We start from the raw sequence: 72,089 nt of genomic DNA, 5'->3' as shown, positions 1-72,089 counted from the left end.
ATACATCATCAAAACCAAAAGCTACCTATTGACGCTCGCTCCCCAATAGGACGAACGTTAATATAGGACGAACGGTCACGTAGGATAGAGGACGAACGTTTGAAAGCGTAGAAACGAACGCGCACGGTGCAGTACAATCGCTTATGGTCATGAATGGACGAACGGTATAGGACGAGCGATCTAAAGGTGGAACGCTAAATGGTAAAGATTTCCGAACGTGAATGAGAATGGCTGAAGGTTGATCATGGATGACCGAGCGTTCAAATGAGAATAACTTCACCAAGGCCGAACGTTCAAATGAAGACCGAACGGTTGACTGAAGACCGAACGTCCTAGAGGAATGAATGGACGAACGGTCGAATGATGAACGCTTGAAGACTGAACGGTTGAAGCTGAGATTGCCGAACGTGCTAGAGGTAAAGACGGACGAACGGTCGAATAAAGCAAAGGACGAACGGTGGAGGACGAACGCTCTTTTTCTTTTTAATGTTTTATTTTTATTTTTTTTTATTTTATTTTTTTTTTTTTTAACACTCCCCATGAAAATAAAAATAAATCTATTAGCCAATCCGGACGAAATTGGGTGTTGACAATGATAAGTAGATATGAGTGATTACTTGTCTTGGAAGAAAGTCTTTTGTGATATGCTGAACAATGGAAGTATTGTTTAGGCTGAGTCACATTTTTTTTTGCTTGAGGACAAGCAAAGTTTCAAGTTTGGGGTTGTGATAACGGTTGATTTCATTGTTATTTAAGACTAAATTTTGATTACAAATGAACCCTTTTTGACTTAGAAACTTGTTTGTTCTCTTGTTTTTAGTTTATTTTGATGAATAAGAGAGTTGAGGTTATATTTGAAGATTTTATCACTAAATTCCCTTGATTTTGTAGGAAATTGGGATGAATTGGAAGAGGAGTTAAATGTCAAGAAGTTGGAACCCAGAAAGGACAGAAAGAGCACCAAAAGAGAAGGTTGTTAAAGGTCGCAGGATGCTTGGGCGCCCTCCTATGGGGCCCTCAGTGCAGGAGCCTCGTAGTCACGCCTGAGCGCCCTTTTTGGGGCGCTGAGCGCCAACCTTCCTACAATGTTTCACGCTTAGGTGCCCTAAGTGGGGCGCTGAGCAGTTTCAACGTTGGCCCATGATCCAATTCAGCCCTATTTAAGGATTTGCTCGACCTAAAGGGAGTATCTTTTTACAGAATTGACACAGACTCAATTTTTCTCCAACTCTCTAGAGGCAGAAGTGGATGCAGAAGCTCTCCTCTTCAACTTTTAGGGTTTATCTTGAATTCTCATTCCATTGTTCCTCCATGACAAGGGGGAACTAAATTCAATTTGTTGTTGGGGAATGATGTAACCTTGTGAACTCTCATCTATTTGAATTTGTTTTAATTATATATGCTTCTTTCATCAATTGTTAAGGATTTTCTCCTGTGCTCTATGCTTGTTATGTTTTGATCACTCATGGCATGATTTTATGGTTTTCTTTGTTATTGGGAAATACCTAGAAACCACGATCTGGAGAATTTCTCCCAAAAGCAGTATTGCTCAGGGATGGGGGTATGAGTCTTGGTCATCTTAAGCTTCTAATCGTAATGCATAATTAATTATTAGGGATGCAAGGGATTGTGGTCTAGTAATTAAGGAATTCTTATATACATGAGAGTAAACTAGGTGAAATCTAAACCTCAACAACATACTCATCTCATAAATTCAATATCATTCATTCACCTTTGTGTTTTTCCTCAATTGATCAAAAGTGCATTCATATTTATTTTCTTGATTTTGCATTCAAAATCCTTAATTTTTTTCAAAAAGTCTTAATTAGTTGAGTAATCACATGATTGTTTAGTGTCGTGAATCTCTTAGGAAATGATACTTGGTCTTACCATTTATTATTACTTGATACGATTCGGTACACTTGCCGATATCTTAACAGTCGCTTATCCATCCTTCAAGTTGTGATGGTCGGCTCATGTTTTTACTACCCAAGGTTTTCACTCGTTTCCTTTGAGATAAACTAGACGCCATTGCTATATCGAAAAAATATTGCTCATAGAGTGCTAGAAAGGAAGGATTCGGATGTTTGCTGAGAAAGTGAATGACCTGCTTCTGTGTTTTAGGTTTTAAAACATAGAAGGATTAAATTTGGAGGGAAAAATTAAAATTCATTTTCGCTCCAAAATTTCAACTTAATCGATTTAATCCATAGTTTAAACTTTTCTAAAACACACAATATATGAAACTGAGATTAACAATCGATTTTATTAAGTCAAGAGTCGACTTATGTTTGATAGAGTGTTTTTGGAAACAAAGGCATACATACTTCAAACATATTCAACTTTATACTTAATATAATCGGTTAAAACTCGAGTGAGTTGTTTTTCACATAATACAATCACTCAATCAATCATTCAACAAACATGCATTCATCAATCAATCAATCAAACAATTATTATGCATGATTCAAAGAAAATACAACAGTTACCACTTTCAGAATTTCAAGAATTTTTGTTTTCATCATGGTAGTTCATCCTTGAGTTGAATACTACTTCAGCAGCAGCTACTACCCTACAAAACAGTTAAACGTTTTTGACACTGGTACCCATTTGAATTTGGATCCTGTCTTGTTAGTTTCAAAGAGTTGTTCCTTAGGGATCCATCTGTACTTTCCTTTTGGAACACCAACTTTTCTACAGTAAAACTTTCTAACATTATAACAAATATTGTTACAATAAAAGCATGCATGAGTAACAGGTTTACTAAGATCAACAAATTTCTTTGAATTAGACCTATTACTTTGAGCCTTATAACCAATTCCTTGTCTGTAGACAGCTCTACCCGAAGCTCTTAGAACGACATCTAAGTTTTCTTTCCTTGTGTGACGTTTGCTAGTATGCTAGTCAAGTAATCAATTTTTTCAATATGAAAACGACATTTTTAACATTCTTTTTCAACTATCTTTATTTCATTTTTGACTATCTTAGCAGATTCTAAGACATTTTTTAACTCCTTTTTCAATTTTTCATTTTCCTCTACCAGATTATTGATTCTATGTTCATAATTCTTTTTGTCAAAGGTAAGTCGATTTACCTTATATTGGAGTTGCATAGCCTCTGCGTGTATTTCCTGAAACGAATCTTGCGGCATGTCATACTTTACTTATATCGGCTCGTTTTCAAATTCCTCATCACTATCATAATCAGTCCGTGTAGATCCAGCCATGAAGCAAATATTTGACTCTTTCTTCAATGCTATAGTCCTCATCGCTTGAAGAATCAGAATCACTATTTTCCCAGGCAATTATGCACTCTTTTTCTTCCTTCCCTTGTCCTGTGGAAATTTTTTGCTTCCCTTTTGTTTGATCTTCAAGTCTGGACAATCTGGTTTCATGTGTCCTTGTCTTCCACACTCGTAGCATTGGACAACACTGGTTCTTGAACTTTTCTTTCCTTTTACAGGACCTGCATAGTCAATGGTGGAACTTTTATTTTTCATAAATCAATTAAACTTCCTTACCACCATGTTCATTATCTCTTTGTCATGCAGTTTTGTTTCTGAGTCAGCTTCAGGTTCAAGATTCTTTGCAGCTTTCTTGCTTGTGGCCTTTCAAGTAATTGATTTCTTTTCTTCAATTTCTTCTTCCTCCTTTAGCCTTCCAAGCTCCAATTCATGTTCTTTGAGTTTTCCAAATAAGGTGGTCATGTTCATGCTGGTCTAGTCTCTTGATTAGATATTGCAGTGACTTTCGACTGCCAGCTTCTGTAGAGGCTTTTCAATATTTTGATGTTGATTTCCTCCTTGTCAAACACTTTTCCAAGAGCCATGAGGTGATTGACTCTGTGTGTGAATCGCTTCTATACTTCATAGATAGTCTCTCTTGCTTTCATTCTGAACAACTCATATTCCTATATGAGAGAATTCTTTCTGGCTCTCTTTACTTCATCTGTTCCTTCAAGTGTGACTTCAAGGACTTCCCACATCTCTTTGGCTGTCTTGCATTGTGATATCCTGAAAAATTCATCCATTGTTAGTGCTGATGCAAGCACATTTCTAGCCTTAACATCATATTGAGCTTTGCGATTCTCATCTTGGGTCCACTCAGAAAAAATTTTCAAAACAACTTTTCCATTTAAAACATGAGTGGGCTTATATGGACCGTTTAGACTTGCATCCCAAACTCCTTTATCCACCGGTTCAAGAAAGATTTGCATCCTTATTTTTCAAAAAGCATAATTTTCTCCAACAAATAGTTGTGGTCTATTTGTCGAAGCACCTTCACCAAAGGTCTGAGAATTGAAAGTTATTTTCCAGGATCAATCGATTTAACACAAATAGTAATTGACTAGTTTTTCAAATATTTTATGAAAACCAGCTTTGGTGTCAATTGTTAAAATAGAATGGCTCAATTTCTCACACCAAGAGGGGGGTGAATTGATGAAACTTAAAAACAAAGTCTTTTAAAATCTTTTTCGCAAAAGGTGATGTCTTTAAAGCTTTCTTGAAACGCAACGTAAAAGACTTTCTAATGCAACAAAAACTTAATCGAATTAGTATAGAGTAAAGTCGATTAAAAGTAAAAGAGTAAGGATCAGAAAATTCAAACACTGCTTTTTATACTGGTTTGGCCAACCTACCTACATCTAATGTCCTTCCATCCACGGGAAGCAAATGCACTATAATGATCAAGGTTCTTACAACACGGCTTTTATAGAGACCTTACGTCAAAAATATAAAACACCTCTCTAACCCTCTAATGAAATATAGGCAGTACAATAACTAGACCAGCAGGAAGAATCCCCTCTCCTATTGTCTAAACTCTTTGAGACACCTCTCAAAGTCAAGAACACCGCACGCTTTTCCTCCTGTAGTCACAACAAGGAACCTCAATCCAATCTTCACAAGATTGTAGACTCTGATCTCGCAGTTACACCCAAATATGCATAATTGATCAGCCCTTTGAATACAGAACAAACTTGCTCTTCAAGAAATCACAAGGAGATGATCACCACAGTCACTTCTTGATTCTTGGAGCTCTTTTCCTCTTTCTACAAGATAGCACTTTCTGAAAAATATCATAAAAACTATTAGATTCACAAAAGTACTTATAGAAATCAAATTCGCGTCAATTTATCGTATAACACATCTCTGACGCATTTTAATCGACTAAGCTACTAATGTAGTCGAATATAACAATTTTATTATAGTAGTTAGCAGTAGTCAAAGCAATTAATTGAATTCGCAATTATTGTAGTCGAATGACATTTAATTCTTGGTCAACATATTTAAAAATATGATCATTAGTCAGTTATATCAAGCATTAATAGAATTTTAAAAAGTAACAGACTTAGTCGAATGCAACACACATATAATCGAGTATGTAACAGTGTAAATCATAGTTTTGAAAACTTTCTCTTGGAAAAATCTCACAGCACACTTTGAAAAAGGTTTGTGCAAAGACATGACTCACCCATAACGAAATCGACTTAAAAGTGTTGTTTTGCCACACAATTAAAATTCAACATTAGTGCTTGTGGTTTTTCTCATCCAGAAACATGTGTCATGCATTCATGTATAAAATCACATATATAACACAGTGAAATGTAGTGAAAGGCAATGAACAACACAACAACAACACAATCATATTCTCATATACACATATAACATGTAAGCATAAAACATGTAACACATAATACACATGTGTTATTAATTATGCGTTGTCATCATCAAAAACTCAGATATTACTGAGATTGTGGGTTCAGCTAAACTAGTGCTCCCTCTATCAACAATCTCAACAATATCCATGAACCGCCCAAATTGCTTCTCTTTTTCCTTCCTTGAATGGACTTTAGGATAAGGAAGGGACTTCTCAATTGCTTTTCCTCTTTCTCTCTTTTCTCTCTCATTTTCTTTCTTTTTCTCCCTCTTAGAGTAGATGAAGGCAGAATAGTTAGAAGAGACCAAGGGTTACAACACATAGTTAGATTGTTGGGTATCGATTATGCTAAAATTTCGTTCTCTAGATGGTATTCCTCGGTTCAATAGTAAAGTATGTGTTCCAAAAAAGTTAGAGTTGAGAAGAATGACCTAGAAGAGGGTCACAAGAGTCGTCTTAGCATACACCCTGGTACGACTAAGATGTTTAAGGATTTGAATGACTCATTCTAATGGAGCGGGATGAAGATAAATGTGGCTAAGTTTGTATTATGGTGTTTAGTAACAGTTAGTGATTCCTTAATGGAAGTGGGACAATATCTTGATAGACTTCGTAACTCACTTGGAATCACAAGAAAACACTAGAAGGGGGTGAATAATGTTTTTGAAAACTTTTCGCAAAGAAGCCTCTAATGGTTTATAAAATATATACTTTCTATGAGATGTTTAATCAATGGTTTTTATCAAATGTGTAAATGAAAAACATTTCAAAGAAACAAGATATAAAGCATAAATTTTATACTAGTCCACTTAACATATAAGCTATGTTCAGTTCTCCCTTGAGAACTCTTAAGGGGTTCCACTAATTTTTTAAAAAAATTACACGAGTTTTACATCTCTAGGTTTACAACAAGTATTTTCACCACTCATAGTTCACCTAGACAACACGTTCAGACTTTTTAAGTCAACTGAGTTAAACACCAAGTGTTTTATTTTTGTTCAGAATTTACAAAAAAGAAATAATGATGGAAAGGCTCTAGCTATGACAAGCCAAATCCAAAAGCAAATCTAGTCATGAGTTCATGGACGAAGATTAGGGAATTTGGCGGTGGGAAAAGGATTTCATAGCTCACAGTTTTGGTGTATTGTATGATTAAGGGTTCTCTAAGAGAGGTTAGGCCAACTCTTGGAGGAAGGTGGCTAGAGGAGGCCACTTGGGTTGCTATAGTCTAGGGTGACCTTAAAAGAGTAGTATGGCACAAAAATGGCCGCATAATTTTACCCTAAATCAAAGGTGTTCATGAAGGAGAGAGACCTTTATTTATAGGCTAAGGTGTCTCTAAATGGGCAGGAACTTTAACCTAAAAGAGCCACCTTGGGTTGCTTGGAGAGCAAGGAAAAATCCTCTCCAATATGAGGGAGACAAGTGGCAAAAATCCTTTCAAATGACAGGGTAACATGTGGCCATTACCTATGGAAAAAATATCCTTTCCTAGGGTGACACATGGGCACTAACTAGGAGGAAAAACTCTCCAATAGGGTGCTTCCACATGTCTAGGACGAAAATGAGCTCCTTGTCCTCCAAGCTTGGCCAAAAATGTTGACCCCTTGGTCAATATACCCATTTGGACGTCCACCTTGGTCAATGTTGGGTGATGAGTCAATATTTTCTCAATTTCACTTCGCTTATTGTACCGAATTTAATCAGGGAATTGTGCTTAAATGTTCAGTATTTTTCCATTTTTCGTAATTGTGCTTAATTTGATCGGAAATTCTTATTTTAATTAATTTGAATTATCTGAAGCAATTATTTGCATTATTAATTGTAGGGAAATTGTTGGATAACAAGTTGGAACATCTGGAAGGTTGTCACTTAATTCAAGACTCTCCATAAAAGAAGTGTGCACAAGAAAGAGGACACTATGGTAATTTTACTCTTTGGCCCTTTGAGAAAGGGGTGCTTCAATTGAAAAAGGGGTGCATCCAGCAGCAGCACTCACGCATTTGGGCTGGAATGAAGCACCACGAGCAGCAGCTTCCGTTCTTCATTCATCACGGCTTGCACCCATTTATTTCTTCATCCAACAATCCAACACGTGAAGAAAGAAGTAGCAGCCCAGTAGCACACTCACACTCACGGCCCAAAGGAAGGAACAACATCTTGGGAGGTGTGTGCTTGGAGAGAAAGGGAGGTGCAGCAGCGGGTGGTGTCCATTGCGGAAGAGTCCATCACGTCCATCACAGCAGCTGCCACCGAGACAAAGGAATCCAGTAGCACACCACACGGACTCAATCAAAAAGAAGGGTGACGTCCAGCAAAGATGAAGTGCTATGTCCGCACATGTGGCAGCAGAAGCAGCGCGTCCAGTTGGCTAGGAAAAGAATTCCATGGCCCAGCTAACGTCCAACACGTGATATGGGGGAATTGATATTGTTTTTCTTGAATTGGAGGTGCACACGGAAGAAGTCCAGCGTTGGAAGAGGTGGCGCGGAAGAAAGAAAGCGCACAGCTGGTCTAGCACGCATCCAGCAGCAAGTGTCACGGTCCAAGAGGAGCAGCTTCGTATCCAGAGGTGAATGGTAGCAGCGGGGTGCAGAAGAAAAATAGAGCTCAGGGTCCAACGTCCAAGAAAGCACGGGATGTAACATGTAGAGGATGGTCCAGCACGCAAGGGAGGGTGTCTAGGCTTGGAGCTGGAGGTGACGTCTAGCAATAGGGAGCCCTCGGATCCAGCAGTCCAGCTTGGAAGCACAGAGGTAAACAAGTGCAGCTTTGGAATAGGTCTAGCCGCTACAGTAGAAAAATGGAGCACGGTGACTGATTATGAGGTAGCACGTAGAGCAGGGAGCTCTCGGTTGGAGGGATTGCCTCTCACGTTAGGAAGTGGCGGACAACAAAATGGAGGGTTACGGTTGAGTTCTTATTTTCATTTCCTTGTTGGAGGGCATGGTGCACTTACTTAGTCTTTCATTTTGCTGGAACGTTTTATTTTTGAAGGGAATTCAATTTCTTCTAGAATAGCTCTTTTAATTCATTTAGTCATTCAGCTGGAAGAGCACATGTGGTGCTTGAACTCATTTCTTTCTTTTAGAAAAGCTAACCGTCACATTCATTTTTCGGTCTCTGCACTTGTTTTTCTTGGAAGGTTATTTTCAATATAATGAGCATTTTTGCTGTGCACGGTTACTCATGAATCAAGAGTCTCGGTTTTTTTTTTTCCAGCAGAGAAAGTGGTGTGCTCACGGGAATTAGCTTTTGGTTTTCATTGATTTTAGAGATTAGGATGTGGTTTTAATGAGGGAGAGATGGTGATTGATTGGAGAAAGATACAAGCAGACGGTCTTGTGAACATTTCATTTTATTTCATTTTAGCAAAGTTTGCTTCATCCAGCTACTGTTCACGTGCTACTTTTATACCCATTTCATTACTTCACTTTCTAGCTTACTAATTGCAATTCAATTGGCACATGAGTTTTCTGAATTATTTATTTCATTTAGTTAGATTCATATATGCATTTCATTTTTAGCCAAGTGTTTCTTTATTATCGGCTGAATTTTAAGTAGTTCACACATCTTGTTTTAGAAACCGTTTAGTCTCAATGTAGAACCGTTCGGTCATCTGTTGGACAGTTCGGTCCTCATGGTTTGCTTATTTATTTCAGTGTTTTAAATTATGTTTGGTTGTATTTACTTTCCAGTTTTAATGTTGTTAATTTCTAATCGCAAAAACATTTTCAAAAACCCCCCCCACTACGTGTTGATCTGAGACTGAACCACATTTGGTCCTTGAGAGACGACCTAGGAGTCACTTCCTAGTACTATACTGCATTATTCTATGCACAACTTTTGTGGGAGGTGCGACCCTCTCATCATTGGGCTTAAGGCCCAATGTTGATTGAGGTGGTCAAAATCGTACTATACTTGGCCTAAGATACAAGGCTCAAATGGAAATCCTATACTACTAGCCTCATAATACAAAGTCTAAATAAAATCTAGAATACTTGGCCAATAATACAAAGCCCAAATAAAATCTAGACTACTTAGCCCAAAATAAAAGGCCCAAAAATTATTCTTACTCTAAGATCTTCATGATGGCTTAAGATGGCCCAAGAGAAAGACTCTAGGCTTATCTTCCATAGATGACTCCAACTCTTCATGAATGTGCTAGGCCATGCCTAGGGCCTATTTCATCATTCCCTTTGAAAAGGATTTGTCCTCAAATCTTCATGTTTCTTCATGAGAAAAATCCTTTTCTTATTTTTTGGTCCACTTGTGTATCATTTTTTCAGGATCAAAGATCCATATGCATGAACAACTGATACGTTGTCGTTGAAGCTATCAAATTAATACTACTTTTCAAGGCAACTTCAATATTGCCAAATCAGTAGTCAAGAAAGTAGATAGGGTTAAAGTCACCCTGAGTCATCTCCCAAAAAATACAGAATTGCTTTCCACTATAAAGATTTGAGTTTTTACAACAAAGCTTTACAGAGAATAGCTCTCAAATGTAATCTCCTCTCTAACTCACCAATCTAATATAGCAAAAACACACCCTGTAGAAAGAACAATCCTTTTCTCTACAATACTAATAACAGTTAAAAAACTGTTATTTTCATGATTAAAATTGATACTAAAAGCAACCTTTAACCCTTAGAAACTAGCTTGAAATCATGCTTTTGGGTATATTTTTAGAAATAAGAGAGCTGGACAGGTTTATGCTTGATTTCAGTGTTTTATGCAGGTTTTAAGGTGAATTTGGTGAAAGAAGTGAAGAAGGATAGAGATGGAATCAAAAAAGACATAAAAAAAGTGCAAAAGGAGAAGCCGTAATTACCGCTCAGCGGCAGTTTACCGCTGAGTGGCACTCAGAAACCCACGGTGGCTCCGCTGAGGGGTGAAAAGGCCGCTGAGGGGAGGAAAACAACTCACGCACTTACCGCTGAGTGGTAGTTTACCGTTGAGCGGCACTATTTTGGGCTTGGGCCTAATTTTCTGTAATTTTAGAATAGTATATAAGCTTTAGGACGTCCTAGGGTTTTGTATCTTTGGCTAGGACGAAGCAAACACTCTCTTTTCCACCCCTTGAAGGAAGATCTTAGATGCTCATGCTACCTCCTCCTCTTTCTAGGGTTCTATCTTTCATTCTTTCATTATCGTTCATCTAGTTTCACCATGAATATGGTGAACTAAACCGTGTATTGTTGTTGGGGAATCAATGTAGTCTTGTGAAACTCTCATATATGGAATGTGTGTTTTAACATCTTATTTTAAGATATATGCTTTCTTTCATCATTAGTTAGGGTTTTTCCTCTTTGCTTAAAGCTTGCTTTGTTTAACTCATTCATTGCCATGATTATTGATTTTGTCGATATGGGAACGTACGGGGAAATCTAGATCCGAGGAATTTCTCCCAATAGCATATTGGTTGCCTTTAAGCTCCTGCACTTCAGAACTAATTACTTGGAATGCTAGGAATTGTATGAACTCATAATTAAGGATAGGCCTTCTTGCAAGGTGATTTAGAGAGTGGCATTAGCAATTGATGAAAAGAATGATGAATTCCTAAAAGTACATGAGAGTGGATAAGATGAAATTGATAACCCCAACAACATACTCATCCATCTAATTCATTAAAGTGTTTGTTTTCCTCTTTTCCATTGATCAAATTCATGCATACATGTTTAATTATTGTCTTTTGCATTTAAACCCTACAATCAATTGTTAAAAAGTCTTAAATAATCAACAAATCATATAGCTAACTAGGCCGTGAGTCCTTTGGGAAAACGATACTTGATCTTACCTAGTTTTATTACTTGATACGATTCGGTCACAGTTGCCGATTGTTAAACAAGTTTGTGGCACCGTTTTTCGGTGTTCATAAATTTGTCATCAAGTTTTTGGCGCCGTTGTCGGGGACTCGTGGTTTAACTAGTTCATTTGTGTGATTATTGATTATCTTTGACTTGAATTTTTAATTTTGAAATTTGAATTTCTGTTTTTATTTTTTCTGTTTTTATTTTTTCTGTTCTTATTTTTATTTTTATTTTTATTTTATTTTTATTTTATTTTATTTTATTTTATTCTGTTTTATTTTTATTTTTTATCTCTAAATCTTATATCTTCTTTTTTATCTTTTTGTGCTAACCAATTCTTCTAGGGATTTGTTTGTTTGTGTATGCAGGAAGCAATCCGAACTAGGAGCAAGAAAACTGCAGAACCTCTTCTTGAAGGTTTAGACGAGAGTAGACGGAGGAGAAGAATCCGTACATCTAGAGAACTTTTTCCTCCTCCGGAAACTCTGTTACAACCATCACCACAAGGTTCTGACCATAACACTGAAAATATGGAGAATAATAATGCCAGAAGAACTCTTGCAGATTACACAAATATAGTTGGACCTCAACATTTTAATAGCATAGCAAGACCGAGGGTCAATGCAGCCAACATGGAGGTTAAACCAACATTAATCCAACTGGTGAAGAGTAATCGATTTAATGGGTTGTCTCACGAAAGCCCATATGAGCACCTCACAACTTTTAATGAGATCTGCAACATGGTGAAAATAAATGGGGTGTCGGACGAAGCAATCAAACTTAGCCTATTTCCATTCTCATTAGGAGGTAACCCTAAGCTTTGGTTAAATTCTTTTCCAGAAGGAAGCTTTACAGAGTGGGAAGCAGTGGTGACCAAGTTCCTAAACAAATACTTTCCACAATCAAAGGTGAATAAAGGAAAGCAAGAGATTTCATCATTCAGGCAAGGCATGGAGGAATCACTGGGGCATGCATGGGACAGGTATAAAAGCTTATTAAGAAAGACATCCACGCATGGATTTGATGAAGTGGAAGTAGTCCTAATCTTCCTTGGAGGTCTTGGTTCACAGACCAAGATGATGCTTGACGCCTTAGCAGGATGAAATATCAAATGGAAAACTCCAGAGGAAGCTACAGAAATCATTGACAATATGGCTACTAGTGATAATGAACTAAACAGTGAAAGAGGAGCTCCTACTCAACAAAAAGGAGTTCTACAGTTACAAACCCATGATGCCTTGCTAGCACAGAACAAGATACTAACTCAACAACTAGAGACTCTTACAAAAACACTTGCACAACTGCCAAAAGAGTTAAAGACTGTTGCACAGGTTCAATCACAGTTGTGTGAATTATGTGGAGGTGACCATATCAATGGTCAATGCGCTTTTCCAGCAGAAGCCTTAGAGGATGTTAACTTCATGGCCAATCAAGACCGTAAGGGAAATTTTAATCAAGGGTGGAAACCACACCCAAGCATTGGTCACGGACAAACTGGGCAAGCCGGACAAACTGGGCAATTCAATAAGCAACAACAACAACCAACCTTATGGCAACAGATGTCTATACTTAACGAAAGGTCAATAAGGATGGAAGAAACTCTTCATCAATTCATATAGAAAACTGAATCTACTCAAAAGAGCACTGAAGCTGCTATTAAGAATTTGGAGACCCAAATGGGTTAGATTACCAAGCAGTTGGAAGAGAGGCCAGATAAAAATTTTGGGGCTAATACTAAGGTTAACCCCAGAGAAGAATGTAAAGTGTTGGAGAGTATAAATGATGAGACAATTGAGTTAGAAAAAGGAGAGATAGAAAAAGAAGAGAGAAAAGAGAAAGGAGAGAGAAGAGAGATAAAGAGTAATGATATTATTCCTTTTCCAATCAATCAAGAGAAACAATTTGATTTTACAGAATTATTCAAGATGGTGGACAATGATGTACCTTGGAACTAGATATTACAACAAATTGCAGTTTATACTAAACCTGAGGAAGAAGTCTCTACAAAGAAAAAACGTCAAGATGATGATACAAAAAAGTATAAAGTTGTTAAAAAGGAGCCATTCCCTCCAAAAACAAAAGATCCAGGAGGCTTTTCCATTCCATGTACAATAGGGAAGAAAAGGATAAAAAAAGCCTTACTTGATTTAGGATCAAGTGTTAACTTGATACCTTATTCTTTACTTGAGCAGATCGGTGATGTTGATGTGAAGCCTGTAAAGGTTAACTTAGTAATGGCAGATGGATCTTCAAAGGAACCCTGTGGAATAGCAGAAAATATTATAGTTTGTGTAGGCAAACTCCAGTTCTTGGTAGACTTTGTGGTGATAGAGATGGAGACTAGAAAGATACCCATTATTCTTGGAAGACCGTTTATGAAAACGACCAAAGCCATCATTGATGTGAACGAAGGTATAGTGGTGCTCCAAGACAGAGAATAGAGAGTTGTGGTAGATGTTTTCAAAGAAGAGAGGCATATGCAGGAGGAAGAAGCTAGTCATAAAGCTGTATTTCAAGATGTACTCGTAACTAGCCATGAAGATGAAAAACCCAAGGTTAAAGGTAAACATTGTTTATTGTTTCAGGTACAGGAAAAAGAAAAGATTGGAAGAGGAAGAAAAGTTCCTGATGACTGGATGAAAGAACAACTCCAACTGGGTACACCTGTGAGATTCAAAAATAAGTTGTGGGTTGTGAAAGGCTACAAAGAAAAGGAGATGATAGAGATAGAATCTCCATATTCTAGAAGAGTCAAAACAGTACACCGGAAGCAGTTGAGGAGTTGGTGGAATATGGACATCAACCATGAAGAAGGAACTTGAACTTTATTGGGTCAAGTTAATGACGTTAAAAGAGCGTTTGTTGGAAGGCATTCCAATGATTTGACGACAATATTTCTTTTGTTTTTCATTTGGATTTGTAATTTTTAATCAGTTGGACATTATTTCTGTAAATATGTTTTTGGATATAGCATCTACTGAAGGATGCTAGGTGGTTAAGTATCCACTGAAGGATACTAGGTTTGTTACACCTACTGATGGGTGTTGGTAAGAAAGTTTTGCACCTACTGATGGGTGCTGGTGGATTTTGGGTCAGGCTCGTGACGTTAAACAAGCGCTACCTGGGAGGCAACCCAAGTGATTGATTATATTTCTGTTTGTTCTGCTTTAGTTGCATGATAGGGATTTGCATAAGTGATCTGAGAATTTAATTGCAGGGAACCAGTGAGGGGGCATGAGTAGGATGCACTTAGGTTAAGCTAGGGAGAAGAAGGACACTTCCCGAAAGTGGTGCTGAGCGGCAAACTACCGCTGAGCGGTAGTGTCGCAGACTGGGCTTAGGTTGCCCCTTAGCGAAACCCGAGCCCATTAGGGTATATTTATACCCTAAGTTGCGCCTTAGCTTCTCTTTTCAGACTTTTCTCTGCACACACACTCCTACATACTTTTTCAAAGGTTCTCTACAACTTTTCCCTCATCCCTCTTGAGAAAATCTCCTTTTCACTCACTAAGTTTGGGGTTGGAAGAGAGCATCATAGCTTGAAAGAATTCTCATTTCATTTAGCATCTCCACCCAAGTAAGTCAAGCATTTTTCATTCTAGGGTTCTTGAGCTTGAATTTGATTGTTAAAGCATGAATCTTTAGGGGTTTTGATTTCTATGCATGATTTGACGATTTAATTGATGTTTGAACCGATTAAACTGAATGATTTTGATCTGGAAAACTGAAAATTACATGTGGGTGGAGTTAGGACAGGTTAAAATGAAGTTTTCAAAAATCTGCAGAGTCACCGCTCAGGGGTAAATTGCCACTGAGCGGCACTCGGACATACATGCTGTTTTTGCTGAGTTGCGTTCTGGATTGTTGCACTAGTGGCGCTGAGGGGTGATTTTGACCCTCAGTGGTGGCTTAGCTTCGAAATAAGGTGTTATCTGTGTTTTACTAATAATTAACAACATGTTTTGTGGTTTTGTATTTGTGTTTGATGTAGGAATGGCATCCTCTTTAGGAAAAAAAATGAAGACCATGGCATCCAAAAGAAAAGAAAAGGAACCAGAACAACCCCATTCTAGTAGGTTCCTATCTTGCAAACATGAGAAACACTTTAAGGTGGTCCAAGATAGGAGACTACTTATGGAGAGAAAGGTTGGAATGATACCCAACTTTGCTCCTCAATTTGGAGAGCAATTGTTAGAGAATGATTGGGGGAAGCTAGCCACATACCCTACACCTGCCAATATAGATGTGGTGAAAGAATTCTACACTAATGCAAGAAAGATTGGTGATTATCCAGTTGAGAATTACCTAGGCTATGTCAGAGGCCATGCTATTAGGTATGATACTGATTCCATCAACAACTTCTTGGATACTGTGTGGGCTGGTGAGCAGTGCCAGTTTGCTCTTTGTATGGAAGAAGGCGCTGATTTTGATGATGTGGAGAGAGTTTTATGTGTACCTGGAGGACATTTTCAAAGGAATAGAACTGGCGTTGTGGTGAACATTAGGAGAACTGACTTGACTCCTCTTGTAAAGTATTGGATGGCATTTTCTCATGCCAACATTCAGCCATGTTCTCATGTGTCAGACATTACTCTTAGCAGGGCACTCCTCCTTTACTGTGCAATCAGGAACTTGAATGTTAATATTGGACAGGTAATAGCTGATGAGATAAGGGTGTGTGCTAACACAACAAACAACGAAGCACCCTTAGGACATCCTTCTTTAATCACACACCTCTGCAAGATAGTTGGGGTGGATACTTCTGCTCCACCATTTGAAAGGCCAAGGAAAGCAATTGATGAGGCTTATTATAGACAATATTGTGGATGTGAGGAAGCAGCTCAGCCAGTTCCACCACGCCGTACTCGCAGAGAAAGAGGGCAAGCACATAGTCAGGCATCTGCTGAGACACATGAAGCAGAACCTTTCCAAATGAGGGACATGTACATGTCTCTTATAGGTGCACAGTTACAGTCTATCCACAGAGGGCAGGTGGCCACTGCTGAGATGATTGTTGGAATGTATGATACACCTCCAGCACACAGGTGGACTATGAAGGAGTTTCATAATGTGGTAGCTTGGCAAGAAGAGCAGGTACAAGGCAGCAGAGTTGGAGCAGCTGAAGCTTCAGCTATGGAGATGGATGAAGATGATGTTGATGATGATGATGCATTTGAGGATGCTGAAGATGAGGAAGAAGAGGAGGATACAAATGACAGCTCAGATTGATGAGGAGCTGAGATAGCATTTACTGATGAATGCTATCATAACTAGAGCAGGACTTATGCTTTTGTTTGGTTTTATGTTCTGAATTTATTTACTTTTGTTTTAGAATAGGGTTTGATGTACTCAATTGGAAACTTTGTCTGATGATGGTGTGCTTATGATTGTGATTGTTTGATAAGTAATGCTTGATGATGCTGTGATATGGATTGATGTGAGATGTGCACATTACATGCTTATACAGGTGGTTCACAAGCTTTGTGAACAAATGCATGATATTGTGATTGTGATTATGATACTAAGCAGGATGTGTATATGTGGAATGTGAATGAGCATATATGTGAGGTTTTGAGCTTCAGAGTTTTTGTGATTGAATGTTATTCCTTTGGAAGCATGAATGACTTTGCCCAGGTTTTCTATGATTGAATTACTTGCTTGTTTGCATCATATGATCAAGGCCATTTGTTGGCAACCCTTATATTAGCCAATTTCATGATTAGCCACTAAAAGAGAACACTATGTGTTCTATCCTTTGAACCCTTAGCCTTGAATATGATTTGAAAACCCTTGTTGAAAAGCTTTACCTTGAGTTAAGATGAGAATATTTTGTGGTATGTATAAATGTTCAAGTTTGGGGTTGTTGGAAAATAGAAAGGGAAATTGAAAGCATTGAGCTAAGAGCTAAGAATTAAGTATGTGAAAAGAAAAAGAAAAAGAGAAAGAAAAGAAAAGAAAAAGCAAAGCTCAATGCAAAAGAAAGTTGGGAATAAATAAGAATGATTGTGTTTATATGTTTCTCTTAACTCAAGGGTTTTGTGATCTAGAAAAACCAATTTTCTTGTTAGCCCAGCCACGTTATAAGCCATAGAAAAGTCCTTGTGATGATGCTTTTGCTGGTAAGTGTTTTTGATTGTGGTTAAATGAAAGGCAAAGTTGATTCACGTGACATTGTGATAGTAGAGTGAATGAGTGAATACCTCTTATACACTTGTGTGTTTGAGTGAAACACTTTATCTAGTGAGAAAAGATTACATGAATACATAAGAACATCCATGCTTAGTTGATTGATCATTCATGAAAAATAACATTTGTTGGATATTAAGTGACTTTGTGAACACCAAAGCATGTGCACGTCTTGATTGAAATCTTTGTCATGAGTTTGATTGAAGTTCTACTTATCTTGAAAAGAGGATTTTTGAATGAGTAAACCATTATACAAATTGGTAGAAGATTGAGTTACATCTTGTTTGCTTGAGGACAAGCAAAGTTCTAAGTTTGGGGTTGTGATAACAGTTGAAAAACTATTATTTTCATGCTTAAAATTGATACTAAAAGCAACCTTTAACACTTAGAAACTAGCTTGAAATCATGCTTTTGGGTATATTTTTAGAAATAAGAGAGTTGGACAGGTTTATGCTTGATTTCAGTGTTTTATGCAGGTTTTAAGGTGAATTTGGTGAAAGAAGTGAAGAAGGATAGAGATGGAATCAGAAAAGACATAAAAAAGTGCAAAAGGAGAAGCCGTAATTACCGCTCAGCGGCAGTTTACCACTGAGCGGCACTCAGAAACCCACGGTGGCTCCGTTGAGGGGTGAAAAGGCCGTTGAGGGGACGAAAACAACTCACGCACTTACCGTTGAGCGGTAGTTTACCGCTAAGCGGCATTATTTTGGGCTTGGGCCTAATTTTCTGTATATTTTAGAATAATATATAAGCTTTAGGATGTCCTAGGGTTTGTATCTTTGGCTGAGACGAAGCAAACACTCTCTTTTCCACCCCTTGAAGGAAGATCTTGGATGCTCAGGCTACCTCCTCATTTTTCTAGGGTTTTATCTTTCATTCTTTCATTATTGTTCATCTAGTTTCACCATGAATATGGTGAACTAAACCTTGTATTGTTGTTGGGGAATCAATGTAGTCTTGTGAAACTCTCATATATGGAATGTGTGTTTTAACATTTTATTTTAAGATACATGCTTTCCTTCATCATTAGTTAGGGTTTTTCCTCTTTGCTTAAAGCTTGCTTTGTTTAACTCATTCATTGCCATGATTATTGATTTTGTCGATATGGGAACGTACGGGGAAATCTAGATCCGGGGAATTTCTCCCAATAGCATATTGGTTGCCTTTAAGCTCCTGCACTTCAGAACTAATTACTAGGAATGCTAGGAATTGTATGAACTCGTAATTAAGGATAGGCCGTCTTGCAAGGTGATTTAGAGAGTGGCATTAGCAATTGATGAAAAGAATGATGAATTCCTAAAAGTATATGAGAGTGGATAAGATGAAATTGATAACCTCAACAACATACTCATCCATCTAATTCATTAAAGTGTTTGTTTTCCTCTTTTCCATTGATCAAATTCATGCATACATGTTTAATTATTGTCTTTTGCATTTAAACCCTACAATCAATTGTTAACAAGTCTTAAATAATCAACAAATCATATAGCTAACTAGGTCGTGAGTCCTTTGGGAAAACGATACTTGGTCTTACGTAGTTTTATTACTTGATACGATTCGGTCACACTTGCTGATTGTTAAACAAGTTTGTGGCGCCGTTTTTCGGTGTTCATAAATTTGTCATCAAATACCCCTTTGAGACCCTTCTCAAAGTCACAAGAACCACATGTTCTTCTTCCTGGCACCACGCACAGGGAAACCACAATCTCTTGATTGCAAACAAAGATCTGATCAAGAAAGAAAACACCTTAATGTGCAGTAGTGATCATCCAATAAACGTCCAAAGCTATCCTAAGAATCCTTCAAAATCTGTAAATCTTTTGTATCTTGATTCTTGGAGAACCTATGCACCTACAACAACTCTTTTCATACTCACTTATATTAGATATGAAATTTCAAATGATCAAAAGTCATTGATGCAAACAGCTACGCGTTTATTCCTTGTGTCTAACGCTTTTATTAGATTTCCTTGTGTCTAATGCTTTTATTCGATTACAAAAATAATGTAATCGATTACACTTCGAACAAAGCTACACCAGGATTACATTACAACAAATTTAACTGATTAAGCAAATAATGTAATCGGTTGCACATGAATGGTAAGTCAAGATATTTGAAAATATGATCGTTATTACAATTAGGACTTACCATTAAAACAATTTTCAAAGTATATCAGACTTAATTGATTACGTAGACAGTTTAATCGGTTAAGTTATACACTTAGACAATTTTGAAAACTTTTTCTTCTCAAAACTCATCACAGCACATAGTAAACAGGTGTTAGCAAAGGAATAAGTTTTTATCGATTATACATTTAATGTAATCAGTTAAAGACTTGTAGTTTGCCACCGTTTAAGCATTAGCTATCTGATGAACTTAATTGATTACATAACCACTATAATCGATTAATTCATACATATCTGCTTTGTGCAAGTGGTTTTAACATATGAACAATGAGTATGCATACAATAGATGTAAACACATGTATGACCATAAAAAGTATGCAACCCAAACAGTTTAGGCAATATATGTCATAAACACAAAGAAACATTTTTGTTGTTGTCATGGAAACATATGTGTTGTCATCATTAAAAACCAAACTCATAAGGGATTGGGTTTAACATTCACATGGCTCCCCCTATCAGCGCTCCTTTTTTCTTTCTTTCTTTCTTATTTTAATCTTTTCTTATGTTTTTTCTTGTTTTTCATTAAGAATTCTAAGCTCTTCTTCTAAGGAAGCAAGATATGTTTCCCTTTCAACTTTTTTTAATTCTTTTTGGAGGGTTTACTGCTTTTGCCAAATTTTTATTGATTTTAGTTCGTTGGCCATATGTTTTAAAATGGGTTGGGCCTCTTCACTATAATCATTACCAATTTGGTAAGAAGGAGTGCTAGACATTCTTAAAGTGTTCAAAAAAGGATTCTATGACAAACACATTATTTAAATTTCAAAGAAAGTTCCTTAAGAGACTTAAGAATGCAAAAGACACCCAAGTTCACTTCCAAGAAAGGGAGGTGAACGACAATGGATTTCTTAAATACCAAACCTTTCATAGTAAAATTTTACCATAGGCACTTTTGAACCAAATTTTTCAAAGGGACTTAAAGGTTACATTAAAGTAGACACACACTAAGCTACCACAATTAAAGAAAACAAGTAAACTAGTTATGCGGCCTAAAGATTAAGTTAGAAGAACTTTAATTCCTCTAACCAACCAACTAAAACGCAAACTACTAAGAAATAAAATGTCCTTGTTAGAAGATGGGATTGAGCACCAAAGACTCCCCCAAGACACCTAACAAGGTCAAATTACGAAGGTAAAGAAAATGGAAATTACAAAATCAAAATTATAACCAAAACTTCCTTCCAAGGTGTGTTTATCTCCTTTCTTTTGGCTACCACCCCAAACTTCTAGATCCCTTTGGGTCTCAACCACCTAGAAGGCTACCTCTAAGAATTTGGATCACCTCATAAGGAGAACCTACACCAAACAAGTAACCAAAAGTGAAATGTATGCAAGAAACAAGGAATTAAAGCAATAAAAGGTCTAAAACAAGAAAAGCTTTTGCAAAAGGAAATTATTTATGAAAAAACTAAGATTTCCAAGAAGACAAGCAAGAAATTAAAGGTTAAGAAAGAAAGGTTAAGCACTCAAAAGAAATCCTAATGAAAGGTGCTAGAATAGATTTCACAAAAACAAAAATTACTAGAAGAAAAGTGGGTGGTTCTTGTCTTTTGGAACCTTTGAGCAATTGGGGCACTAAGGCCACTCTTTTAACATCACAACCAAGATTTTTAGCCACTGGAAAGTGAAGAGAAGAGACCAAAAAAAAAATGAGCAAAAACGTTCCAAAATAGATTGCACAAAAAATGGTGGTAGTGATCTATGCACACAAATTTTTCGCACTATTTGGGATCTCTATTGGTACTCTTTTAAGGCCTTTTGCTTAAAATATTTTAGCACTTCTTTTTCTACTCTTCGAAGATGCAAAATAAGACCACCACGCACTTGGACCAGAGGTGATATACAAGTTTTAAAAGGCAAATAGACAAGAAACACAAAATAGAAGAGAATCCTACTAGAATCAAAATGGAGTTGAAAACTAGAAAAAACAATAGAGATTTTTTTTTAAGAGCTTGCCAATGATCTAATGGAAAGTATGAGCCCAAAACATCAAAGATAAGACCCTCAAATGGTTGTATATGGTGAAGTTTTGCAAACTAAGTTATATATTTCTTTTAATGAGTTTTCAAAGTTCTAAAGAAAAATGATAAGAAAAGAACTACACATGATTCTAGACAAACATGGATGGATTAAAAACTTAAAATGGCTCAGGCAATAAGATGCACCAAATATATATCAACAAAAGACCCAACAAAAGCTTAAAAAAACATAAACAAAGCACAAAAAGGAAACCTAATGGTGACAATAGAATGGTTCCAAAAGATATCAAAACTAGAACCATAAAACAAAAAATATGATCAAGTTAAAACCAACAAAAGACAAGTAAAGGAAATGCAATAAACAATACGAAAATAACCAAGGATAAAAACCAAGAAACTTAGCTCTTGAAGAACCAAGGCTCTTGATACCAAATGATAACAAATGCTCTGGCTAGGACAAGCCAAATCTAAAAGCAAAATCTAGCCAGAAGTTCATGGATGAAGGTTGTGGAATTTAGTGGTGGGAAAAGGTGCTTTTAGCTCATGGTTTTGGTGTATTGTATGGTGAGGCAAGATGTGTTTAAGGGTTCTCTATGAGAGGTTGAGCTAATTCTTGGAGGAAGGTGGTTAGAGGAGGCCTCTTGGGTTCCTCTATCCTAAGGTGACCTTAAAAGAGTAGTATGACACAAAAATGGTAGGATAACTTTACTCTAAGTAAAAGATGAATACATGAAGGAGAGACAACTCTATTTATAGGCTAAGGTGTCTCTAAATGGGCAGAAATTTTAACCTAAAAGAACTACCTTGATTGGCTTGGAGGGCAAGGAGAAATCCTCTCCAATAGGACGGAGAGAAATGGTAAAAATCCTTTTAAATGAGAGGGTGACATGTGGCCGCTACCTATGGAAAAACTCTCCATTCCTAGGTGACACATGGCCACTAACTAGGAGAAAAAAACTCTCCAATAGGGTACCTCCACATGTCTAGGATGAAAATGAGCTCGTAGTCCTCCAAGCTTGTCCAAAAATGTTGACCCCTTGGTCAACACACCCATTTGGACGTCCACCTTGGTCAATGTTGGGCTTAAGGCCCAATGTTGACTTAGGTGGTCAAAACCCTATTGTACTTGGCCCAAAATACAAGGCCTGAATGGAAATCCTACACTACTAGGCCCATAATACAAAGCCTAAATAAAATCTAGATTACTTGACCCATAATACAAAGCCCAAATAAAATCTAGACTACTTAGCCCAAAATACAAGGCCCAAAAATTATTCTTACTATAAGATCTTCATGATGGCTTAAGATGGCCCAAAAGAAAGAGTTTAGGCCCATCTTCAATAGATGACTCTAAATTTTCATGAATCTGCAAGGCCATGGCTAGGTGATATTCCATCAAATAGTGTTATGAGCAAAGGTACAGATGATAACTCTCAAAGAGAGGATATAAACAATACAAAGATTTCTATGATTTGCTAAGGTTTTTCTCTTCTAGAAAAATATTCAACTTCATATGATACTTGAGCACAATAGGCTTAGCATTCACGAGTTCACCATTTTATTCTTCTTATCTTCTTTTTAAGCTTTTGGCTATATATAGCTTTCTTGAAAGATGACCGTTAGACAAATAAGTTGACTTTAGGAGAGTAGGTAGCCTTTAGATGGGAAGTCACTCTTTAGTCTACTTTATAGAGGTTTAGAGCTTTATGTTAACTCATTGGCAAGTGTACCAAATCATATCAAGTAATATAAAATGGTAAGACCAAGTATCGATTCCCAATAGACTTGTGTTACCAAACAATCGTGTAATACCTTAACCAATTAAGACTAAAGAATTATTCTAATGATTAAGGGTACAATGCAATAAAACTAAACCTAAACTTGAATGTAAAATCTTGATCCTTTTGAACTAAAAGCAAGAATGAATGAATGATATTGTGAATCAAACATCAAGTCATGAATGGCCAAAACAAGACAAGCATTAAGAATAGGAGAAAATCACTAACATTCAATGAAAGAAGCATAAAATATTTAAAACATGTTCAAATACATGAAAGTTTAGAGGTTACATCATCCCCAACAACAAATGAGTTTAGTTCTCCATTGTCATGGAGAACCTTGGTGTACAATAGAAGAATGAAGGAATGGTAACCCTAGAAAGTGAGAAGGAACGCTCCTGCATGCCCAATATTCCTCCAAATAGTCGAAATTAGCTTTTCTGTGCATCAGTCGTCCAAAGGTACCAACCTTAATGTGTAGAAGCCTTTAAATAGATCAAAATTTGATCATGGGCCAACACCGTTGGCACTCAGCGCCCTAAGTGGGGCAACCAGGCGCAACTGCGAAGAGACTGGCCCTCAACGCTCTAGTTGAGGGCAACCACGGGTCCTACGGTGGAGTTGACTGGCGCTCAACGCCCCTAGAGGGGTCGCCCAGGCGTCCTTGCGAGAAGAGTGGCGCTCAGCGCCCCAAATGGGGGCAAGCAAGCGCCCTTGCGAGACCTCCAACGCTGAGGGCTCCTAAAGAGGGCAACTAGGCATGGTTGCGTGACAACCAGCACCCAGGGCCCTAGAAAAGGGCAACGAGGCACCTTAACCGCCTTTTTTAGCCTTCTTTCCTAATGCTTTTTCTATCCCTCTTGGGTTCCAACTCCTTGATACTTTTGCTCCTCTTTCAATCATACCAATAACCTACAAAATTGAGGGAATTAGTGATAAAAATCATAAAGTATAACCTATATTCACTTATTAACCAAATTCAACTAAAACAAGAGTTTAAGTAAGCTTCAAAGTCAAAAAGGGTTAATTTAGTATTGCATCATAGATAACGGTAAATTCAACCATTATCGCAACCCCAAACTTCAAACTTTGCTTGTCCTCAAGCAAACGATAACCTGGCTTGAACATAATCGATTATATACGTAACTATCTTAAAGATACGAGATTTCTAAGTTTTACATGTTTGAAATCTTTCCTAATACATTTGCAAACTATAAAAGTGCTTTTAAAACAATTATAACTTGATTCTTCCAGTTTATTTCTTTCAGCATCATCAAAATCATTTTTCTTCAAAGTATCAATGCTCCTCATTGGTAACAATTTTGATATTAAATCAACTCTTTTTGACTTAGAAGCTTACTTGAACTCTTGTTTTTAGTTTAGTTTTGTGAATAAGTGAATAGAGGTTATACTTTATGATTTTATCACTAAATTCCCTTTATTTTGTAGGTTATGGCTATGTTTCGGAAGGGAAGCAAAAGTATCAAGGAGTCGGAACTCAAGAAGGTTGAAGAAGGCGCAAGGCGCCTGGGTGCCCTTTTCTAGGGCCCTTAGCTCCACTCTGCACCGCAGCACGCTTGGGCACCCTTCCAAGGGCGTTGAGCTCTAGTTACAATGCAGTCTTGCCTACTTGCCCTTAATTGGGGCGCTGAGCGCCAGTTTCAGTGCACCGTTGAGCGCCTGCTTGCCCTCTGAGGGGCGTTGAGCGCCAGTTCTCTCGCAGTGTCATATGCTTGCCCTTAGTTGGGGCGCTGAGCGCTAGCAACATTGGGCCATGATCCAATTTTGATTTATTTAAGGACTTGCACGCCCTAGGGTTGGTATCTTTTGATGGCTAAAGCTTAGAAACACACTTTTCGCCCTTTTAGAGGCAGATTTCAGGGATGTGGGAGCTCTCCTCTTCTCTTTTTAGAGTTTTTATCTCATTCTTCCATTGTTCACCAAGGTTCTCCACGACGATGGAGAACTAAACTCATTTTGTTGTTGGGGAAGATGTAACCTATAAACTTTCATGTATTTGAATATGTTCTGAATTAATTTTATGCTTCTTTCATTAATTGTTAGTGATTTTCTCCTTTACTCAATGCTTGTTATGTTTTGGTCACTCCTAACATGATATTTGGCTTTCTTTGTTATTGTGAAATACCTAGAAACTATGATTTGGAGATTTTCACCCAAAAGAAATATTGCCTAGGGATATGGATAGGATGTTTGGTTGTCCTAAGCTTCTATTCGTAATGTAGAATTGATTATTAGGGATGCAAAGGATTGTGGTCTAATAATTAAGGATAGGCTTTTTACGCCAAGGGATCGGGTTCTAAGTAACTTAGAGAGTGACGTTAACAATTTAATGAAGAAGATGAATTCTTATATGCATGAAAGTAAGGATGGTGAAATCTAAACACGAACAACATAATCATCTCATATCATTAATATCATCCATTCATTCTTGTTTTAGCCTCAATTGATTAACTTGCATTCATATTTACTTTTGTTGCATTTGCATTAAAAAACCAACAAAATAGCTTTTTAGTCTTAATTAGTTAAGTAATTACACGATTGTTTAGTGTCGAGAGTCTTCTGGGATACGATACTTGGTCTTACCATTTATTATTACTTGATACGATTTGGTACACTTGCCAATGAGTTAATAATTTTTGACATCGTTGCCGGGGACTTGTGGTTTAAACTATACTTTTGTGTGATTCTTAACCAGTTAGACTTTATTTTATTATTTTTTTACTTTTGTTTATTTTTATTTTTTGGGTTAATTGGGTGTTGTAGTGTAGTGTTCTTTAGTGTATGTTGGATAAAATTCGTACTAGGAGCACAAGATCATCAAAACCTCTCTTTTTAGGTCTGGAAGTAGAGAAGACTACCAATAGTAGACGAAGAAGGCAGATATGGAAGAGAAGCTAGTTCACCAAGACTTTGTGCATGAAGATGGTGAACTCAAACCTGGCAGACTAGTGAGATACAAGAACATGTTATGGGTGATTAAAGATATTAAAGCAAATGGAGTTATTGAGATTGAAGCTCCTTATTCAAGGAGAGTAAAGATGGTGACTAGAAAGTTGTTGAAGTTATGTTGGTCTGATGAAGGAGAGAAGAGCATCAATATCAAAAATCCGGATTGAGCTTAATGGTGTCAAGCTAATGACATTAAACAAGAGCTTACTGGGAGGCAACCCAGTTTTTGAAATTTTTTTAATTGATTTAGTTGTGTGGTGTGGATTTGGTTTTGTTTTGTATGTTTGAGTGTTTTTAGGTTATATGTTGCTTCTGTCGAACGTCATAACAATTGCATGTCTTGGCCCGGGGACCAGGCTTAACTTAACTGCACTTGCACTAATAAACATCAAAATATCCAAAAAAATATTTATGCAACAAAGAAGCTATTTTTAACATATTTTTGTATCTCATGCTAAATAAACCCAATTATAACAAATCCTAATTAAAATATTCTATTAAAGTAGAAAAATCAATTAAGAATCAATTATTAAAGGCTAAATGAGAGCATAAATATGCATTCATCAATGTACGTGTGTGTGAGTGTGTGTGTGTATATGTTTATGTGTGTGTGTGTGTGTGTGTGTTTGTTTGTGTATGTGTCTTTGTGTGTGTGTGATGGAAGCAGCTCCATTGGTCATAGTAGAACTCTCCACGGATCCAGAAGGTGGCAGCGGAATGAAGAGATGGTTGGTGGAGGCAGTGCACATAAGGTATTCGGTGAATTGTTTGGAGAAGGATTGGAAGTGTGCGTGAAGTTTCTCCATCTCAAGAGGCCTTCCAAGAGGGAAGGAAGCTAGAGGAGGATTGTGCTAAAGTGGCACAAGCTATTGAACTGGAAAGAAGAAGTGGCTGGATTCAATTCAACAACGTTTCTTTACATCAATCAAGTTTACATTTACAAAGTTGAACTTGTTTGTTGTTGTTTGATTGAACTTGTTTGTTGTTGGTTATTATTGTTTGTTGTTGATACTACACTACACGTTCATAGTTCATGATTTATACCAAAAACTGAAATTTGTTATTTTTTAACTTTTCAGGTTTCGTAGAGATGTAAAAAAGGATCACAATTAATTAAAAAAAATTATTAACATCGAATATTGACAAAATTCGACATTAACATTAACATCGTATAATGAGAAAATTCAATGTTAATTTAACGTCAAATTTTTTAAATTCGACGTCAATTTAACATCTCTTGATATGACGTCGTTCGCGATTTCGCTGTTAAAAGGCCAAAATATTCGACGTTGTACGCTATTTTTGTACTAGTGTATGCTATATATTCTTGATATTCTTGCATGAAAATCCTTGTTTTGATACATGTATATAGATTATGATTATGATTATTTGTGGTTACTATTGGATAAGGGTTTATGTATGCATGGGCATAAGGTTTATGTTGTGTTGAGTTTTTTTTTAAGAAAGTATGTATGCTTTTATGGGTTTTCCCATGGTAATATATATTGATGCTAAGGGAGGACAAATGTATGGTCTTCGTGGATTTTACCATACAAATATTTGTTCTAAAAAGTGGTATGATGATCATATGCAGTATGTTAGGTTGTTGGGATTGTAATCTGCATATTGATGAGTTTTGGATGATTCAAGTGATGTATGTATGTATTAGGGTATGTTCATAAGGGTATGTGAGGCTTGAATGCATGCATGATGTATTAGGTATGTTTTCTCGTGATCTAGGGTTATTGTATGTGTGTTTTGAACACTTGAATTTTGTTTAGGATATGTTTCAATTCGACAATAATCGATTATCACTAGTTATAATCGATTATTTGAACATTGGTTTTGAGTATAGTTTCAGAAATAATCGATTATCTAGGATGATAATCGATTATCCTTTCATAAGTAATGAATTCTGGTATGTGTTGTGTTAGAACCATTGAGATAATCGATTATCTTAAGTGATAATCGATTATCATAGGGTACTTTTGTGTAAATGTGAACGTTTCAGGAATAATCAATTATCACTTATAATAATCGATTATCCTAGTGTATTTTGACTAGAAAAGTACATTTTGATGAAGAATGAACGTGGATCAAGGTTGGGGAGCTGTAAAACGTAATGATAATAAGAGAATGAGATTAATGGTTATGTTTAGGGTTAGGTTTGACTTTGGGTTGAGATTAGAGCATGAGAGAGTGCTGGGGTGTACTTGAGTATGTGGTTGATGAGCATAAGAGTCGTGGATAGCTCTACTAGTTGTACCTAGTAAATCCTAGTTCTATCTGCGAATATATGCTTCCTTTTGCCTAGTATGGTGTTTTCCTTTTCCTTGTGTGACAGGATTACATGTTCCATAGCTGGATTGCAGGACTACTCGAGCATATCTGTAGGGGAAGCTACAGATCAATCTATAGGAGCGGCTACAAGCGGGTGAGATAGGGTATATGAGTGAGACTGACTCTTTCCACTATGATGTTCATGGTACGCACGGTGATGCTCGTGGTGTTGTTCATGATTGAGATAGTCATGATGGTGGTGTATCTATGACGAGGATCTTGATGTGGAAGATGCTCTAAGTGATGCTATGTTGATAGTGGTGTTACTATAATGGTTATAGTAAGTAGTTAGCATATGTGCTAATGAGTGGATAGACCAAGGGTCTATGTGTGAGATGTTAGAAATGACACCAAAGGTCAAGGAATCAAGGATTGATGATCAAAGATCAAGGATCAGGAATCGAGAATTGAGTAATTCATTGGGGTTGAGTTGTCATGCTAGATGATTAGGAATTTTATTGTTATTACTATTGGGTTTGAGGTGGTTTATGGTTGATATATGTTTAGTGTGTTTATATCTTATTATTATTATGATTGTTTTATCGGTAGTTTACTCCATACATGTTTGTGTTTGTGTATTGTGAATGATATTGTTGACCATGATTGTATAATGTGTTATAGTAAGTAGATGATGTTTCAGATTGTGCTGAGGCATGATAAATTCGAAAGGTGACGGAGGGACAGACTTGAGATTTTTATCTAAAGTTATTGCGTTTGAACTTTAAGACAATGTAATTGAAGTTATTTTATTTCCTTTGTTATTTTCATTGAACAATTGTTTTGGGAACTACTATGTTTTGTATAAATTGTACACGTTTAAATGTTGAGGTTTTGAAAATACGTTTTCGCGCTATGATAAAGTTTTAAATTTACCATTTTTTGAATACCCCATGACACCTTGGAAATTGGGGCGTTACACCACCATGTTTGTTCACTCAACCACACAACCAGAAGGAATCACCACGCGAACTCCCTACACCTACATTGAAACTAAATCGCGAATTACAATAGAACTCTACACATAGACCCACCTTTAGTAAATCACATCTCCATCACACTGCAAAACGTGAAGCAACCCTACACCACAAAGACAACCATCACAACACACACCTGGAAAAAAGGAGAACCACAACAAATCTAACTGCTAACATCGTACCATCATAACCCAAATCAGAATAAAGATATAAACCATTAACCACATCGCGTTAACTTCATGCCACTAGTAGCAAACCAAAACACGAAACACCATCCTAAAACTCCTCCCTACATCGTGCAAGCAATAGAACACAACGATAAAACCCTTATCTCGCCACCATTGTTTGAAAACGAATTTGCACGTAGCCACCAAAACATTCATAATTTTATTTTAGTTAAATTTACTAATTTTTTAATGTTTAAAATATCAAAATTCACATCACTCCCACGTAAAAGGCCCTAAGTTTGTTATGTCTTTAAATTAAATCATATCATCGTGCAACATCAATTGATATTTAACGTCGTTCAACCAATTTTACGATAAAAGTCAAATTCTATCAATTTTCACAATTAAAAATCCAATTGAAACAAAAAATAAATAAAAAACAATTTGAGACAAGTCACTGAAAAAGAGACCTAACCTAAAATCAATAATGTGTTTATTATACTTTATAATAAAATGATCGACCCCAAATTTTAGATTGAAAAATTTCTTGGACTAACCCCAACCATCAAACCGTGTAATTTTTAATTACATCCCTAAATGATATTTTTTTTATAAAGATGACTTGTGGATTAATTGTTTTGAAAATTTTCTATGAAACAAATTTTTGAGAATTATCGGAAACATGTTTTTTTGGGAATAGGATATCCAAACAAAAAAAGCTTAATAAAATGAATGAAATGCATTTTGAAACAAGTTTTCTCAAAAGAAATTTTCGAAACAAGTTTTTTGAGACATGAAATATTCAACCATTTTCATATATTTATAACATATTTTTCTTATTACATATTATTTATTTTCCATTTATGAAGCATCTTTCAATATAAAATAAAAGGACATAATAGGCATATCTAAGACATAAAAAATTGAAAATAAAATATAATTATAAAAAGAATGATAAAAGCACCCGGACAAGTTTTAAAATAATTATAAAAATAAATAAGTTATAAAAATTTGATACGATTTTATTATGAAAATTTATGTTAATTTGATATAACTTTTGATCAAAGAAGTCGTGTTAGTTTAATATCAGTTTAATGTATGATGAGTTTAATGTATTATGATGTAAGTTGAAACGAGCCAGTTTAGCACAACTTCAATATAAATATTTTTTAAAATTTTAATTGAAATAATAGGAGTTTAATACAATTTCACTTTACTAAATTAAAATTGTGTTAAGTTAATACGATTTTTTCACGTTGAGATATGTTACTTACTTACATTGAGTAACTCCTTTCAAACTTACACCATTTCAGTAGTAAAAAACAAAAAAGTGGACCATTTAAATGTTTTTGCCCCAAAACAAATACTAATATTTAATAATACGCACACCATGGTTTGACTCAAGAAGACCCTCACCAATTTCTTTCACAATTTAATTAACAGTCAATTCCACCTTTTTCTCCCCACTCGGTCTCCATTTTTTCGCGAAAATCTCCGAAGAAAACGGAAAAGCGCAGGGGCAAACTCGAAAATTCACCCAACAACTCAGGGCAATTTTCCTGGTCCCTTCACTTTTATTATTTCCTTTCCCTTTCGCCCCATTTTCTTTTGCTTTCTTTATTTTTTCACTTCCTTTTCTCACTATCAGCTACAGAGCCACCACACCACACTGAATTTTTTTATGCTTTTTTTTTTCAATCTCCACATTCTCTCTCTCTAGTAGCACTTGCTTTCTTTCTCTTCGCCGACTTCGCAATCAGATCACAGCTTCCTTTGAGATTCTGTCATTCCGATTTTCTGGAGCTTTCTCGGCTGAGTTTAATCGCCAGAATCATCGCAGTGCTCCGTTCTTCGCTCGATCGTGTAATTTCTCTTCGACCTAGAAGCTTCATCCGGTTCCGATCGTCGCCGGAGTTGCGCAGTGATCAGCCACTGGAGTTTTAGATGTTGTGATGCTTCCGGTGACGACGTTGTAGTAATTGTGCCCGTTGGAGGTTGATTATGATGGTGGAGGTTTCGAATTTGAGCTCGCGTGAGAAGTTGGAGGCGTTGGCGCGTGAGAATTCGGGGTTTAGTGAGGGTTTGGGAGGGTTCTTCGGTGAATGGAAGGGTTCGGGCACGAGAACGGGTAAGTTAGTGTGAGTTTGGTGTTGAGTTTGGGGAGTAGTTTCTTCTGAGCGGTGAATTTTTTGTTTCGAGTGATGTCACGGACTGATACGATGACGACGACTTCGGATCTTAATAGAACTGGTCCCGTGGAAAGAGACATTGAACAGGTAAATTGGTTAGTTCGTGACTACTGTATTCAAATTGAACTCTTCAACGTTTATTTATTGATATTAAATATTCAATAGAGTTTTAATTGGTTATTTTCTTTTAAAAATTATATAACTATTAGAAGGATTTTAATTTTGAGCTATTTATGCTTATTCAAATAGGTTTTTAAATGTAATAAATAAACGATAAATCATGAAGATGACGACGACTTTGTACTGTACTGGAAGTCAAGTTTGGTTGGTTCATTAATTTGTTTGAACTGCCAGGTAGGGGTGTGCCATCAGCTGAAGTCAATATTTTTGGGTTTCCTTTGACCCTTATGTCGTAATGGGTTCGATTCTGCACTGAATATACATGCGTTCTACACCATTATATTGAAATTCTTTGTAGTTTTGCTTATTTGTTTTATCTCTGTAACTGTTGGTACTGACATTCGGTTCACTAAGTGGAAATGTTGGGTGGCATTTGTATTTAGTAGTAATGCTTGGTAAAAGAGGGTGGTATGCTGTATGGTGCATGCTTGCAATCTTCTTTTATTTGGGAAAATGAATGAACATGTGGTGGAATCAGAAATCTGGTGCTTTGTTGATCTTAAAACTTTAACATTCTTGATACTTGTTAGTTCGAAAAGGGCATTTCACTCATTGCTTGACTGGACTTTTATTCTTTAAGGCAGCTGCAATTGTGCTGGAAAGGAGTGAGCTGTAGCTCCCTCACCCCCAAAAACTTTTTGCAGTACCCTATTGCAGCTCCAAATATCTTCCATTCCAGCTGATTTGCTACACAGTGATAAATTTGTATTTTACCCAAACTTAAACTCAAATGGATGAACCAAATCCGGTCTCTCATGAACCAGTGAACTAATTTTAGAGTTTGTTCAAAGCGTCTCAAATATTGAGCACTCTTAAACAAACTTGTTGTCACACCAGAGTACCCTTCACAATTCACAGAATATTAGGAAATATTTGCTTTACCATGACTGATCATTATGCCTCACACCGAGCCAGTTCTTTTTTTGAAGCAATTCTTCCACCAGCCTCTGTTTCTCATGGAAGTGCAAGAGCTTCTTCTGGATCAGTATTTTTATTTGGTTATATAAAATGTTAAATTGAGAGAAAGGGAGAATATTTTTTTATTATAAATGGTGTATTTTGCCGGGTTATTTTTCTGTCAATCTGAAAAACGGCTAGAACTTGTTTTACAACAATTAAGGTGATGTACGTCTACCTTTGTGAAATGCCGCCACCAGGTGGGAGTCTTGTCCACTAGGCTGCCCTTATTAACATATAAACTAAGTTGCCCTTTTTATACATATAACACATAATGAGAAGAAAAATGGGCTGCGAGTCTTTGATATCTTGAATTACATCTTTTGCATTTCATAGTTTGCTTCTACAGAACAAGAAGGAAATGACTTTGTTATAAAAAAAAATGTTTATTTATTTTTTATTTTACTGACAAATTTTATACCTATTTGGATATTTGTTTTGGTTTGATTTTACAAATGTTCAAAATTTTTCATTGCAGCTGTTGTTAGGATTCAAACTGTTTGTTCATTATTTTTAAGGTATAAACATTAAAAAAATTTAGGATTATAATTTGGTGTCCTTTATTGCTATGCATTCATATGTTTGATCATGTGACTAACATTAGTAAAGGGCAGTAGAGGGATTTTGGTTGTATCAACATTGCTCAAATGGAAAGGAGGGTAAGGGGACATGGTAGACAATCATTGGATACTTTTAGGGTGTCTACAACAGGACAGCAAAGGACACATCTCTGGTATTTTCTTATGGAAACTATGAGAAATAGAGAAGATTGGGAGAGAATATCCCTTGTGTGTGTTGTATACACATAGGGTAATTTATTTATATTGTAAGATATGGGCCAATGCCCTTAATACATAATAGACTAAGCCCAAATAACAGAAACACACATCTTAACATCTAACACTCCCCCTCAAGCTAGAGCATATAAATCATATGTTCCAAGCTTGTTACAAAGATAATCAATTCTAGGTCCTCGTAAGGACTTAGTGAATATGTCTGCCAACTGGTTGCTTGAGTTAACAAACTCAGTCTTGATATCTCCGGATATGATTTTTTCTCGAATGAAATGACAATCAACTTCAATGTGTTTGGTTCTCTCATGGAAGACAGGGTTAGAGCTAATATGGAGAGCAGCTTGATTATCACATATAAGTATCATGTGAGTGACATCTCCAAATTTCAATTCACTAAGCAATTGTTTAAGCCACACAAGCTCGCAAGTAGCTGATGCCATAACTCTATATTCTGCTTCTGCACTAGACCTTGCCACAACACTTTGCTTCTTACTTTTCCAAGATATCAGGTTGCTACCAATAGAGACACAATATCCAGAAGTAGACCTCCTATCAGAAGGGGAACCAGCCCAATCAGCATCTGAATAACAAACAATTTTTGTATCGTTGTTAGGGCCATATAGCAAACCTTTTCCAGGTGATCTTTTAATATACTTCAGTATGCGAACAACTGCATCCCAATGGTCTTCAAATGGGGAGTTTAGAAATTGACTCACCACACTAACTGCGAAAGAAATGTCAGGACGCGTAACAGTAAGATAGTTTAATTTACCAACTAGTCTTCTGTACTATTCAGGATCTGAGAAAGGCTCCCCTGATTTGGTAGGAGTTTGATGTTAGGGTCCATAGGTGTCTCAACAGATTTACAGTTCATTAACCCTGTTTCCTCCAAGATGTCTAACGCATACTTCCTCTGAGATATGACAATACCATCATTGGATTGTGCTACTTCAATACCCAAAAAGTACCGGAGTTTGCCAAGATCTTTGGTTTGAAAATGATGACAAAGGTGTTGTTTCATCTGAGAGATGCCAAGATAGTCGCTTCCTGTGAGAACAATATCATCAACATACACTATTAAGTAGATACATCCAGCACTCGAGTGGCGATAGAACACTGAATGATCCGCTTCACTGCGAGACATACCAAATTGTTGAACAACACAACTGAATTTACCAAACCAAGCCCGAGGAGACTGTTTTAGGCCATATAAGGATTTGCGAAGACGACATACCAATCCAGATGACTCCCCCTGAGCAACAAAGCCAGGCGGTTGCTCCATATAAATTTCTTCATGCAAATCACCATTGAGGAAAGCATTTTTGACATCAAGTTGGTAAAGAGGCCATTGGCGAAGAGCGGCCATGGCAATGAAGAGGCGAATAGAGGTCATTTTTGCCACTGGAGAAAAAGTATCACCATAATCCAAACCAAAAATCTGTGTGTAGCCTTTGGCAACCAGTCGAGCTTTCAGACGATCAATCGTGCCATCAGGACCAACCTTGATAGCATACACCCACCTGCAACCAACAACAGACTTTCCAGATGGTAATTGGACCAGCTCCCAAGTTCCACTTTCCTGTAAAGCACTTAATTCATCCATCATAGCTTGACGCCAACCAGGATGAGTTAAGGCATCACTCACAGATTTGGGAATTGACACAGAAGAAATGGATGAGAGACAAGTATAAAAAGATGGAGATAATCTGTTGTAATTAAGAACAGTATAATGGGGTGAAGGGTTACGGGTAGAGCGTATACCTTTACGGAGGGCAATAGGCAAGTCAGACTCAGTTGCTGGAGCCGGAGGAGACACATGAGGCGGCACCGGAAGTGAGTCATGAGGGAGACGATTACGGCGACTATAAACCTGAAGGGGTGGAGGTGAAGGATGATCCTGTGGTGAAGGAGAGTCTAAAGAAGGAGAAGACAAAATGGGTGGAGCATCACCAGGAGGATCACATATAAGAGGAATATCAACAGTAACAGGGAGAGGTACAGAACTAGAAGATAGATGTGAAAAGTAAAAAGAAGACTCATCAAAAGTGACATCAGCAGAGATAAAATGACGATTGAGGGAAGGGGAAAAACACTTATAGCCCTTTTGTGACCGTGGAAATCCTAAGAAGACACATTTGTGAGACCTAGGAGATAACTTATCAAGACCAGGACTAAAATCATGAACAAAACATGTAGACCCAAAAACTCGAAGAGGTAATGGATGCAGAGGGTCTTGAGGAAATAAGATAGAATGAGGGATTTTGTTATCTAGGACGGAAGATGGCATGCGGTTGATAAGATAACATGCTGTGAGAACTGCATCACCCCAAAAACGGGAGGGTACTTGACCATGAATAAGAAGTGTACGAGTTGTTTCAATAAGGTGTCTATTCTTGCGCTCAGCCACCCCATTTTGTTGAGGGGTATAAGCACATGAGGTTTGGTGAAGAATGCCATGAGAAGCCATAAACTGTTTAAGCGGTTGAGAAAGGTATTCACGGCCATTATCACTACGTAAATTTCGAATAGAAACCCCAAATTGTGTTTTTATTTCATTGAAAAAAGATTGAAAAATAGAAAACAACTCAGAACGATTCTTCATTAAAAACAACCAAGTACATCTGGAATAGTCATCAATAAAGGTAACAAAATACTGAAAACCTAAAATGGACTTAACACGACTAGGTCCCCAAATGTCAGAATGAACCAATGAAAAAGGAGACGACGCCCGTTGTGAGACACTACGAGGAAAGGAACTACGAATATGCTTCCCTAACTGACAAGACTCACACGACAAACTTGATAATGTGGACAACCTCGGGACAAGTTGTTGTAGTTTGGCAAGACTGGGATGACCGAACTGAGCATGAAGAAGGGATGGTGACTCCATGACAACGCCAACATGTGGAGAAGGGCGGAGATGATAAAGGCCATGAGACTCACATCCTGTGCCAATCATGTGTTTCGAACTCCGGTCCTGCAACCAAACAGAATCTTTAGTAAATGAAATAACACAATTGAGAGTACGAGTTAAACGACTAATGGACAATAAGTTGAAGGGAGACCCAGGGACATAAAGTACATGATCAATGGATATGGATGGAAAAATATTAACAGTACCAATACCATGAGATGAGACTCTAGACCCATCAGCCATTGTTACTGAGGGTAAATTATTCGGACATGACAAGGAAGAAAACAAGGACTTGTTACCAGTAATATGATCGGTGGCGCCTGAGTCAAGGACCCAAGGTCCAAGGGAGTGAGTTAGACCAACAAAAGGTGTACCTGTACGTGCAACAGATGCAGATGTAGTGGAACCAGAGTGCTGATGATCCTCATACCATTTGAGAAATTCGTTAAAGATTGCAGGTTTGTCTACGATATTAGATGAAGTAGGATGGTCTGCAGACGGTGATCGGGGAGGTGGATCAGAATTTGCCATTGCTACAGGTCGAGGAGGACGTCCATGGAGAGCATAACATCTATCAATTTTGTGGCCTAACTTGCCACAATGGTCACATTTTGGACGTCCTTTACTTGGCTTGCGAGACCGACTTCGATCATCACGTTGAGCAGCCATAACAGAGGAATCATCAGTATGAGGGGATGTCTCAGTGACTGGTTTGCTCGGTATACGCAAAAGAGCAGAACAAGTAGAAGTAAAGTTGGGTATGACAGGAGAACCCAAAATCTGATCACGGACATGAGAAACATCATCAGAGAGTCCGTATAATGCCAACAACATGAAGAACTTTGATCGCTGTTCCAATTCTTCAGCAGGAGTGGAAGCAGGAGGTAATATATCATTAAAGTCATGAAGAAGGGCATGAATTTTACCCAAATATTCTGCCATAGGACCAGGATTGCGCGGACCAATAACAGTTAATAGGTCCTGACAAACACCATAAAGACGCTGAGTGTCATTGGTGTATAACAACTTCGCTTGTGCCCATACTTCTGAACATGTTTCATAGGATCGAAACATTTGTTTCAGTGAGGAGTGAATGGTGGACTTTATAACAATGCACAACTGAGCATCAATTTTCATCCAGCGGGAAGTGTCATCTATGGGAGCAGTAGTCACATTTTGAGTAAGATGATCTAAGTACCCTTGACTCTTCAACCAAAGTTTGATGTCGGACGCCCATGTTGCATAATTTGTGCCATCTAACTTGTCAATGGACAAGTGTACATTCACATAATTGGTATATATTGAAGGATCAGAAGATGAGCCACCAATAGAGGTGTTTGTAGACGAGGAAGACGCCATAGGGAAGGAGAAACCCTAAAATATTGTAAGATATGGGCCAATGCCCTTAATACATAATAGACTAAGCCCAAATAACAGAAACACACATCTTAACATCTAACAGAAACCATCTTGTCACTAAAATTATTCACCTTCAGGCCATGTATCAGTTTTTTTGCCTCTTTGGCTATTTAACCAAAAAAGGGGTTGGTCTTACTGATAAATAGGACAATTCTACCTTTCCATATTGAATAAAGTAAAAGTAGGTAATTTTTTGTGTGTATATTTATTATTTACACAGTGAGATAGAGCACTTGGCCAGTAAACAGATTCTAAATTCAAAGTATTTTAATTATTTATGCTAAGAATTGGAGAGAAAGATGGTGGGCAATCTATTGAGGAAAAGTTGGTAGAATTCTGTTTATGATGTTTTGAACATGTGAGAAGAGGACTAATAGAGGCTCCTATCAAAAGTGTTGATTAGATGGAGGATAACCTAATAACTAAAAGCACAGATAGGCCAACAAACATTGATTCTAAATGAAATCATTAAAGAAGGATGTAGAATTGTTGAATAATTTGTTTTGTACACAGCAAAATGACATCATTTGATTTATGTTATTGAAAACCTGTATAGTGGTAAAAGGCTTTGGTCATTGTATCTGACTATCTCTATTATTTATGTTTTGATGAGCTTATAATGTAGTGGAGAAAGTTGATTTTAAAAATTATTAAAGGATCTATTGCTCTTTTAATATTGATAGAGTGATATTGAGGTTGTACGTTGTCAAGAGTGAGAGCAAGTTCATCTTCTTAAAACTTTGCTCTATGCTTGTAGAGAAGATACTTATCGAGAAATTAGGTTAAGAATGAAAAATCTCTGCAAATTGATGATCCAAAGATATTTTTATAAAATTCTAGCTGCTCCATTTTGGTGACTAAACTTTTTAGAGATTGTCTAACTAGTAAGGGGTGTCGGATAATGATCTCGTTCTTGTAACATATTTTAAGAAATTTTTTCAATTATCATGTAAGTTGATGTGCATTCAGCTTATTCTTGTGTGTCGTGGGATTTAATATTCAGGCAGGACATTTTGTGCTTGCCAAATGTGCTGAGTATACTGACTGAGGTTCTTTATGGTCTTAACTACAGGCTATTACTGCTTTAAAAAAGGGGGCTTACTTGCTCAAGTATGGAAGAAGAGGGAAGCCCAAGTTTTGTCCTTTTCGACTTTCCAATGTGAGTTTTGTGCCTGTTTTTAATACTTGTGAAAGTGTATGTCTCTCTTTAATTCTGAAGATATATGTTTGCCAGTACATTGTCCCTGTATTATTTTCAAAGACAAACATAGAGCCTCAGTCTGTTCTTTCTTTTAGTTATGTATTTTTATTATTTTACTCTATAACTAGTTATAACAAATTTTCTTGAAAAGGTTGAACTAGGGAGAAATATAGCAGCCGATCTTGACGTTGATAGATGAACACTGTTAGTAATCTTTTGAAGAGGGCTAAATATTTATTCATAAAATAAATTATATTGTGAGAAAGAAGATTTCAGAAGTGCATGCTCAAAGTTTCAAATAATTACTGAAAGAACTATTGATGACTTAACTACAGTTAGATAGCATAGAGATTAAGTTTCTAAACTGTTTTAAGCATCATTATGAAATTTTTGGAAATCACAGTTGTTATGCTTGATTACAAAGTTTTAAGCATCTATTTGACCATGTTGAAAACATGATAATGCTTTTATTAAACTCAGGGAAACCTTGATTAGTTTAAGTTGAAAATACGACTGATTTTATTATTCAGAAATCATAAAAAATGCATTCTCATATCTTTTATTTGTAACAATCTAATTCTTCTAAAAAGGGAAATAGGGAAACTAGGTAAACAAAATAAAATAGAAGATTATATATCTATTTTCTCTAATTAGGAAGATTCTAATGATATCTTCTCTAATTACAACACTCCCCCTCAAGTTGGTAAATGAATATCAATCATTCCCAACTTGCCTACAAGATCTTGAAATCTACCCGGAGGAAACCCTTTTGTAAAAATATCTGCTATTTGAAGTTCTGAAGGAACATGAGTTGTAATCACAAAGCCTCTGTCAAGATTATCTTTGATGAAATGTCTGTCAATCTCAATGTGTTTGGTTCTGTCATGCTGTACTGGATTATGGGCTATGCTCATGGCAGACTTATTGTCACAATGTAGTTGCACTGGGTTCTCCAATTTGACTTTAAGATCATCCAAAATAATTTTCATCCAGAGTCCTTCACACATTCCTTGAGCAAGAGCTCGAAATTCAACTTCTGCCCTAGAATGAGATACTCTATCTTGCTTTTTGCTTCTCCATGTTACCAGACTATCTCCAAGAAACACACAATACCCAGAAGTAGATTTTCTGTCAGTAATAGAACTTTCATAGTCAGCATCAGTATATATCTTCATAGTCAATGTGTCTTCCCTTTTGAATAATATCCCCTTTCCTGAACTTGACTTCAAGTATTGGAGAATTTTGTCAACTGCTTGCATGTGTCTTTCTCTTGGATCATGCATAAATTGGCTCACAACACTAACTGCATAAGCAATGTCTGGTCTTGTGTGTGATAGATAAATCAATTTTCCTACCAATCTCTAATATTGTGTGTGATAGATAAATTGTCTTTCTTCACTTCCAATTCTGTGATCTCCTTGGCTTTGTCTGTATCTCAAGGAAACCATTGCTTTTGTAAATCTTCCAAACCATGCTCTTGGAGATTGCTTAAGCCCATACAATGCTTTCTTAAGGAGGCATACCTTGTTTCTTTCATTTTTCACTTCAAAGCCTGGGGAATCTCCATGTATACTTCCTCTTCTAGATTTCCATGAAGAAAGGCATTCTTCACATCCAGCTAGTGTAAGTCCCATCCAAAATGAGCAGCCAAAGCGAGAATAACTCGAACTGTATTCATCTTTGCCACTGAGGAAAATGTCTCCTCATAGTCAATCCCATATGTTTGGGTATATCCTTTTGCCATCAATCTAGCTTTATATCTTTCTATTGTCCCATCTGCCCCGCTACCAGTGTTCCCTTCCTTCCTCATTGAACCCACACTCTCAGAAACTCCTGATCTTCCCTGGGTATTTCGATTTGGTTCGGACCGCGTCACAGTTCCCCCTCCTCCTGTCGAACGCCCCCAAGATGATTGATCCTTGATTGCAGTCCAACTACCCGCCTTCACACCGCATTGCGCCTCTTCCACGTCCCTTGCTATCCTCATGGCTGCCATTAATTCTTGAGGATCATGAGGCCTCACTTGGCACCTGAGATCCTCCTGTAATCCCGCAAGAAAATCTTACACATATTCTTCCACTGTACCAGTCTATTTTATTGTAGCTAGCCGTTCGAAAATGCCGCCCCTATTCCTGCCTCTGAACCTTATGACCATCGCTTCTTTCAGGCCTTCCCAAGAACGGTTCCTGACTTTGTCCTTCCAGAACTTGAACCAATATTCGGCGCTACCCTCCATGCTGATATACACTAGTTCCACCTTCTTCGGTTCTGTCACTCCTTGGATTTCAAAGAACTTCTCGGCCCAATTTGTCCAGTTCAGCGGATCGAGCCCTTCAAAAACGGGTAAATCCACTCTCCTCCTCCAACTGGGTTACCCTTCATTATGTTCGCCCTCTCTCTGGCCTTCCACTTCCTCTCGCCTGTCCCTCCGGTTCTCATTGACAAACCCTCGGCTTCCGTTCGAATTTCCCTCCAACTGTCTGGTTCGTCCTCCCAAGATCTTCATCACTTCTTGTAAATCTTTGCGCATCGCCGCCGAGTCTTGGCGCATTGCCGCCGAGTCTTGGCGCATCGCCACCGAGTCTTGGCGCATCGCCACCGTTTCCGCCTTCAACCCATCTGTTAGGATATTTATCCTATTTTATCATCATTATATTGTGTCAAGGGTTACCCTATTTATCATGATTATATTTTGTCAAGGGTTACCCTATTTATCATGATTATATTATGTCTAAGGTTACCCTATTTATCATGATTATATTATATCTAGGGCTACCCTATTTATCATGTACTTTTTTATCAATTTATTCTTATAAATAGAAAATTATGAGAGGGATCAATCAAGCCCTCTAGAATTGTTTTACAGTCTAATTCTCAAGTTGGTTTCAGAGCAGGTTGTTTGAGTCTCTTTCTACTCTGTCTCTTTCTACTCCGTCTTTGTTGCCGTCGGTGGCCAGCTTTTCTGAAATACCTCGATGAGGAGTCCCGCTCTCCTAATAATATTAGATATTTCCAATGCCTTTTATAGGTGTTTCCCACCGTTGTCTGCCACCGTTGTCTGCCACCGTCCACTGCCTCAGTATAGTTCGACGACCAGTGGATTTGGATCGCCTCCTTGAGCGACGACCAATCCCGCCGGTGTCGAGGGCTAGTTCTCATCCAGGAACCGCCATGCGCGCCACATCTGTCCGACGTCCCTCGCCGTCGTCACGTTTTCTTTGGCAAAGTTAGGGGTTTTGTCGCCTCAAGGAGCGTGACCCATCCTTGGTGGTCGTTGCCTTATTCTCCTCCACACACACCGTCACGAACGACTTCTCTCCGATCAGCTTCCGGCGTGTGTTTGTCGCAAGTCACCTTCCCAATGTCAGAATCATATCGTGCCACTACCGTTCGTCTCGCTAGACCAAAAGAAAAAAAAAATTCTTTGTTTCAGCATTGTTCCTTAGCCTCTTTCATAATGTGTGTTTAGCTTTGCATATTATAGCAGTTGTGTTGTTCCTGATGGCTTGTGTCATTTATTTACAAGTCTCCAAGGAGAGTCAGTGCTATTAGCTGGTTAACACCAAGGAATTTCAACACCAAAGTCATAGGTTAAAGGTTCCTCATGGCATGAGGGGAGTCTATTTCTGGCAAGATTCAGAATTTTAGTCAAACAATTTCACCAGTCCCTTATCAGATCTGTTTTTGGATGCTTTGATGAATAAAGGAGACCATTATGATCTTCCACCTTCACGATTTGTCTCGGCGTGTCGTCATTTCCGTATAACGCCCCAATTGTCCCTCCATTTCAACTTTCTTGCCCAATTGGATCCGGCAAGTCGGACCAATTGTTAGGTTTCTGTGTATGAAACCTAACTAAAACAAACACTCACACTCTAACAAACACAAATTCAAACAGTAAAAGAATGGTTTTTGTATTCAATTCACAAAGATACATGTACAATCAAGAATACGGGAGCCTAATCCCCCTCCACAGGACAAATGATCCTGTCTATACCCAAAGAATACTCAACAACCCCTAAACAAAGTACCAAACTCTATTTTATACAATTCCTAACTCCCCGCCTCTCTTAACTGTTAAAACAGTTAGGACATTAACTCTTTCTTCTCCTCTCATAAACTCTCCACTCCGTAACAAATATAGTCTTCATCAAAATAGTATTCATAGTAGAAAATGGAGAAGAACTTCCTCTCAGCCAGAGACTGATTGGATCTGGGTTAGACACCCTTTATCCAAATATTATAAAATGGAAGCTTTACCTTACCAAAGGGCATATCTATTAAATTTGGAGTTAAGTATACTATTACCTTATTGACTGTATTTAGATCTTCTGTATTGATAGAAACAGAGTAAAATGATTTGTTGCTTAGAATGAAAAGTTCAAAGACAGTGAACTTCTGTTACAGAATATTTGTTTGTAAGGGCAGGGAAACACTGCATAACTGACATCTGTCAGTTGTAACCAACAAACAGCCAATAACCAACAGCTGTTAGATGTAACTACCTAGCAGAAAAAGAAAATCGCGATATACATAATCAGAGAAAAGTATAACTCTAACATGGTGCATGCTGTGATTATGGGAGACATTTAAAGAATCTACTTGCTGACGATTCATTGCTTGTAGTATCATGCTTGTTTTGTCATCGCTCTGATATTGCTTATTGTTGATTTTGCATCACCTTCAATATATATTTGTTTATGTTAGATAAGTCAAACCATTCACATGGTTTTGCCAAACAATTGAGATAATTGAGTCATGATGACATACATGGTATCATAGTTTAGACTTTGTGGCCAACTGGTCAGGACTTCTATCCTTGAACTCCTATTCCTCTGACTGTTGAATTTCAGAATACAATAGGTGGGCTTGTGAGAACTGAATCTTCTAGAATAGGTAATTACCAAGATGAGCTATAGACTATGATTTTATGTCGGATTTTATCTTAAAATCAATTGGTGTCAAATAAAGTTCTTCAAAAGATATGTAAGCCACACTCCAAGAATTGGGGTAGGCAATATGGGACTTCCCAACATGTTTGAGCTTCTGCATCCACGTGGTTTGGAGTTTGATTCTCTGCACCCTCATTCTTCTATATAGAAGCTAAGTTTTAGTCTTTTAGCACAAGGTCTAGATTGGTTCGTACATCCTACAGGCTTTGAGCTTAAAGTGTTTTGGATGGGGCGTATTGGAGAGAGATGAAATTGTAATAAATAGTGAAGATAGTTTTAGGATATGTTAGATGTTAAGTTGTGTTTATGTTAATTGGGCTTAGCCCATTCTGTATTTAGGGTTTAACCCTTATCTTACATTATAAATAAACTACCCTATGTGTATGCTAAACACATAAGGGAGATTTCTCCTAATCTTCTTCACTATATTCAATATGGTATCTAGAGCAGAGGAATAGTTCCCGCCAACTCCACGATCTCCTGTACCCGTCGCCGTTGCCGGAGTTCCAGAATCGATCGACGACCACACCATCGGACAAACAGACCACCCACGGGCCGCCGCAACAGTCACCGCTGCCGCCGCTTCCTGCCGCGCGTGCCGGCGCGTCGCCGGAGAGTTTCGCCGTCGATCAGAACCGCCGTGATCGCCTCCTCGCCCTCTTTCTGGATCTGTGGTTGTTGCGTCAATCGGAGCACTTTGGATTTTTTTTAGGGTTTCTCCCTCTCCATGGCTGCCCAACTTGATGATCGAAGTCGGTCTCGCCAACCAGGTAAAGGACGTCCAAAATGTGACCACTGTTGCAAGCTAGGCCACAAAATTGATAGATGTTATGCACTTCATGGACGTCCTCCTCGACCTATAGCAATGGCTAATTCTGATCCACCCCGATCACCGTCTGTAGGCCATCCTACTTCATCAAATACCATAAATAACCCTTTACTCTTTGAGGAATTTCTCAGATGGTATGAGGACCGTCAGCACTCTAGTTCCACTACATCTGCTTCTGTTATACGCACAGGTACTCCTTTTGTCGGTCTGACTTACTCTCTCGGATCTTGGGTCCTTGACTCAGGCGCCACCGATCATATCACTGGTAACAAGTCCTTGTTTTCTTCCTTGTCATGTCCGATTAATTTACCCTCGGTAACGATGGCTGATGGGTCTAGAGTCTCATCTCATGGTATTGGTACTGTTCATATTTTTCCGTCCATATCCATTGATAATGTACTTTATGTCCCTGGGTCTCCTTTTAACTTATTGTCCGTAAGTCGTCTAACTCGTTCCCTTAATTGTGTTATTTCATTTACCAAAGATTCTGTTTGGTTGCAGGACCGGAGTTCGAAACACATGATTGGCACAGGATGTGAGTCTCATGGCCTATATCATCTCAGCCCTTCTCCACATGCTGGCGTAATCATGGAGTCACCATCCCTTCTTCATGCTCAGTTAGGTCATCCCAGTCTTGCCAAACTACAACAACTTGTTCTGAGTCTGTCCAAATTATCAAGTTTGTCGTGTGAGTCTTGTCAGTTAGGTAAACATACTCGCAGTTCCTTTCCTCGTAGTGTTTCACAACGAGCGTCATCCCCCTTTTCATTGGTTTATTCTGATATTTGGGGACCTAGTCGTGTTAAGTCAACTTTAGGATTTCAGTATTTTGTTACCTTTATTGATGACTATTCCAAATGTACTTGCTCTTCATATTAGCTCTAACCCTGTCTTCCATGAGAGAACCAAGCACATTGAAGTTGATTGTCATTTTATTAGAGAAAAAATCATATCCGGAGATATCAAGACTGAGTTCGTTAACTCAAGCAACCAGTTGGCAGACATATTCACCAAGTCCTTACGAGGACCTAGAATTGACTATCTTTGTAACAAGCTTGGAACATATGATTTATATGTTCTAGCTTGAGGGGGAGTGTTAGATGTTAAGTTGTGTGTTTCTGTTAATTGGGCTTAGCCCATTCTGTATTTAGGGTTTAACCCTTATCTTACATTATAAATAAACTACCCTATGTGTATGCTAAACACATAAGGGAGATTTCTCCTAATCTTCTTCACTATATTCAATAGGATACATAAATATCACATTGACTGTTTATATATTTTTTCTTTAAGAAAAGGAAAGTAGGAAATATGTATCTATGATACGATATGATAATTTGTTTATCTATCCTAAAAACACCTTTAATGTTTTACTACATAAATTATTCATGTGTCTACACACGACGCCTTAAGTTTTGGGGATTGTTGACTTTTGACCGTTTCCATCTTATGCAGTTTTTTCCCCTTCCAATTATTGTTATGTTTTCAAAAGTTGAAAGTATTTGACTTGTCTGTTGCTTTCAGGATGAATCTGTTTTGATATGGTTCTCTGGGAAAGAAGAGAAGCGCCTTAAACTGACTAATGTTTCTAGGATTATATCTGGACAACGCACAGTAAGTATTTCACATTGATAAGGAAATCACTGATACTGTTTTGCTGCTACAGATTTAGCCAACAATGTCATTTCTTATTTTTATAAATAGTTGTTATAAGATAGTTGCGTAATTCATATAATTAATGAAGCTTGCATTTTATGTATGTAGTATTGTTATCTCACAATTTGTTCATGGCCAATATATAGATGAGATGTCATTCACTATCCATCTTCTACTTAGAAACATGCGAGGGAGGTTTCTTGTTATTCTTAATCTTTTCCTTTACATACCTATTTATGGAAGTTTTTGGATCTTGTTTCCCTTTAGGAGAAGCGTCAGATTTATTATGATTTACTGTTGGTTAATTTATTGTGGTAGTGAACTTTCTCTCTCGCATGCTATCGTTTACGTAGTTTCTTTCAGCAACTATTATTCTGTTTCTTTCCAGGAATTGATATATATGCCGATGTACTTTTCTGCTGTCTTTTTTAGTAACTTGTCATTTATGTAGAATGCACTACACAGTCATGTTGTATTGGTGAGCATGATCATGAGTTTCTTCAATAATCACAAATATATTCAGAGTTTATTCTTGAGTATGAGCATCTGCACTGAATTCATCAGAAGTGATAAGGTTCTCTTGTCTATGTCTGTTGTGACTAACTAAACATAACCCTATTTTTTCAGCCAATCTTTCAAAGATATCCACGGCCTGAGAAGGAATACCAGTCGTTTTCTCTCATTTACAATGATAGATCGTTAGACTTGGTATAAATTTCTATATTCATCTCCCCTTCCCCCTCTTCTTCAAATATGATCCATAGATGCAGCTTGGTAATTTGATTAACTTGGTATTAATGAATTTAATCAATTACTACCTACTGTCAACCACAAATTTGTTAAACGGGTGGTGGGCAGTGGCAGAATGTGTGGTAGATTCATGATTAACCTTGGATAAATTATTTGTTTAGTTAAATTTATGTTGGTTAATCAAATATCGTATGGTCACAAAATAAATAAGAACTTTTCCCAAGCTATATTGTGGGTCATTTTAGGGGTTGTCCTTTGTCTGCTGCTTTGATTGCATAAATATAATTTATATTATGAGTATTACTAAGGTATTTTGTTTCTAGAACTGTGTAATTTTGTGATCAATTCTTTTCTTCTAGATTTGTAAGGATAAAGATGAAGCTGAGGTTTGGTTCAGTGGATTGAAAGCTTTAATTTCACGCAGTCATCACCGGAAGTGGAAACCTGAGTCAAGAAGTGATGGTATTCCATCTGAAACTAATAGTCCTCGAACATACACTAGAAGAAGTTCTCCACTGAATTCTCCATTTGGTAGTAGTGAAAGCTTGCCAAAGGTATTACTATATTATGTTTCCTTTATTTTTTCCCTGTTTGGTTGCATTTCAGTTACAATGTTTCTTAGGATTGTTTCATTTTCCACATTCAGGACAGTGGGGATCATCTTCGGCTTCATAGCCCATATGAAAGCCCCCCAAAGAATGGTTTGGATAAAGCATTTTCTGATGTGATTTATTATCCTATTCCTCCAATGGGTTTCTTCCCTCCAGATTCTGTGAGTGGTTCACTCCACTCCGTGTCATCCGGAGGATCAGATAGCATGCATGGTCAAATGAAGACAATGCCTGTGGATGCTTTTAGAGTTAGTCTATCAAGTGCAGTTAGCTCATCTAGCCAAGGTTCTGGTCATGATGATGGTGATGCCTTGGGGGATGTTTTCATTTGGGGGGAAGGCACAGGTGATGCTGTACTAGGTGGTGGGTCTCACCAAGTTGGGAGTGATTTTGGTGTGAAAATGGATTCTCTGTTGCCGAAAGCCTTGGAATCTGCAGTAGTTCTTGATGTACAGAATATTGCCTGTGGTGGGAAACATGCGGCCTTAGTTACCAAACAAGGTGAAATTTTTTCCTGGGGAGAAGAATCAGGAGGAAGGCTTGGCCATGGAGTTGATTCGGATGTTCCTCATCCAAAGCTTATTGAATCTCTAAGTAATACAAATATTGAACTTGTAGCTTGTGGAGAGTATCATACATGTGCTGTGACACTTTCTGGTGATCTTTATACATGGGGTGATGGTACTTCCAATTATGGTCTTCTAGGGCATGGAAATCAGGTGAGCCACTGGGTCCCAAAAAGGGTAAATGGCCATTTGGAGGGAATACATGTTTCATCTATTTCTTGTGGTCCATGGCACACTGCTGTTGTAACCTCTGCTGGGCAATTATTTACTTTTGGTGATGGGACATTTGGTGTTCTGGGTCATGGAGACAGAAAAAGTGTTTCCTTGCCTAGAGAAATAGAGTCCTTGAAGGGTCTTCGTACTGTTCAGGCTGCTTGTGGTGTTTGGCATACTGCCGCTGTTGTGGAGGTCATGGTTGGAAATTCAAGTTCCAGCAACTGCTCTTCAGGGAAGCTGTTTACTTGGGGTGATGGAGACAAAGGTCGACTTGGGCATGGTGACAAGGAATCAAAACTTGTTCCAACCTGTGTTGTAGCTCTTGTTGAACCTAATTTTTGTCAAGTGTCATGTGGTCATAGTATGACTGTTGCACTTTCTCGATCAGGCCATGTCTATACAATGGGCAGTTGTGTCTATGGCCAGTTAGGAAATACTCAAGCAGATGGGAAGCTACCAACCCGTGTAGAAGGAAAGCTGTCAAAGAGTTTTGTGGAAGAGATAGCTTGTGGTGCATATCATGTAGCGGTTCTAACTTCAAGGACTGAGGTTTTCACGTGGGGGAAAGGTGCTAATGGTCGTTTAGGCCATGGGGATACTAATGACAGAAGCACCCCAACATTGGTAGAAGCTCTGAAAGACAAGCAAGTAAAAAGTATTGCTTGTGGTACAAATTTCACGGCAGCCATATGCCTGCATAAGTGGGTATGTGGTGTTGACCAGTCTATGTGTTCAGGCTGCCGCCTGCCATTCAATTTCAAAAGGAAACGCCACAATTGTTATAACTGTGGACTTGTTTTTTGTCATTCATGCAGTAGTAAGAAATCTGTCAAGGCTTCAATGGCACCAAACCCCAACAAACCTTATCGTGTCTGTGATAATTGTTTTAATAAAATAAGAAAAACAACCGAAACTGATTCTTCATCTCAGTCCTCTATGAGCAGAAGAGGAAGTGTTAATCAGGGTTCACTTGAGTTTATTGGTAAGGATGACAAATTGGATTCCAGATCTCATAATCAACTTGCTAGGTTTTCTTCAATAGAATCCTTGAAACAAGTGGACAGCAGATCTTCGAAGAAAAACAAAAAGTTGGAATTTAACAGTAGCCGTGTCTCACCTGCTCCAAATAGTGGTTCACAGTGGGGAGCAATGAATATTTCAAAATCTTTTAATCCTGTTTTTGGATCATCGAAGAAGTTTTTTTCAGCTTCTGTTCCTGGATCTAGGATTGTTTCCCGGGCAACATCCCCAATATCTAGACGGCCTAGTCCACCACGTTCAACTACTCCAACCCCAACAGTAGGGGGACTTTCATCCCCAAAGATAGTTGTGGATGATGCTAAGAGAATCAATGATAACCTCAGTCAGGAGGTTATTAAATTAAGATCGCAGGTATTTTGACTTGTGCTTTCCTTGATAGATGGTATTCCCTTGCTTAAATATCATTTTAGTAGAATCTTAATCTAAAAAATCTCACATGTCATTTAGTCTCTCTGTTGTATTCAAACGAGGTCTTTCTTTTTAATGATATTATTTTAATGTGGATTGGGTCTGAATAAATTACCCCAGCTACCACGGGGAGAAAGAAAAATAAGCAAGAAAGGAGTTTATACCTATTGCTATAAGGCTTTGATTGTTTATAACTAAATTCATGTTTAATTGGAAGTAGCCACATCATTTGCTGTATTATATTATCTGCTAATGGTAGAGTTGTATATTAATTCACCGGCCAGAAAATATTAATGCAGAGAAGTAATATTGTCATGTTTTGAATTTTTAGTTATCATTACATCAGAGCATGTGCATGCAACTGTTTCAGAGATGGTGATGATAGCTGAGCTATCTCATCAACTGTACAAGATGTAGTTGGCTATAAGTTCATTAAGTTGGGTTCATGAGCCGAGTCTAAGTTGAAAATTGAAATTTTGACTTTCTCTATTCAATGAGCTGAGCTTGAACTTTTATTTGGCTCTGATACAAGTCCATCAGTATTAGGCCAAGGAGACCGACCTTGGATGTAGAAGAAATGAAATAGGAAGAAGAAAATTAAATAGACTAGGCCAGGACAGGACACACATGGCCTGTCTGGAGGAAACTTCTCTGTAGATACTTTTACAACACAAAAGTAAGAAGGGAAAATGTTACGGTATAAGGTAGGGGGTAATAATAAAGTTTGGAAAGTATATGAGAAGGAGAAAGAAGGTAGGAGGGAAGTGAGGCCGAATGGTATTGACCGTAAAGGCCGAACGGTGGAAGGCGTGGAGAGGTCTAGCCGAACGGTGGAAGGTGGTGAAGAGCTGGAGTCAAACGGTAGGAGACAGGGGGAAGCAAGCCGAACGGAGGAAGGCAAGGAGCGACCAGGCCGAATGGTGGAAGGCGAGGAGCGACCAAGCCGAACAATGGAAGGCAGGGAGCGAGCAGGCCGAACGGTGGAAGGCAGATATGCCGAACGGTAGATGGTAGGGAGCGAGCAAGCCGAATGGTGAACAAAGGAGAGCGACCAGGCCGAACGGTGGGAAGCAGCGAAGGACCTGAGTCGAACGGTTGAAGAGCTACCATCCTAACTGTCACAACTATTAGGATGGGCGGGAACTAATTACAGTAAAGGGAGCTATATTTGAGGAGAATATTCAGTATAAGATAATTAGAGTAAATAAATATATATTCCAAGGAAATATACAATATAAGATATTTATAATTAATGATATATGCTAGGGAAATATACGGGGGAATATTTACATTAAATATAGGGATATTTATATTGAATATAGATATATTCTAGGGATATATTTAGTATGAGATGAGCGAGAAACAATTAGTATAAATAAAGCTAGAGTCTAGGGTTAAGGGTATGCTTTTGATTATTGAGTCTTATTGACAAGCGGCTATGCGTCTTGTGAGGGAGGTTATGCTCCCAATTATTGTTTACTTTTGTTTATTCAGATATTTTCATCAATAAAAGAAATTCTTTAGTTCAATTCCATTCTTTCATTATTATTTTGCTTAGTTTGAGTGTGTGAGAGGTTCTTCTGGTTAAGTTTTGTACTTAGGTACGTAACAATTGGTCCGACTTGTCGAATCGATAGAGCGGAGGGAGAGGCCTGTCGGATCCTAATAGAGAGGAGTGAAAGACATCATGGAGGGAAGAATGAATGCAATTGAAGGGAAATTGGAGAGCATGGGGCAGAGACTGGAGAACATGGAGCTGTCCATAAGGAGGTTGAAGGCGGAGTTGGGTGGATTACACCATGAAGTGCAACCCAGCTGGAAGAAAAGGTTAGAGTTACCCATATTTGACGGGGTTGATCCGTTGAATTGGATCAGTAGAGCTGATAATTTTTTTGAACTACAAGGGGTGTCAGAGGAAGAGAAGGTGTGCCTAGCCTACATCAGTATGGAGGAAAAGGCACTGGTTCAGATTTTGGAAGGGGAAAGCTAAGGATCGTTCTTGGGAAGGTTTAAAGGAAGCGATGGTGATCCGATTCGTAGAAAGAAACACGGGGTCAATCTTCGAAAGACTGGCGGCCAGTAAACAGTCGGGGAACGTGGAAGAATACGTCCAAGCTCCAAACGGGAAGGGACTGCTGGAACCGAACGATAGTAGACTGTTGGATCCCAACGTGAGAGAACGGGTGGAACCTAAGGAGAAAGGACTTACCGAATCGAACGGGAGAGAACGATCGGAACCGAACGTGGGAAAACTGCTGGAACCGAACCAGCTAGTACTGGGAGAAAGAATGACGACTTTGGAAGGAAGGGCAGATGGAAGAATCAATGCACTGGAGAGAACAATGAATTCTGTGAGGAGGTGGGCCAGCGGAAAGAACAGGGGTTTTGCAGTTTTTGATACACCGGCAGAAGGGAGAGAGCGACGTGAAGTACTGAAAGACATCGAAGACCAATTCCTCAAGGCGGTGACCAGAATGCTGGACGGAGAATGGAAGACATTGGAGGAGATTTTACCACCACCCAAACCTCCAGACCTCAATTGGAGGGCAACAGCCAGTGAGTACTCTTCATATGATAAAACGATGATGAAGAGAAGCCAGGAGATAAAGTTTCACAATTCCAACCTTGAGGACAAGGTTGTTTTGCAGCAGGGTGTAATGTTACGGTATAAGGTAGGGGGTAATAATAAGGTTTGGAAAGTATATAAGAAGGAGAAAGAAGGTAGGAGGGAAGTGAAGCCGAACGATATTGACTGTAAAGGCCAAACGGTAGCCGAACGGTGGAAGGTGTCGAGAGGTCTAGCCGAACGTGGAAGGTGGTGAAGAGCTGGAGCCGAACAGTAGGAGGCAGGGGGAAGCAAGCCGAACGGAGGAAGGCGAGGAGCGACCAGGCCGAACGATGAAAGGCAGATATCGAGCAGGCCGAATGGTGGAAGACAAATATCGAGCAAGCCGAACGGTGGAAGGCAGGGAGTGAGTAGGCCGAACGGTTGAAGAGCTACCATCCTAACTATCACATTTGTTAGGATGGGCAGGAACTAATTACAGGAAAGGGAGCTATATTTGAGGAGAATATTCAGTATAAGATAATTAGAGTAAATAAATATATATTCCAGGGAAATATACAATATAAGATATTTATAATGAATGATATATGCTAGGGAAATATACAGGGGAATATTTACATTAAATATAGGGATATTTATATTAAATATAGATATATTCTAGGGAGATATTTAGTATGAGATGAGCGGGAAACAATTAGTATAAATAAAGCCAGAGTCTAGGGTTAAGGGTATGTTTTTGATTATTGAGTCTTGTTGACAAGAGGCTATGTGTTCTGTGAGGGAGGTTATGCTCCCAAGTAATTGAAGGAGGTTATGCGCTCAATTATTGTTTACTTTTGTTTATTCAGATATTTCCATCAATAAAAGAAATTCTTTAATTCAATTCCATTCTTTCATTATTATTTTGCTTACTTTGAGTGTGTGAGAGGTTATTCTGGTTAAGTTTCGTACTCAGGTATGTAACAGAAAATGAGTTAACAATTAGCTTATGGAGAAGCTAAAATTAGCTTATACATGAATTAAAAATCAGATTTTGGAGAAACTACTACGAAATAGCGTCTACTATTTAGTTTATGCGTAAACTAATTCTAACTTATGGGGAAGTTCGATTCATTTTACTTATTTTTCTCTTCTATCAGTGTTTAGGAAATTTGGAAGAGGTTTCTCAAAAACAGGCCCATAATATGGACTGTTATGTTTTTGTTTTGGTTGGGATGAACTGATAGTGGAGAGGTAGTTATATAGGAGGAGTAAGACTAGAAGGCTATTTTTCCCTCTATTGTTCCATTCAGATCGGCAATAGCTCTGGGTAGGGAGTCAGTTAACCATCTCATTTATACCCCAGAAGATGTTTAACTCACTTTCATTTGTTGAAGAGTTTACCTCTATTCATTTATTTTCCAAACCACAATATGATGAAATCTCCTGTTCATTTATTTGCAGTGAGCCTGATGAATTTTTTTGTCTCCCTTCAGGTGGAAAACCTGACTCGAAAAGCCCAGCTTCAAGAAGTGGAGTTGGAAAGAACAACTAAACAGTTGAAAGAAGCAATAGCAATTGCAAGTGAAGAAACTGCCAAATGCAAAGCAGCAAAGGAAGTGATCAAGTCACTTACTGCCCAGGTAGAAACTCTACCCCACGAGCCACTTTTAAAAACTATATTCTTACTACAACATCTACAAGCTCTCACATACTCAGCAAATTATGGAGGACCCAAAAATATTCATTTTCATATTGGGTTTGCACAAAGATAGAGAGGATTGGTAACATTTTTATTTTTGCTTTTTCATTTAAAATAAGCTAACTATATCTAGAGAAACGTTATCAAGTACATTCTATCCCTAGTGATGCTTTCTTTCGATATTTTATTAGACCTGGTCTAGCTGAGCAGGATGAGGCTTGTAAATGAAAAAATAAGCCATTGCCGCCGTAAATGCTATTTGTTGTCTTGTCTGTAATAGAGCTTTATTCGAGGCAAGTAGTTATGAGCCTTGGTCTATAAATTATAACTAGCTTTTGTTTATCATAAACAATATTGAGAAAATTTACATTCAAATTCAAATCTTGCTTGGAGGCCAAGTAGTGTACATATTAAATGGAGGACCAGCCTCTGGAAAACATCCCTAAATGACAAGAATGAGGAAAATCTCACAGAACAGAAGCAATGCATTGATTTTAATAACTTTACCAAAGCTTAATATATCCTAATAAAACTTAGGGAAGCATGAATAAGTTACAGTTGGGCTCAATTCAACTAAAAGCTAAACTGGTGGATTTAAAATTTTAAATTTTAACTTATGCCTTGTGGATATATACTGGATGTATCAGGACTTGTCTTACATGTCTGTTTCTTGCACTGAATAGTTGAAGGACATGGCCGAGAGGTTGCCTGTAGGAGTGTCTAGGACTGTCAGATCACCACCCTCTCTTGCTTCCTTTGGCCCAATTCCTGGTTTCCATGACCTTAACAATGCTCCCTTTGATCGATTGAATATTCAAGCAACAAGCCCAGAATCAGACTCAACTGGATCCAATAACCAGTTACTTTCAAATGGATCAAGCACCATCATCAACAGGAGTGCAGGTCACATAAAACATAGTCAGTCAGATGCTACTAGCACAGGTCACAACAAACATGGTCAATTAGATGCAGGTAGTAGAAATGGAAGCAAAACAAAGGATAATGAGACTGAATGGGTTGAGCAAGATGAACCTGGTGTATATATTACTCTCACCTCCCTACCAGGAGGTGTAATAGATCTTAAAAGAGTTCGCTTCAGGTATAGAATGCTCTATTTACTATATTTGCATATTTTTTGGTCAACATACAAAACACTTCACCTCCAAATTTGGTAATGCTAGGAATGCACTTTCTAATGCCTCTTTTCCATAACATTTTCTATTTTTAGTTGGAATTCATGTGGGTCTCACCATTGTAGAAATAGAACTACTAGTGGAACCTACATGAATGTCAACCAATTATGATGGAAAGAGTGCGTAACGTATTGGCATCTCATGTTATAGGGTGTAAGCTTTGACAGGCAGTTTCCTACCTAAATGCTTTATCCCATTTTTGGTTTGTGACGAGAAAAAAAGGCTTTGCTAGCTATTCAGATAACTCTGTTGCATTTCAAATTTTAGTCATATCATATATAACTTGGGTTTAACCTTGCAATGGTAAATGCAGTCGGAAACGGTTTAGTGAGAAACAAGCAGAACAATGGTGGGCCGAGAATCGTGGAAGAGTGTATGAGCAGTACAATGTGCGCACGATTGACAAATCGACAATAGGTGTTGGGAGTGAGGACCTGCCTCATTCATGATAAAGCAAGAATACGCCATTAATTACATACATCTGGCTGCGATCCAATATAAAGCATCATTAGGAGAAGTAGGGATTTGATTGTGGTTTTGAAATTCCACGTCTTTAACTTTTTTCTTTTCTAATTTGATTACACTTTCCATTTTTTTTCCCGTATATGTAGATTATCAGGGGGTTGAGGGAGAAATGTAAATTCGTAGTAGCTTGTTGGCTCTTGTTTAAAGTAGCTGCGATGTAAATTTCATAATTTTTTCTCTTACACCGGTTATACCTTCAGCCGTGGGATATAGATCGCTTTAACTAGTTGATTTATATAGCCTCTGCCAAATGCTCTCTTTTTCCCACTCCAGTATTTCCAAGCATTACGTTAAGACTCTCATTTGACTACCAATATTGTTTGCTATGTAACCATTATTTCCTTATCATAACATCCAAAATTGGTGAGCTACTTAAGGAAATATCTTATTGGAGCAACTCTTCTAGTGTTTTAATATTAAAAAAATGTGAATTTTGGGTTTTCTGGTGATTTTATTTTAAGCAACCGTAAACAAATTATTATTTTATATTTTTGTTTAAACTTGTTATGATATATGTAACATCTTTTTTGCTTCCATAAGTCTTATGAGTAACACTGTGTCAGGCTCACTTTTCCTACTTCTATAAGTCTTACAAGTATATTCTTATTGAAATGAAAATGTTTGTCACACACTAAACACCAACAAACTTAGTTCCCCATAAATGCAGCATAAGGGCAACAAGGTCTAATCCATGGACTCAGTTCTTGTTAAGTTTTGGAGTGTATTTTACTAACTAAACAAGGTGGGAAAATATGAAAAATGAAATTGAAAAGGAAAGTAACTAACTATTAATGCAAAAATGCATGATTCTAATTAACACAATTAAAAGGACATAAACTAATGACATTATTATTTATACCAATCAATAACAGACCATGAACCTACAAATGCTATGTCTAAATGGTGCAAAGAAAATAAGAAACTAAACATAAACTTATGAATACTATGAAACCTACAAATGCTGTCTAAATGGTGCAAAGAAAATAAGAAACTAAACATAAACTTATGAATGCTATGAAACAGGTAATCCATTGGCTAAATAAGATCACCTTGATACCAATCAATAACAAACCATGAACCTTTTTACTTGACTAAATAAGATTACCCTGATATTAATTCATTAGTATCCCCTCTGAGCCTTAAATCTTTTTTTCTTATTTTAAGCAACTACAAAACCTTGGCAAGAAAAAGAGCATGTTATCTTTAATCTTATGATGAAAGAAGGAACTAATGCATTATGTTAGAAATGAGTGATGAATAAAGTGTGTGAGTGAGTACCTCACCCCAAAAATAGTAAAAATGGCAAAAGGAAGAAAAAAAGTTTCATGGGAAAAAAGAGGGTGAAAGGAAAAAAAGAGAACAAAAAAAAGTAAAAGTGAGAAACAAAATGTAGAAAAAGAAGGATAATTGTTTTCAAGTGAAGAAAGAAAACAATATATTTGTTTTTCAAAATCTTTGCTCCTTAATTCTTTCTTTCCAAATTTTTTAAGCTTCTATTGCCTTGGCCACATTACCACCTTTGAAAAGTCCTCATGATCTTTGAATGCATATTTGCCAAAAGTATGTGAATATTAGAATCTTGCTAAGTTATGGTAATGTTTACATACATGAGTATTTTGAATGCAAACACAAGCCTAAACACTTAAGAGAGCATTGGTGAGTGAATATACATTTGAATTTGAGTGATCTCTTTCATACTTGATTACTTGATAAATTCAAAAGATTAACTCATGTGTTTAAAATAGATTTTTCCCATTCGCATGATTCATGACAACTTGATTTAGAAATTTGATTAGTTTTCAGTGAAGTTCTTTTCCTTTGGTTTAATGTTGATATGAATATTGATCCGGAATAAAGTTCTGAAATTACTAAAGTTTGCTTAAGAGTGCAAAAGGACAAGTGTGGGGGCATTAAACAATTCTGATTGAAACTTGAACAACTCAAATTCAACTTACAACACCATAGTTAATGCATACAACACTTCGAAAACTAAGAGAACCAATACAACTTTAACCCAATTAACAACACTATTCCAATTACCTATAACACAATTTTAAGCCTACACAACACTAAATCAAGCTTAAACAACATTAAATAAACTTCTAACATCATGGATCAAAGTATAACAACTCGACTTCCTCTTAAAACCAGAAAATAACCCAATATAACTTAAACCACCACGATCAAAACACTGCACTATACCTATCACCATGCATCAACCCCAAATTCAACACTTGATATATAAAATAATATATCAACCAATATCAATGTATTGAACAACCAAAACATGGTCTATGCTAAACCAGAACTTTTGCATAGAAACATCGCGTACATAGTTTCTCTAAACATGTTGCAACAAGCATATTAACCTTCAAAACCATATCATTTATCCATAACTACTTTAGTAAAAAGAGTACACATCCAAAAAATTATATATATATATATATATATATATATATATATAACCTTCAATACCATATCATTTAACTCTCAATACCCTCAATAAGAACACTACACAATTTGGTCCTTAAAAAAAACGTAACCGAAAAACACTATACTATACCTATTGTCAACACCCAATTTCGTCCGGATGTTCTCTTGGTTTTATTTTATTTTTATGCTCTTATTATTTGTTTGACTATTAGGTTTTATTATATGTAACTCCTTTCCTATATCTTATTTTTTATTTATTTATTGAACTTGTTTATTTGCTGCACTCTAAACATAAAAAAAGAGAGGAGAAAATAGATATAAAAAAGTAATAACAAAAATAATGTTTTAAAGGTTAAGCACACGTGTGAACAAAAATAATGTTTTAAAGGTTAAGAACACGTGTGACCGCTTGCATCGTCCTTGTGCTAGAAACATTTTCTTTTTCTTAACGTGTGACTGCTCGCGTCGTCCTTGTGCTAGAAACCTTTTCTCTTTCTTGTAAAAAAAATAACAAAAATATGTTTTAAAGGTTAAGCACACGTGTGACCGCTCGCGTCGTCCTAGTGTTCAATACATTTCTCTCTTATTTAAATAATTAAATGAGGATATGGGTGCTCGTGCGATCGTCCGCATCAACCTAGTACTTAGTATCCTCAATATTAAAAAAATTAAATAATGGTATGAGTGCTCGTGTGACCGTTCGCGTCGGCTTAGTACTCATTACCTTCTTTTTCTCAAAAATATTAAAAACTTAAAATCTTCAAAAGTTAAAAACATCTACTTTTTCAAACAACAAACAATCTCTTAGCCAGAACTACGTGATCCTTGATTCTCCATCAAAAGTGAAGATACGTAGGAGCAAGGTTAGCCCTTGTCAGGTTCACTTCCCAAAAATCCAAAATCATTTCCAAACAAAATTCTCAAACAATTTCCTAAACAAAGTTTCAACACAGTTTCCAAAAGAACTACATAACCATGATTTCTCATTTTGAATGAGAATACGTAGGAGCAAGGTCAATCCTTGTCGGGCCCAAAAAACTAAAAAAATATATTTTGTTTCTTTAGAGTTTTATTTTAGCACCACTCTTGGTAGTCGTCTCCCCCTTTGTCTCTGCCTTGCAATACTTTGCAATATGGTCTGCCTTGCAAAACTTTGAAAAACGGTTTGCCTTACCACAATTGTAGCACTTGCTTGATCTATACTTGTTTGCATAGTGGTCATACTTGCCACACTTAAAACACTCAACACCTAACCAATTTCCCCGACCTTTTCCTTGTCCTTGGTCATGCCAATTCTGCTGACCGGTTTGCTCTTCACTATCATTCTCAAAATTACCTTGGTCATGTCCACCTCGTCCTCGGCCTCGGCCTCCTCGCCCTCTGTCGCCAGACCTCGGCTTTGAGTAATCCGAGTTTTATTTGAGTCAAACTGTACCTGTAGTGCTTGATCGTCGGGTTAAACCTAATCATCCCAACTCCTTGTCCTTTGTTTGTGGGCTTCTAATGACCTAGCAAGTTCATCAACTATAAGAACCGACAAGTCCTTCAATTCTTCGATGGTGCAAACGATACTTTTGAAATCTTTTGTAAGGGGTCTCAAGATTTTTTCCACAACCCAGCTAGATGACATTTGTTCTCCATTCCTGCCGAGCTGGTTGGCCACCTTCTCCACCTGAGTTATGTACTTGGTTATATGCTCTTTAGGCTCCATCTTTAACTATTCAAACTCTCCTCTAGAGCTTGTATTCAGACTTGTCTAACGCGGTTGTCACGTTTATACGCCACCTCCAATATCTCCCAGGCTTCCTTTGCTGATTTAACATTCGTTATTTTTTCGAATTCGGACTCATCTACTGCATTGTAGAGAAAATACAATGTTGACCCACCTCTTGCACGTGTTTTCTTTAATGTAGCCATTTGTGCCACCGTCTGATGTTTGTCTACATCAGGTTCAACGTACCCGTCTTCCACCATATCCCAAATGTCTTGAGATCTCAATAACGTCTTCATTTGTAGGTACCAATTATCATAATTAGTTTTTCTCGTCAACTGTGGCACACTCATACCATTGATAACCTTTGCCATCTCTCTCACAAAAAAATCAAGCACTCACTTTTTTCCTCACGATGTTTGACTCTCTCTCTCCTTTTCTCTCTCTTGGTACTTAGAGCATAAAGCTCTTATACCACTGTTGGCTCTATCGAGGAGGAGGTTCACCGGAGAGACACAAACACCAATGACATTTGAGCCCAATCATATAAGAGATTGACACCACTCTTTACCCAAAACCTTAAGGCAATGGATTAATGGGTCTTTCATCTTTATATAGTGTTTTACTTTCTTATTTCTATCCAATGTGGAACTTGGAATCACACTTGGATTCCCAAAAATAATGTGTTCATCTAAGTTGATGAATCCATCGTATTTTCAAAAGTTGGCATTTTTCAATTGTCCCATATTTTCATGATTCCTTTCATAAAAGGGTGTCGAAGTTGGGATGGGTTGACTAAGGTCAACGAGGAGGGTCAATATCCTAGGTTATCTGCACAACTACTTTCTTGAACCGTCCTGTTGATAACAGTTGAAAAACTGTTATTTTCATGCTTAAAATTGATACTAAAAGCAACCTTTAACACTTAGAAACTAGCTTAGAATCATGCTTTTGTTCATATTTTTAGAAATAAGAGAGTTGGACAGGTTTATGCTTGATTTCAGTGTTTTATGCAGGTTTTAAGATGAATTTGATGAAAGAAGTGAAGAAGGATAGAGATGACATCAGAAAAGAACTCAAAAAGTGCAAAAGAAGAGAAGCCGCAAGTACCGCTCAACGCCAGTTTACCGTTGAGCGGCACTTAAGAACACTCGTTGGTTCCGCTGAGGGGTGAAAATGCAGCTGAGGAGAGAATTGACTACGCGCTGGTACCGCTGAGCGGCAATTTACCGCTAAGAGGTGGTCTTTTGGGCTTAGGCCCACTTTTCTGTAATATTGCGAATAGTATATAAGCTTTAGGACTTTCTAGGGTTTGTATCTTTGGCAGAGTACGAAGCAAACACTCACTTTTCCACCCCTTGGAGGAAGATCTTGGATGCTAAGGCTACCTACTCAACTTTCTAGGGTTCTATCTTTCATTCTTTCATTATTGTTCATCTAGTTTCACCATGAATATGGTGAACTAAACTTTGTATTGTTGTTAGGGAATCAATGTAATCTTTTGAAGCTCTCATATATGGAATTTGTGTTTAAACATCTTATTTTGAGATGCATGCTTTCTTTCATCATTAGTTAGGGTTTTTTCCTCTTTGCTCAAAGCATGCATTGTTTAAGTCATTCGATGTCATGGGTATTGATTTTGTCGATATGGGAACATACGGGGAAATCTAGATCCGGGGAAATTATCCCAATAGCATATTGCCTAGACATAGGGATATGAGGGTTGGTTGCCTTTAAGCTTCTGTGCTTCAGAATTAATTATTAGGGATGCTAGGAATTGTATGAACTCGTAATTAAGGATAGGCTTTCTTGCAAGGTGATTTAGAAAGTGACATTAACATTAATGAAAAGAATGATGAATTCCTAAAGTATATGAGAGTGGATAAGATGAAATTGATTACCCCAACAACATACTCATCCATCTAATTCTTTCAAGTGTTTGTGTTCCTCTTTTCCATTGATCAAAACTCATGCATACATGTTTACTTATTGTCTTTTTCATTTGAAACCTCAAGAATTTGTCACAAGTCTTAAATAATCAAGAAATCATATAACTAAGTAGGCCGTGAGTCCTTTGGGGGAACGATACTTGGTCTTACCAAGTTTATTACTTTATACAATTCGGTCACACTTGTCGAGGGTTAAACAAGTTTTTGGCGCCGTTTTTCGGTGTTCATAAATTTGTCATTAAGTTGTTGGCACCGTTGCCGGGGACTCGTGGTTTAACTAGTTTATTTGTGTGATTATTGATTATCTTTGATTGTTTTGAATTTTGAATTTTAAATTTTGAATTTTGAATTTCTGTTTTTATTTTTCTGTTATTATTTTTCTGTTTTCTGTTTTTATTTTTTTTTGTTTTTATTTTTATTTTATTTTATTTTAATTTCTGTTTTTACTTTTCTGTTATTATTTTTCTGGTTTTATTTTTTTGTTTTTTGTTTTTATTTTTCTGTTTTTATTTTATCTTCTATGTTTCTATCTTTTATCTCCTTATCTCTTATTTTATATCTTCTCTATCTTTTTGTGCTAACAAATTTTTCTGGGGACTTGTTTTCTTGTGTATGCAGGAAGCAATTCGAACTAGAAGCAAGAAAACTTCGAAACCTCTTCTTGCAGGCTTAGACGAGAGTAGATGGAGGAGGAGAATCCGTACATCTAGAGAATGTTTCCCTCCTCCGGAAGATCTCTTACAACCTTCACCACAAGGTTCTTACCATAGCATTAAGGAGATGGAGAATAATAATGTCAGACGGACTCTTGCAGATTACACTAATGTAGTTGGCCCTCAACATTTCAATAGCATAGCAAGACCGAGGGTCAATGCAGCTAATATGGAGGTGAAACCGACATTAATCCAACTGGTTAATAGTAACCAATTTAATGGGTTGTCTCATGAAAGCCCATATAAGCACCTCACAACTTTTAATGAAATTTGCAATATAGTGAAGATAAATGGGGTGCCTGACGAAGGAATCAAACTTAGTCTGTTTTCATTCTCATTAGGAGGCAACGCTAAGCTTTGGTTGAACTCTTTTCCAGAAGGGAGCTTTACAGAGTGGGAAGTTGTGGTGACAAAGTTCTTGAACAAATACTTCCCACAATCCAAGGTAAACAGAGGAAAGCAAGAGATATCATCTTTCAGGCAAGGCATGGAGGAATCGCTAGGTCATGCATGGGATAGATACAAAAGCCTATTAAGAAAGACTCCCATGCATGGATTTGACGAAGTAGAAGTAGTCCTGATCTTCCTTGGAGGTCTTGGTTCACAAACCAAGATGATGCTTGATGCCTCAGCTGGAGGTAATATCAAATGGAAGACTCCAGAGGAAGCCACGGAAATAATTGAAAACATGGCTACTAATGATAATGAGCTGAATAGTGAAAGAGGAACTCCTATTCAACAAAAAGGAGTTCTACAGTTGCAATCCAATGATGCCTTGCTAGCTCAGAACAAGATATTAACTCAACAATTGGAGAATCTCGCAAAAACACTTGCACTACTGCCAAAAGACTTAAATACTGTTGCACAAGTTCAACCATAGTTGTGTGAATTATGTGGGGGTGACCATATCAATGGTCGATGCGCCTTTCCAGCAGAAGCTTTAGAGGATGTTAACTTCATGGCTAATAAATTTCCATACCGTCAGGGGAATTTCAATCAAGGGTGGAAACCACACCCAAGCAATGGTCAAGGACAAAGTGGGCAAGCTGGACAAGCAATGCAATTTAACAAGCAACAACAACAACCAACCTTATGGCAACAAATGTCTATACTTAATGAAAGATCAATAAGGATGGAAGAAACTCTTCAGAAATTCATACAGAAAACTTAGTCCACTCAAAAGAGAACTAAAGTTGCTATTAAGAACTTGGAGATGCAAATGGGTCAAATTACTAAGCAATTGGAAGAAAGGCCTGACAAAAATTTGGGGGCTAATACTGAAGTTAACCCCAGGGAAGAATGTAAGTTGTTGGTAAGTGTAAATGTTGAAACAGTTAAGTTAGAAAGAGAGAAAGAGAAAGAAGAGAGAAAAAAGAGAGAAAAAGAAAAAGAAGAGAGAAAAGAGAAAGAAGAGATAAGAGAGATAAAGAGTGAAGATATTCTTCCTTTTCCAACAGATCATGAGAAACAATTTGTTTTTACAGAAATATTCAAGATGTTGGATAATGATGTACCTTGGAAGGAGATATTACAGCACATTGCAGTTTATACAAAGCCCAAGGAAGAAGTCTCTACAAAGAAAAGACGTAGAGAGGATGAGACAAAGGAGTATAAAGTAAAAGATCCAGGAGGTTTCTTCATTCCATGCACAATAGGGAAGAAAAGGATACAAAAGGCTTTACTTGATTTAGGATCAAGTGTTAACTTGATGCCTTATTCTTTACTTGAGCATATTGGTGATCTTGATGTGAAGCCTATAAAGATGAATTTATTAATGGCAGACGGATCCTCAAAAAATCCCTATGGTATAGCAGAGAATGTTATAGTTTGTGTAGGTAAACTACAGTTCTTGGTGGACTTTGTGGTGATGGAGATGAAGAATGAAAGGATACCCATTATTCTTGGAAGACCGTTTATGAAAACGGCCAAAGCCATCATTGATGTGGATGAAGGCATAGTGGTATTCCAAGACCGAGAAGAAAGAGTTGTTGTAGATGTTTTCAAAGAAGAGAGGCAGATGCAGGAGGAAGAAGATAGTCATAAAGCTACATATCAAGATTTACTCATGACTAGTCCTGTAGATGAAAAGCCAATGGTCAAAGGTAAACATTGCTTTTTGTTTTAGGTACAGGAAGAAGAAAAGATTGGGAAAGGAAGAAAGGTCCATAATGACTGGACGTAAGAACGACTCCAACTTGGTAAACTTGTGAAATTCAAAAACAAGTTGTGGGTTGTGAAAGACTACAAAGAAAATGAGGTGATAGAGATAGAGTCTCCACATTCCAGAAGAGTCAGAAAAGTGGACCGGAAGCCGTTGATGAGTTGGTGTGATATGAACATCAACCATGAAGATGAAACATGAGCTTCATTGGGTAAGCTAGTGACGTTAAAAGAGAGCTTGCTGGAAGGCATTCCAGTGATTTGTGGACAAATTTTTCTTTTGATTTTATTTTGGTTTTGTAAATTTTTATAAACTTGGACACTACTTCTGTAAATTTTTGGGTATAGCATCTACTGAAGGATGTTAGGTGGTTAAGTATCTACTGAAAGATACTAGGTTTGACACCTACTAATGGGTGTTGGTGGATGTTTGGGTCAGGCTCGTGACGTTAAACAAGCGCTACCTGGGAGGCAACCCAGTTGATTGATTATATTTTTGTTTGTTCTGATTTAGTTGCATGATAGGGATTTGGATGCATGAGTGATCTGAGAATTTAATTGCAGGGAGCAAGTGAGGGGCATGAGTAGGAGGAACCTAGGTTAAGCTAGGAAGAAGAAGAGCATTTCACGAAAGCGCCGCTGAGCGGTAGTGTTGCAGATGGGCTTAGGTTGCCCCTTAGCGGAACCTGAGCCCATTACGGTATTTTTATACCCTAAGTCGCGCCTTGGCCTCTATTTTCAGATTCTTCTCTGCACACACACAGTCCTACATAGTTTTCCAAAGGTTCTCTATAATTTTCCCTTCATTCCTCTTGAGAAAATCTCCTTTCCACTTACTTTCTCACTAGTTTTCCATCTAAGTTTGGGGTTGGGAGAGAGCATCATTGTTCTTCACAAGTTGAAAGCATTCTCTACTCATTTAGCATCTCCACCCAAGTAAGTCAAGCATTTTTCATCCTAGGGTTCTTGAGCATGAATTTGATTGTTGAAGCATGAAATTTTTAGGGGTTTTGATTCCTATGCATGATTTGATGAATTAATTGATATTTGAACCGATTGAACTGATTGATTTTGATCTGGAAGCATGAAAATTGTTTGTGGGTGGAGTTAGGAAAGATCAAAAGATGTTTTTCAAAAATCTGCAGAATCACCGCTCAGGGGTAAATTTCCGCTGAGCGGCACTCTGACAGACTTGGAATTTTTGCTGAATTGTGTACTGGATTGATGCATTGGTGGCGCTGAGGGGTGATTTTGACCCTCAACGGTGGTTTAGCTTGGAAATAGGGTATTGTTTGTGGTTTACTAATGATTAACAACATGTCTTGTGGTTTTGTAATCTGTGTTTGATGTAGGAATGGCATCCTCTTCGAAGACCATGGCATCCAAAAGGAAAGAAAAGGAACCAGAACAACCCAACTCTAGTAGGTTCCTATCTCGCAAACATGAGAAGCATTTTAAAGTGGTCTAAGATAGGAGGCTCCTTATGGAGAGGAAAGTTGGAATGATACCTAACTTTGCTCCTTAGTTTGGAGAGCAACTGTTGGGAAGGAATTGGGGAAAGCTAGCCACATACCCTGCACCAGCCAATATAGTTGTGGTGAAAGAGTTTTACACCAATGCAAGGAACATTGGTGATTATCCGGCTGAGGATTACCTAGGCTATGTCAGAGGCCACGCTATTAGGTATGATCCTGACTCTGTCAACAGCTTCTTGGGTACTGTATGGGCTGGTGAGCAGTAACAGTTTGCTCTATGTATGGAAGAAGGCATTGATTTTGATGATGTGGAAAGTGTTCTATGTGTACCTGGAGGACATTTTCAGAGGAACAAAATTGGTTCTGCGGTGAACATTAGGAGGACTGACTTGAATCCTCTTGCAAATTATTGGATGGCATTTTCTCATGCCAACATTCAGCCATGTTCTCATGTTTCAGACATCACTCTTAGTAGGGCATTCCTCCTTTACTGTGCGATCAGGACTTTGAATGTCAATATTGGATAGGTAATAGCTAATGAGATAAGGGTGTGTGCTAACACAACAAACAGCAAAGCACCCTTAGGACATCCTTCTTCGATCACAAACTTGTGCAAGATAGTTGGGCTGGAAACTTCTACTCCACCATTTGAGAGGCCGAGGAAAGCAATTGATGAGGCCTATTACAGACAATACTATGGAGGTGAGGAGGCGGCTCAGCTAGTTCCACCACGTCGTACTCGCAGAAAAAGAGGACAAGCACAGAGTCATGCATCTGCCGAGACAAATGAAGCAGAGCCTTTCCAAAGGAGGGACATGTATATGTCTCTATAGGTGCACAGTTGCAGTTTATCCATAGAGGGCAGGTGGCCACAATTGAGATGATTGTTGGAATGTATGATACACCTCTAACACACAGGTGGACTATGGATGAGTTCCATAATGTGGTAGCTTGGCCATAGGAGCAGGCCCAAGGCGATAGAGCTGGAGCAGCTGAAGCTTCAGCCATGGATGAAGATGATGTTGATGATGCTGAGGATGACGCATTTGAGGATGCTGAAGATGAGGAAGAGGAGGAGGATACAGATGACAACACAGACTGATGAGGAGCTGAGATAACATTTACTGATGGATGCTATCAGCACTAGAGCAGGATTTGTTTTATCTTTTGTTTTGTTCTGAACTTATTTGCTTCTGTTTTTAGAATAAGGTTTGATGTACTCTATTGGAAACTTTGTCTGTCATGATGGTTTGCTTATGATTGTTGTTTGATAAGTAATGCTTGATGATGCTTTGATATTGAGTGATGTTGAGATTGTGCACATTATATGCTTATACAAGTGATTCACAAGCTTTGTGAACAAAGGCATGACGTTGTGATTGTGATTATGATACTAAGCAGGATGTGTATGTGGAATGTGAATGAGCTTATATGTGAGGTTTTTGAGCTCCAGAGTTTTTGTGATTAAATGCTATTACTTTGAAAGCGTGAATGATTTTGCCTAGGTTTTCTATGATTGAATCAATTGCTTGTTTGCATCATATGATTAAGGCCATTTGTTGGTAACCTTTTTATTAGCCAAATGCATGTTTAGCCCACAAAAGAGAGCACTATGTGTTCTATCCTTTGAACCCTTAGCCTTGAACATAATTTGAAAACCCCTTGTGAAAATCTTTACCTTGAGTTAAGTAGAAAATATTTTGTGGTATTGATGAATGTTCAAGTTTGGGGTTGTTGGGAAGTTATGAAAGGGAAATTGAAAGCATTGAGCTAAGAGCTAAAACTAAGAATGTGAAAAGAAAAAGAAAAAGAGAAAGAAAAGAGAAGAAAAAGCAAAGCTCAATGCAAAGGAAAGTTGGGAATATGTAAGAATAATTGTGTTTATATGATTCTATTAACTCAAGGGTTTTGTGATCTAGAAAAACCAATTTTCTTGTTAGCCCAGCCACATTATAAGCCATTGAAAGGTCCTTGTGATAATGCATGCTTGTGAATGTATTTGATTATGGTTAAAGGGAAGGCAAAGTCAATTCATGTGACATGGTGACAGTAGAGTGAATGAGTGATTACCTCTTATACACTTGTGTGTTTGAGCGAAAAAATTTATCTTGTGAGGAAAGATTCCATGAGCACATGAACATCCATGCTTAGTTGATTGGTCATTCATGAAAAATAGCATTTGTTGTATATTAGGTGATTGTGTGAACACTAAAGCATGTGCATGTCTTGATTGAAGTTTTTGTCATGAGCTTAATTGAGTACTTACTTATCTTAAAAAGAGGATTTTTGAATGGAGTGAACCATTGTATTGATTGGTAGAAGATCGAGTTACATCTTGTTTGCTTGAGGACAAGCAAAGTTGTAAGTTTAGGGTTGTGATAACAGTTGAAAAACTGTTATTTTCATGCTTAAAATTGATACTAAAAGCAACCTTTAACACTTAGAAACTAGCTTAGAATCATGCTTTTGTTCATACTTTTAGAAATAAGAGAGTTGGACAGGTTTATGCTTGATTTCAGTGTTTTATGCAGGTTTTAAGATGAATTTGATGAAAGAAGTGAAGAAGGATAGAGATGGTATCAGAAAAGAAATCAAAAAGTGCAAAAGAAGAGAAGCCGCAAGTACCGCTCAGCGCCAATTTACCGTTGAGCGACACTTAAGACCACCCATTGGTTCCGCTGAGGGGTGAAAGTGAAGCTGAGGGGAGAATTGACTACGCGCTGGTACCGCTGAGCGGCAGTTTACCGCTGAGCGGTGGTCTTTTGGGCTTAGGTCCACTTTTCTGTAATATTGCGAATAGTATATAAGCTTTAGGACTTTCTAGGGTTTGTATCTTTGGCAGAGTACGAAGCAAACACTCACTTTTCCACCCCTTGGAGGAAGATCTTGGATGCTAAGGCTACCTACTCAACTTTCTAGGGTTCTATCTTTCATTCTTTCATTATTATTCATCTAGTTTCACCATGAATATGGTCAACTAAACATTGTATTGTTGTTGGGGAATCAATGTAATCTTTTGAAGCTCTCATATATGGAATTTGTGTTTAAACATCTTATTTTGAGATACATGCTTTCTTTCATCATTAGTTAGGGTTTTTCCTCTTTGCTCAAAGCATGCATTGTTTAACTCATTCGATGTCATGATTATTGATTTTGTCGATATGGGAACATACGGGGAAATCTAGATCCGGGAAAATTCTCCGAATAACATATTTCCTAGACATAGGGTTATGAGGGTTGGTTGCCTTTAAGCTTCTGTGCTTCAGAATTAATTATTAGGGATGCTAGGAATTGTATGAACTCGTAATTAAGGATAGGCTTTCTTGCAAGGTGATTTAGAAAGTGACATTAACATTAATGAAAAGAATGATGAATTCCTAAAGTATATGAGAGTGGATAAGATGAAATTGATTACCCCAACAACATACTCATCCATCTAATTCGTTCAAGTGTTTGTGTTCCTCTTTTCCATTGATCAAAACTCATGCATACATGTTTACTTATTGTCTTTTGCATTTGAAACCTCAAGAATTTTTTCACAAGTCTTAATTAATCAAGAAATCATATAACTAACTAGGTCGTGAGTGGGAGAACGATACTTGGTCTTACCGAGTTTATTACTTGATACGATTCGGTCACATTTGCCAAGGGTTAAACAAGTTTTTGGCACCGTTTTTCGGTGTTCATAAATTTGTCATCAAGATCCTGTGTGGATAGTCTTGGTGATGAAGGACCATCTAAGATACGCATAGGACCTCTAACAAGAGCCATGTCTAGAAGGATTAAAGAAGAAGAAGGATCACTTACCACTTTACTCTAATGAGCATCACTTGTTAATCCTTCTTCTCTTTACTAAATACATTTACATTGTTTTGTAGGACAATGATAAAGGTTGGAAACCATGCCTATGCATCTTAGAAGGTTTGCCAAAACAAGAGAAAGCTAGGAAGGCAAAGAAGAGTGCAAATTTAATCATTTCTGGATTGGACAAATGGCTTCCGGATTGAGTTTTCAAAGCCAAGATAGCTTCCAGATTCACTTTTGTGCCCAGCCAAGACCCCGCGACGCCCAACGATTACGAGTAACTTTCTTTTTAGAGCATGTGTTGATTAGCTGGCTTCTGAAACTTGCACACCAAGCTTTGTAGCTTCTCCAGCACACTTCTTTTGTAAATATAGAAGCTTGCAAGGCAAGTTTTAGAGCCTTCTCTTCTCCTATAAAAGAGAGGTGCATCTCCATGTGTTTTCCCACTTGAAAGCTATAAAGAAATGATGCTAAGATTTATCCAGGCATCTTGCTTCGAGTTCATTGTCTTGTGCTTATTTCGCATGTCCTCCTCTAGCTTCCTTCCCCTTTGGAAGGTTGTCTAAGCTTGAGATACTTCACACATACATCCAAACTCCACTAAACATTTCACCAAACACTTGGTGCGCATCCGATACTTCATCATTCTCCTCCGATCCGCTGCTTCGTTCTGATCTGTGGAGAGCTCTACTGTGAAGAGTGGAGTTGCTTCCATCATTTGGCATCAAGAGCCAGTACGTTCACGCATTGCTTCAAGAGCTAAGTTGTTATTCTCTCCATTGGCTAATTGTCCGTGTTGTGCAGTTCCTATTTCATTACTATTTGAAATTTGTTTTGGATTAATTTTGTGATTGTACTTGATGTGCTTGTACTTCCAGTGTTTCTTAGTGTTTATTGATCATTTTAAACAGTGAAAATTCATTTGCTCGTGACATTCCAGCTTTCAATTTTAATTTTCCAGTTTTGTCAAAGTCATGTGCCTTATGTGTAGTTTTCACTTTTGTCATCATGTGTTGGATTTTGTTCTAGCTTTAGTTTTTGTCTTTAATTGAGTTCAATGTAGTGATAGCTAATTTTCTGCAACTAGATCTAGACGTTTAGGATTTCTTTGAGTCTTTAATTGAACCAACCAATATTGAATCCACT

General features: G+C 37.6%; 1 protein-coding gene and 1 pseudogene across 1 annotated transcript; both read left to right on the top strand.

Moving 5' to 3' along the window:
- Positions 1-31,475: 31,475 nt before the first annotated feature.
- LOC124828152 (PH, RCC1 and FYVE domains-containing protein 1-like) lies at positions 31,476-56,937 on the top strand. Its single transcript, XM_088116821.1, has 9 exons — positions 31,476-32,326; positions 39,576-39,662; positions 47,010-47,099; positions 47,769-47,849; positions 48,251-48,445; positions 48,538-50,676; positions 54,775-54,921; positions 55,664-56,079; positions 56,487-56,937. The coding sequence occupies exons 1-9, from the start codon at positions 32,252-32,254 to the stop codon at positions 56,620-56,622; spliced, it is 3,366 nt and encodes a 1,121-aa protein (XP_087972947.1). The 5' UTR covers positions 31,476-32,251; the 3' UTR covers positions 56,623-56,937.
- Positions 56,938-63,794: 6,857 nt separating this feature from the next.
- Positions 63,795-65,629, top strand: LOC148198398 (uncharacterized; annotated as a pseudogene).
- The last annotated feature ends 6,460 nt before the right edge of the window (positions 65,630-72,089 follow it).

This window comes from Vigna umbellata, chromosome 5 (assembly GCF_029865625.1).
Source record: "Vigna umbellata cultivar VRB3 chromosome 5, Vumbellata_1.0, whole genome shotgun sequence".
Classification (NCBI taxonomy): domain Eukaryota; kingdom Viridiplantae; phylum Streptophyta; class Magnoliopsida; order Fabales; family Fabaceae; genus Vigna; species Vigna umbellata.
Note: the sequence above shows the minus strand (reverse complement) of the source record. Positions and strands in the feature narration are given on the sequence as shown.

What these genes read in the sequence shown, in the direction of transcription:
- LOC124828152 (XM_088116821.1), top strand. Translation starts at nt 32,252, where the DNA reads ATGTCACGGACTGATACGATGACGACGACTTCGGATCTTAATAGAACT. An exon ending in GTCCTTTTCGACTTTCCAAT is followed by an intron (nt 39,663 to 47,009) that starts GTGAGTTTTGTG and finishes TGTTGCTTTCAG; the next exon opens with GATGAATCTGTTTTGATATG. An exon ending in TCAAGTCACTTACTGCCCAG is followed by an intron (nt 54,922 to 55,663) that starts GTAGAAACTCTA and finishes TGCACTGAATAG; the next exon opens with TTGAAGGACATGGCCGAGAG.